Raw genomic sequence first — 72,089 nt, forward strand, 5'->3', positions numbered from 1 at the left:
ATACTCTGGTGGCTTCTCAAATCAATTTCCAAACAGGGGCTAAGAGAATTTCTAAGCCCACGAAAAACAAGGGTTCCAATGAGCCTAAGGGGAAAGACAATATCCAAAAGTCTCTTAAGGGAAATTCCAACAAAGCTAAGGAGAAGGGAGTTTACATTAAAGGCAAAAAAGAACTCTCTCCTGAAGAGCTTTAGCGTTATCGAAAGGATAACCACTGTTTCAAGTGCAGCAAGCAAGGGCATGCGTACTGCACTTGTCCCCAAAGGAACACCTGCCATGAATCTCCTAGAGCTACCTTGGTCAAAATCCAAGAGGAAGAAACTCACCACAAAGGATCCTCTATGCCATGCTTGGGGAAAGGTAAGAGAACATGATTCTTTTATTCTTTTTGATCCTGGTTCTACTCACAATTTCATATCCATAGAGTTGGTCACCAAGGTAGGCATACAAGCTTACGAGATGGGAGATGTCCTACCCGTAGACGGTGCTTTCAAGGGGAAATAAGCTTCAGTCACTCCCTTAATCGAGAAATTAAGGCTCCATGTCCAAAGCTATGTGGACAAAGAGGACTTATTTATCTCTCCTCTCAAGCATGAGGATGTAATACTAGGGGCACCATGGTTTGATCGCATGGATGCCAATGTTAAATTCTCTCAAAGGAAAATCTACTTTAGGAAGGAAAAAGATATGTACATAGATGCTAAGCAAATGGGTAACACCATACCCATTGTACATACACAAGATTTCAATAAGTCAATAAAGAGCTCTATTTCTATGTACATGATTTTTGTTAAAGATTATCAAAATGAACCTAATGTTTTAGCAAAAGAAAATATACACACTCACATGGAATTAGAGTTATCCAATTTTCTCAAGGGGTTTATAGATGTCTTTATTGACGACATCCCTTGTGAGCTACCTCCTAAACGAGGCAATGATGACCATGCAATTGAACTTCTTCCAGGAAGTTCACCACCTAATAAACCTCCTTATAGAGTTTCTCAAGCTCAACAAGAGGAGATTATGCGGCAAGTGCATGGTTAGTTGAGAAGGGCATGGTTAGGCCTAGCCTATCTCCATGTTGTTCTCCTGTGCTATCAGTGCAAAAGAAAGACGACACATATTATATGTGTGTCAACTAAGAGCACTAAATATTATCACTATCAAGAATAGGTTTCCCGTTCCACGGTTAGAAGACCTATTTGATAAGCTACAAGAGTCCACCTACTTCAGTAGGACCTAAAAAGTGGCTATCATCAAATAAGGATAGTTGATCAAGGCATTGTAAAGACCGCATTTCGCATTACGTTTAGTCTTTACAAATATATTGTCATGCCTTTTGGCTTGACCAATGTGCCAACCACATTCAACCGCTTGATGGAGAAGCTACTCAGGCCTCATCGAACCTTTACTAGAGTGTTCTTTGATGATATCATCATCTACTCTAATTCATTAGACGAACACAAGAAACACCTCCAGGTAATATTTCGAGCTCTAAGAGAGAATGAACTTTATGTTAATCAAAAGAAAAGTGAATTTTTCTTACAAGAGATTCAATATGTTGGTCATATTATCTCTCAGGATGGCATCCAAATGGATCCATCAAAATTAGAGGTAATAAAAGGATGGCATAAACCAAGGAATCTTCATGAACTAATAAGCTTTATAGGTATTTGTGCATACTATAGACACTTCATAGAAAAGTTCTCACAAATTTCCGAACCATTACATGACCTAACAAAGAAAAACATTAGGTATACATGGTCTGCCAAGGAGAACAATGCTTTTGAAAAGCTTATCTCTCAACCTGTGCTTACACTACCGGATCTCTCAAGGCCATCTCAGGTCCAATGTGACACTTGTGGTGATTTTCTTGGACGTGTTTTACTCCAACAAAGGCACGCCATAGCCTATGAAAGTCGAAGGCTCGACCCTGTTGAGCAAGCTCTAGGCATATATGAAAAGGAACTCCTCGCAGTTCTACATGCCTTAGACTCATGGAAGCACTATTTATTGGGGACTCCTTTCATTCTACGAACGGATGAAACTTGAAATCTAAACCAATGCCATCAGTTACTAGTAGAACACAGTTTTTGATGCAAATACATGCACATGATTGTGTCTAAGACAAAATCACAGGTAGATATCCTTCAGACAAAAATCAAGAAATATCAAAAACACTGAGAAAAATGAGAAAGGAAACTCAAGAAAAACCTAAATATCAAGACAAGGATTCAACCATGACACGAGTTGAACAGAAAAAGAAATATCAAGAGTTAAAGAAATCTCTAAAGGAGATGTATACCACTGAAATACAAACCACCGAGGAGGAAGGTAAAGATGTAATGAGTGTTCCATCCCATTACAAAAAATATACTCTCCAAGACCGAAAGATCATAGTCGAACAACCTGTCAGGGAACTAAGAAAATAGGGTGAGTCCTACAAAGGACCTGAAAACGCAAAAAAGATAGATCTAGCTGAACCAGGAGAAGAGCCTAGACCTGACTACATTGCAAACAACCTGACGGAAGAAGAAGAATATCTAAGCTTACTGAAACAATATTGAGATATCTTTGCTTAATCTTATAAGGATCTCAAGGGTGTTGATCCAGAAATCTATCAGCATACCATACATATGAGAAGAAGCCGAATTCATTTATAAAATTGAACACAGAGATTGGGTGTCTCCAATTGTGGTAGTACCCAAAAAAAAGGAAAATTAAGAGTGTGTGTCAATCTCAAGAAAGTGAATGCAGCCACCACTATTAGAGACAACTTTCCTTTCCAATCACTGAGCATGTTTTAGAACGAGTTTTAGGAAAAGAAGCTTACAACTTTATAGATGGCTTACAACTTTCTAGATGGATTTTCAGGATACAATCAACTTTTTGTTGACCCCAAAGATCAACATAAAACTACCTTTGCAACTAAATGGGGTATCTTTGCCTATTGGGTTATGCCTTTTGGGTTAACTATTGCTCCTGCCACCTTTCAAAGATCGATGATCCATGCTTTTAAGGGATATCTTAGGAATTACTCGGAAGAATATATGGACGATCTATGTGTACATTTGTCAATCTGGGCTGATCATTTTGAACACCTCAAAAAGATCTTTGAAAAATGTAGAGTTTATAGGATTTTCTTAAATCTTGAAAAGTGCACATTTATGGGTAGACAAGGAAAAATTCTTGGACATATAGTGTCTAAAAAGGGCATAGATACTGATATGGATAAAATTCATGTTATTGTTGAAATTCATAAAATTCAAGCTCTCACTTCAGCCCCAATATTGAAAGCACCAGATTGGAATAAGATATTCCACATACATGTAGATGCTTCCAATTTTTCCATTGGGTATATACTGGCTCAACTAGGAGACGAAATTTTTTTCCTCTATGTTTTATGCTAGTAGACAGTTGAATATGGCAAAGAAAAACTATACAACCACTGAAAAGGAAGGATTAGGAATGATCTATGCCATTAAAAAGTATAGACATTACCTATTAGCTAACAAATTTGTGTTCTTTGTGGACCAACAATCCTTATTGTACTTGGTCAACAAGCCATGCAACACAATAAGAATAGTGAGATGGTTCATTGCCCTTTTGGAATCGGATTTCATTGTAGTTGTGAAAAAGGGCACCACTCAGCAAAGAGCAGACATTTATGGAGGTGCACAAATCTGTGTAATGAGCGAAGCTATGATGCTTTGATTATAAGGCAAAGATGGCAAACAACGCAAAAGTAAAGTGTGTGGGTGTGGTAAGTGCCGTGAAAATAAAAGCTTTCAACATTGAGGTAGAGGTAGATGTTTTTGTAATTCCTACTAAGGGGCAGGGCTATCCACTAATCTTGGGAAGGCCATGGTTGATGGCCATGAAGGCAAAGGATTATTTTAGGAGAACCACCAAAAGGGGTAGACGATGATCTTCTAGATGCATATCTTTTCACCGTGGAAATGATACCCCGATGGTCAGAAAATATGGTATCATTGATGAGCATAGCTCAAGTGGATTCGCAAATACAACTCCCTATTACAACCAAATTAATAGGGCAATTGGCTATGTATCAATTACTAGCTGGAAGGCTATACAAAATAAATCGAGATGGAATATTGCTTTTGTGTATTAATCCTGAAGACAAATCCAAGTACCTAAGTCAAGCATATTACCATAGTGGGACTTCACTTTGCGGAAGATCAAACTATGCGACGGATCTTGATACTTGGAGTATTTTGGCCAACCATGAGGAGTGATGTTCACACATTTGTAAAAAAATGTCTTCAATGCCAGAAACAAGCACCCATACCTCATGTGACATTGTTCCAAATATCACTCGTTCCTAAGTGGGGTAACTATCTAGTTACTTACTTATCAAGCCGAACATTTCTTGAGGATATGAGTAAATGCCGCCAAAGAGCAATTGAAACTGAACGAAGAGACTAAGCTCTTATTGGAAAACAATTGTATCAACAAGTACATGCTGGATTAGCTGGAGGCCACTTTTCTAGTGAAACCACCGCAAGAGCAATCTTAGGCAGGCATATGGTGGCCAACACTTTTTGCAGATGCCAAAGAATATGTTCGGAGGTGTGATGCATGTCAACGAGCAAAAATTTCAACCTGTGTAGATAGCATGCCTTTAAGACCAATGATGGGGGCTAGAGATTTTGCAAAAGGGGGTATAGACTTTGTTGGGCCAATACAACCACCTACTTATAGAACCCAAGCTCAATATATCATTGTAGCTACGGACTATATGACCAAGTGGACAGAGGCTAAAGAAACCCAAAAGGATGATGCCAGAACCACATCCGCATTCTTGTATGAGAATGTGTTCACAAGATATGAAATACCACACGTGAATCTGCAGCAACAACTGACATGCATGCATCATGGACAACAAGATCATAAGTACACTCTACACTAAAAGCCCATACTGCATCAACATCATCAACACAGTCTCCTTTGAGAGAAGACTCAACAACGCTGCATTTGTAGTGGAGCCAACATTTGCAATGAAACCACCCTCTTTCTTCTTAGCCTCTTTGGCCTTCAACTTAGTACATTGCTTGATCAAGTGATCATTAGCTTTACATTAGTGGCAACACATATTCTTTTTACCCTTGTCACCAAAATTCAAAGACAAATTGTTGCTAGTAGAAGCATTAGGAACACGTGATTTACCACTCACAGAAGAACCATGAGAACTGGCTACATTGATGTTACCACCTTTTCTTTGAGCAATAATAAAGGCATGGTCAATGCACTCTGTTTGGTCCTGTTTTTTCTAGACAGCATTAGGAATAGGTGATTTTCCAGTCACATAAGAACCATAAGAAGTGGTTGCATTATTGTTACCACCCTTTCTTTGAGCATCAATAAAAGCCTGTTCAACTGCACGCAGTCTAATCCTGTTCTTTTTGGAAAGTAGCTCTTGCAACAGCAATGTGCATAATACATCAAACTTGACAACTTCAGGATTTCCTTGGGTCATAAGGTTCCAAGTACTAGCAAAAGTCTAGAAAGAATTTGGTAAGGCATCAAGAGCAGTCCGAACAAGGAAACTGTCTGAAATGACTTCACCTGCAGAAATAAGTTGCTCATTTTTATCCTTGACACCATCAAGGAAAGTGTCCATGTCATCTTCCTCATGCATAATCTTCGACTCCAGCCCTTTACATAGTAATGCAATTTTATCCTCATTTGCGACTTGCATAAAGACTAGCCAGAATATCCCAAGCTTGTGTTGCAAATTTTGTTGAATGAATGTGAGGAGTAGTAGTGTGCTTCATAGACAACGCAATCAATGCATGAACTTGTGCATCTTTTAAATCTCAACAAGCTTGTTTTGTCATAGGCAAAACAACTCTAACAACAACAATCCTTGCAGCAAGACCTGCAACATCCTCAACATTGCCTACGTCCTCAGAACCATGATGTACATCAATGCCCTACACAATATTCTAGACGCCCTTTGACACAAGAACATGTTGCATCATGTAAGCCCACATAGGGTAATTGTCTCCATTCAATCTATCCTCTAGCAGTAAACATCCTGAACACATTTGTGTTGTTGCCAATCATGGTAAATGTTGCACTTGATGTGAAAACTGTCCAAAAAGAGGAGAAACAAAGCAGGAACAACAAGTGCTATATAACACAAACTATAGATGACTATAAGGACCTATTATACAGAAAATGGCACTAATAGAAATTTTGCACAAAATGACAAAATAGCTAGTGCAGTACTGCTTGTAGTGGAAAGGGAGACCGAAATGAGCTCAAATCAGAAATCTGAGCAGACTAGGCTCTACAAGCTCACCCCAAATTTTTGACCTACGAATGCTCACCAAAGCTCACAAAAATCGTAGAAAGTGAGCAAGCGTGTGATGGAGCTGCTCGCAACTAAGCCTGGGAGGACACAACATGCTCTGATACCAATTGTTGGCATTAGAGTTGTTACAAGAAAACAAACCCAGCTTGGAGAAGACGAAGGAAGATCAAGGAACACAACAGAGAGTGTGTTACTTAGTGTGCAATGGAAAGATAGATAGCCCTAGAATGATGGGCGTATATACAATGCACAGGGGAAAAAACCTTCTAAAAAGGGAAAAATTTCCCCGGAAATCCTAGTGTGTTCACACACATCACTACCACATGTATAGGGTAACAATCATGTATTGTACATCTATCATCCACAAATTTGACAACAAGGCCAAGTCTAGCAAGTGTAGATACAAAAAAAATATTCTTCTAATTGATTCCAAGTATATACAATGCATCAACAAGTGTGAAAAAATTGCCATTTGCAACAGTAATAAGCACAATCTTTCCAACTCCCTTAACAGGATAAGAGGCATGTTAGCAAAAGTGATAGAGTTTCCAATGAGGGACATCCTCGAGAGAGGTAAACAAGTCACGATGAGAGGTAATGTGCTTTGTAGCACCACTGTCACAATACCACACTTGAGCATCTGTAGCAACTGATAAACATGCATCATGGACAAAAGGATCATAAGTATTCACTCTGCACTAAAATCCCATTGTGCATCAACATCAGCATCACAGTCTCCTTTCATAGAAGACTCAACAATAGCTTCATTTGTAGTAAAACCAGCACTAGTAGTGGAACCAACCTCTTTCTTCTTAGCCTCTTTGGACTTTAACTTAGGACACTGCTTGATCAAATGATCATCAGCTTTACATTAGTGGCAACACATCTTCTTTTTACCCTTGTCACCAAAATTCAAAGACAAATTGCTGCTAGTAGAAGCATTAGGAACACATGATTTACCACTCAAGGAAGAACCATGAGAACTGGCTACATTGCTGTTACCACCTTTTCTTTGAGCAATAATAAAAGCATGATCACTGCACTCTATTTGTTCCTGTTTTTTCTAGATAGGGACTCTTGCAATATCAATGTGCATAATGCATCAAACTTGACAACTTTTGGATTTCCTTGGGTCATGATCTGGTAAGCCATCAACAACAATCTGCACTAGAGAACTGTCTGAAATGACTTCACCTGCCGAAAAAAGTTTCTCATTTATATATTTGACACTAGCAAGGAAAGTTTTCATATCATCTTCCTCATGCATAATCTTCAATTCCAGCTCTTTACGCAGCAATGCAATTTTAGCCTCATTGCGACTTGCATAAAGACCAGCCAAAATATCACAAGCTTGTTTTGCAGATTTTTCTGAACGAATATGAGGAGTAATGGTGCACTTCACAGACAATGCAATCAGCACATGAGCCTGCACATCCTTTACATCCCAACAAGCTTGTTTTGCCGTAGGCAAAAAAAACTCTAACATTAGCAATCCTTACAGCAAGACCTGCAACATCCTCAACATTGCCTACGTCCTTAGAACCAGGATGTACATCAATCACCCTGCACAATATTCCAGACGCCCTTTCACACAAGAACATGTCTCATTATTTAAACCCACATAGGGTAATTGTCCCCATCCAATCTGTCCTCACTCATCAAACATCTTGAACACATCTGTGTTGTTGTCAGCCACGATAAATGTTGCACCTAATGTGAAAATTTCTTGGAAAGAGGAGAAACAAAGCGGGAACAACACGTGCTATATAGCACAAACCATAGAAAAATGTAAGGACCTATTATGAAAAAAATGGCACTAATAAAAATTTTACACAAAATGACGAAATAGCTAGTGCAGTACTGCCTGTGGTGGAAACGAAGGCCAAAATAAGCTCGAATCAGAAATCTGAGCAGATTGAGCCCTATGAGCTCACCCAAAATTCTTGTCGACCTGTGAACGCTTGCCAAAGCTTACAAAAATTGGTGAAAGGGAGAGGGCATGTGATGGAGCTACTAGCGACTAAGCCCGAGAGGACGCAACCTGCTCTGATACCAATTGTTGAAATTAGGGTTGCAAGAAAACACACACAGCTTGGAGAAGATGAAGGAAGATCAAGGCACACAACAAAGAGTGTGTTACTTAGTGTGCAATGGAAAGATAGATAGCTCTAGAATGATGGGCGTATATACAATGCACAGGGAAAAAAACCTCCTAAAGAGGGAAACAATTCTTCGGCACTCCTAGTGTGTTCATACACATCACTACCACATGTATATGGTAACAATAATGTACTGTACATCTGTCATCCATAAATTTGACAACAGGACCAATTCTATCAAGTGTAGATATAGGAAAAAATATTATTCTTGATCCCAAGTACATACAATGCATTAACAAGTGTGAAAGAACTGCCATTTGCAATAGGAATAAGCACAATCTTTCCAACTCCCTTAACAAGATAAGAGGCATTGTTGGCAAAAGTGATAGAATTCCCATGAGGGAAATCCTCAAGAGAGGTAAAAAAGTCATGATGAGAGGTAATGTGCTTTGTAGCACCAATGTCAAAATACCGCACTTGAGCATCTGCAGCAACTAACAAACATGCATCATGGACAAAAGGATCATAAGTGCACTCTGCACTAGAATCCCATTGTGCATCAACATCAACATCACAGTCTCCTTTCATAGAAGACTCAACTATAGTTGCATTTGTAGTAGAACCAGCATTAGTAGTGGAACCAGTCTCTTTCTTCGTAGTCTCTTTGGCCTTTAACTTAGGACACTGCTTGATCAAATGATCATTAGCTTTACATTAATGGAAATGTATCTTCTTTTTGCCCTTATCACCAAAATTCAAAGACAAATTGTTGCTAGTAGAATCATTAGGAACACGTGATTTACCACTCGTAGAAGAACCATGAGGACTGGCTACATTGCTGTTACCACCTTTTCTTTGAGCAACAACAAAGGCATGTTCACTGCACTCTATTTGGTCCCGCTTTTTCTAGAAAGTGACCCTTGCAATATCAGTGTGCATAATGCATCAAACTTGACAACTTTTGGATTTCCTTGGGTCATGAGTCTCCAAAAACTAGCAAAAGTCTAGTAAGAATCTAGGAAAGCATCAACAACAGTCCGCACAAGGGAACTGTCAAAAATGAATTCTCTTGTAGAAATAAGGTGCTGGTTGTTATCCTTGATGCCATATTCAAGAAAAGTTTCCATGTCATCTTTCTCATGCATAATCTTTGACTCTAGCTCTTTACGTAATAATGCAATTTTAGCCTCATTTGCAACTTGCATAAAGACCAACCAGAATATCCCAAGCTTGTTTTGCAAATTTTGATGAATGAATGTGAGGACTAATAGTGCGCTTCATAGACAACGCAATCAATGCATGATCTTGTGCATCTTTTACATCTCAACAAGCTTGTTATGTCATAGGCAAAACAACTCTAAGAGCAACAACAATCCTTGGAGCAAGACCTGCAACATCCTCAACATCACTTGTATCCTCAAAACCAAGACGTACATCAATGCCCTGCACAATGTTCCAAATTTTCTTTGACACAAGAACATGTTGCATCATGTAAGCCCACATAGGGTAATTGTTCCAATCCAATCTGTCCTTAGTAGAAAACATCTTGAACACATCTGTGTTGTTGTTGGCCATAGAGAATGCCTCCACTTGATGTGAAAATTTCCCAAAAATTAGGAGAAAAAAAGTGGGAACAATACATGCTATATAGCACAAACTGTAGAAGACTGCAAGGAACCTACTATGCAAAAAACGTCATTGTTTGACAAATTTTTTGCAAAAAGTGACAAAATAGCCTGCGTAGTACTGCTTGTAGTGGAAACGGAGGCTGACATGAATACAAATCATAAATCATAATTCTTTTGACCTTTGAACACTCTCCAAAGCTCATAGAAATTGAACAAAGTGAGCAGTCATCTACTGGAGCTGCATGTGACTAAGCTCGGGAGGAAGCAACCTACTCTGATACCAATTGTTGGAATTAGGGTTGCAAAAAAACACACACAGATTGTAGTAGGTGAAGGAAGCTCAAGGCACACAACAGGCAGTGTATTACTTGGTGTGCAATGGAAAGATAAGTTAGCCAAAGAGTGATGGACGTATATACAATGCAGAGACAATGCACGGGGAAAAAAAACCTCCTAGTGAGGGGAAAAATTCCCTGGTGGTCCTAAGTGTGTTCACACACATCACTACCACATGTATATGGTAACGAGAATATTATATGGGGGTATATGGTTAGTCAACATGAACCATATGGGCAAATATGAACAAGGTGTCTTTGTTTATGTGTTACCATTTGTTGCATGAGTCTCGTATGGAAAAAGTGATGTGATAATGTGTTAGTCTATATTATAGGACTAAGGTTAAGGCATTGGTTTGAGGTCACATACCTTCATTTGTGAGTTATGCATGCACCCAAAAATGACAAAAAGTTATTTTTTGCATATGTGAGATGCTATGGTATATGGTTGAGCAAAGTGACTGGGTTGTTTTGCATCATGGTTATGTTGATGGAATGATTTCATGTAATCTATGGAAACTCATGGATGGATGTCGATACCTCATGTGCATGTGGTTGTTTCTCTCCACCCTTCAAGGCCAAAACTAGCTCTATGTGCTAAGGGGGTGAGGTCATAGTGCATCACTTATGCATGGTTAGACATTGTCAATGTTGGATTTTGAAGTCATGGTTAGTCACTGGTTGGACTTATTTTATGCATAAAAATTTGATTTCTTAAGGGCCATGTGTGTGGGTTCACTTTGATTGCAGTGGATACGTTGAACTCCAAGTGTGCAAGTCGGTTCAGTATGGAATATGGTTTATGGTCAAGGGCTGAGATGCCTCATGGATTATGGTTGTGATTTTGATTGTGGAAGCTAGTGTGGCTCCTGGATCGTTTTTGTTTTTGGGATATGGTTGTACGGTCAAAATGCGACCAAAATTTTTGCAACCATGTTATGTACTAAAGTGGTTTTGCAAGATTGGATGTGCATCACCCTAAGTTGGGTGGAGTGCTCATCCATGTGATGAGATTGGATTATGGTTTATGGTTTTGGATTGGATCATGAATTGGTTTTGATGGTTTATGGTGGATGTGTAAGGATAGAGACCATGTGCAGTATGACTACTTCAAAAAGATTGTTTGTACATATGGAAGATGCTATTATGATTGGACTCATTTGTTATGTTTCTCATGGAAACATCGCTACAAGAATATGATCACCTACATCACTTAGCCTTAGACAAAAGTTTCAATGACCTAGGGCGTTGCTGAATTAGAGGAGTTTCCTAGGTCTTCTTTTTTGTAAGGCTTATCTACACGGTTAGTGCATGGGAGGTTCAATGGCCTACAAGGCTAATGCATAGGAGATCTTGAATTGACTTGGCTTAAACACTCGATGCCGGACATCAAAGAGGTGTGGCACCTAAACTAGTATGGTTGGAGTTGATACCCTACCACCTATTGTTATTTGGGATCCTTTAAGGGCTTAGGTTCATGGAGGGAGGCAAAGCAGCCTCAGGCTATGTCTGGCTCATGTAGGTTGGAGGTGTTCTAGATCACTCTTGGACAAACTAAAATTCTTGTTTTTTGTAGTAGAGCAGAAGTGGATGGGTGGACTGGTAGGTCCCTACACAGGGTCCTGTGCTCTACTAGTCATTTTATTTGAATTTTTTTGATATTATGGTATACCCAAATTTTGTTATTGCATTAATACATGGTTGCATGTTTCATTTAGATGGGGCATTTAAATATTCTCTTTTGTCATTCTCCTGTCTCTTTGTGAACTCTATTTCACCCTCTACATTGTTATTTTCTTGAGTATTCTTTCATTCATACCACCCATTCAGAGGTAGCACTAGTCAGTAGTTGCTCTTGATGTAGTCCAACTCGTGGCCTAAACTTGATGCTAAGTCGGGCACTGAGAACTCCTGCTCTATGCAAACGCTTTCTCAACTTTGATGTTTATTGAAATTGTATAAAAGTGTAAATGGTATATTTTCCGCATAGACCCCTAGGGAGGGGTATCTCTAATTGGGTATAAAATGTACAATTTTTTGGATGGGTATAACCTCTATAAATAATTAAAGATAGCATCAGAGGATAGGACTGAAACAACTATGAGCAAGTCGCCATGATGGATGTCTATAACATAGCTATCTGACACTAACATAATATGTCAATACTCAAGGAAGTGACTCGGATGGGGCACTGATACTCTTTGAGGTTGTCAGTACTCAAGAAGTGAACCTAAGAGGAAAACATATCAACTCAACAAGAATATCACCACTCAATGATCAGGAACTTTGCCTATTTCTCACCACGCTCAATCATTACATCATTTTGTCAACTAGATAGACTCCAATTGTCACAGAATTGTAAGGGGAAGCTTCACTAGCCTCAGCTAGAAAATTTCGGAGGTCATTTGGAGGGCCTTGTAAGAAATTGTATTTCTCTCTAGAAACTTTTTTTAAAATGCACTTGCACCTTGTGAGTACGTCTAAAAGGACAACCAGACACTCTAAAAAGTAGATTTATATTCCCAATTGTCCTTGAAAACGGTCACTTTTTTATTTAATGCGAGCGTCTTTTTCAGGAGGCAGGTGCGGCGTATTCAATGCAACTTAATTACGTCATCACACTGGAACTTGAAAAGTCACAAACTATCAAATAGTGATAGATTTTGAATCTTTTGACACCACCAATGCGTCCGAAACGCCAAAATACCCTAAAAACGAATGTCTACTTGTCTCGTTTCGACATCCGGAGAGGCAAAAAATATCAAAAAACCCCAAAAAATGGACTTTTTACTTGAGGCGCGCGAGGAGGCATTCTAAAATTCTAGAATGCCCCCCTGCACGCCGTTAGTACAAAGCTTCTTTTAGTGGTTTTTGGACACTTATCTTTCAAGAAAGCCCCTTTTTAGAGTTTTTTTGACATTTTCCTCTCAAAAAGCTCCCTAAAAAGAGGAAAAAGGAGCTTTTAACTAATGGCGCGCGAGGAGGCATTCCAAAATGTTGGAATGCCCCCTCGCAAGCTGTTAGTAAAATGTTCTTTTAGGGGTTTTTGACATTTTTTGCCTCTTTGGATGTCAGAGCGAGGCAATTAGTCATTCATTTCTAGGATATTTGGGCATTCCGGACGCATTGACAGTATCAAAAGTTTCAAAATCTTCCATCACTTGATAGTTTTGTGACTTTTTGAGTTCTAGTGATGACGTAAGCCGTATTAAAAGCACCGCATCTACCTTATGAAAAAGGTGCTCGCATTAAATGAAAGAGAGTGATCGTCTTCAAGGACCACTAGATTATTAAATGAGGAGAGGGACACCTTTTATATTTTTGTTAATATTAATCTATTTTTCTACGTAATGTAGGATCTTCTCTCATTGGAGGATCTTATTTTCCTCTTTCTTCCAAAAGGCCCTCCAAAAAACCTCAGAAATCTCCTAATTTAAAGGGACAAGCCTACAAAGTTTAAGAGCATTTTGACAAGGTACATGGATCACCATCCATCATGATCCAAGTCACAAAAACTGCAACATAATTGCCAAACACGTCACCCAAGGTTGAATAACACTCTCTTAAAACATCAAAAATAGTGATTTAAGCACTCAAATCTAAAGATTAGGCTTGTAGACATGCAATCGCAAACCACAACGAAATTTGAAATGATTACACTTGATTGAAAGAGCATGGAAAGAGGAACATAATGCAAGTTTGGGGATTCAAATTGAATTACCCAATCATAGAAAAATTGTTTGCGGGTCGCCGCGACGGACGTCCATAGCATAGCTCTCAAGCATCAACATATTTATCATACAAGGGAAGCGACCAGGATGAGGCATGGAAACTCAGTAGGGTGTCAATCCTAATGAAGTGAACTCGATGAGATGCATCTACTAACTCTACAAGCAAATCAAATGTACTATCGCCAAGTAATATGACTATGTCCTTCTACACAGCTCTACAGTCATCATGCCCGTTTACCATGCAAATCTATTTGGAATCGCACGAAACTTGAAGGGAAGCTACAGGGGACTATCAGGATCGTATCCTATCACTGTCATAGCATCCTGGAGAGGTACAAAGATCGCGATCGTTCATCCCAAAGTCAGTAAAAACAGCGAACAGGTGATCCTAATGGGTCGTTTTAGGGTCCCTAAAGCCTCTTCTAGGGTCAAAACAACATAAAATACGCATATAGATACTCAAAACAACGATTTAAGGTCTCAAAGTCGTAGTTAAAAACCTACAGCGAATCTTGAATGATTACACTTGAATGGAAGAGCAAGGTAAGAGGAACACAATGTAGTAAATGAATGTGAATTTGGATTACCGTAGCCACAATGGCGAAGATTACAAGTTGGAGCAGGAAGGAGCTCTCAAATGTACGCTGTCTTCTCAGTTTCCCATTAAAAATATAATGTTCAAACTTACAAAAAAATGACCTTCATAGTTTAGGTCTTTACAAATGGCTTGTCCGGCCAAAAGCTCCTAAACTTCTAGCTGGCTCTCTAATATACACTTGCTCCGAGAAGAATAATCATAAATCCTTTGACAAGTTCTCGGCTTAGAGATGCTCTCTTACAAAATAATTTGACAAAGGTTTCTCATAGAAATATGACCCTTCTCTGGAAACAGCCGTTTGTCGCTTCGTCCACCAAACACTCCCCCCTTCCTTATCCTTGCACGCCCTCGTGCATGTTCAGTGCTTGGCCATTGATGTGGCTCCAATGAAGCAAGTGTTGCTGAAAAGCTTCTTGTTCGAAGGACAGCTTCTAGGGCTTCTTGATGCTGTCTGAAAGGATTTTCACTTAATGTGTGTTGGTATGCTACGTACCGTGCCTTGAGGTCCTTCTCCATAGGATGGAAAATCCTTGAGTCTATTTCGAAGAAACCCTGTGACGAAGGCCTCTTCGAATGTCTGCAAGTAGTGTGAAGGCAGGTACATTAGCCTGGAGTACATTGCCATCAAAATGTGTCGTGGCAGCGAATCCTGGAGATTCCAGCAGATCCCTTTCTGCCCTTCAAAGAATAGATTCCACGGATGATCGTCTCCTTCAGTGTCTTTAAACACCTGGATGCACATGATGATCATCCGGGCTATCTTTACTAGTGATAGCCATTTTTCGGCTCTCTATGATTGCCATAGTGAGTTATCCCCCCCTATCAAATCACTCAAACACTGTGGTTACCCTCACCCTTTCACTGTATATAGGTGCGTGTGAGTTAGGGGACTTTTCCCATATCTCCTTACTGAAATAAAAAACCCTCAATTAGCTAGGCATTGGGCTAGTTGAGCCAAAAAAATATAAGTATATTATGGCCCATGCGTATGTAAATATTTCTTTGTATATAGGGCCTAAATAAAAGTTTTTTTCATAATTATTTTCTAAATATTTCTACCTAAGTGTGTGTTATTTATGCTCTGTACATTGCCTCACCATTACCACAATTTTTCTTACCATTTTTCGTACTCTTTATTCCATATAGAAATATTTTCATGTAAGCTTCTCTTATATTTGGTGTAACTCCACCCCAACAAAAATCCAAAAAAACTAGTTTTATTTATGTGTATATTTTTTCAAAATTGTGATTTTTCCCTTCCTACATCTATTTTGTGTTTTTTCTAAAAAATTAGAACACCAAAAATATTTATCTTTTTATGGTAGCCTCATAATGAGAGAGATTTCTTTTTACCCCTTTATATATTTTTTTCACTTGTATTATTTATATTTGACATGTACATATTTTTTAGACCCCTCAATATTTGATTTTCTTAGTTGTACTATTCACTTATATCATGATCTCAACAATATCTTCGATTATAGACCTACCAAATAAGGTCAAGGGTAGGTGGCATGCATATATGCACTATGGAGGGGTCACTCTTGGAGGTATTCAAAAGAATCATCCAAAGAAGGACCCCACAAGGACCTTGTGCAGTGGAAAAAAATGGTCGGTTTTGCTGAATTTTTAAAGTTCACTTGCTCTCCGAATTTGAAAAGGTGATACAAAAAAAAGTTGTAGCTCGTGGGCTGAACTTTTGCCTCAAATGTTTTCATATTTTTTTGAGCTACGAGCTGTGAGCTATGATTTTATTAGTGGACCCCAGTTTTCCCATGCTATGCAGCCACACTCTCTCTTCCACTTTATCATTTTCCTCTTTCACACACACTTCTCCACTTATCATCCCCACCTCTCTCACCACTCCTCTCTGCACCCTACTCACCTTCTCCTCAACCTTGAAGAATAAGAGAAACCATGGTGAACTCATACCTCCCACACACAATTCCATTCCAAAATTGACCACCTAGTCTCAATTTTCCTCCTCCAAATTACCCATATCTATCAAAAAAACCACAAAATTCAGCCTCTTCTCTTAAAAGATAGCATCATGGTGGTTGATTACTCAGCTTCAATTACCTTGTCTCTCAAGGAAGGTCAAGAGTGGAGAAAAAATGTACCGTCAAAGCTAGTGGACCGTCAACAAGCGTCAAAATTGGCCCTACTCAAGACACTTGGAGCATCAATCTTGTAAGAAATCCACCTTTTCTTACCTCTTAAGTGTTTTTCTTCCTTATTTGTATCCTACATGGATACTCCCATTGTAAATATCCAATTCCATTTGTAAATTAATACTAACTCTACTAACACTAACCCACTATGAAAAGTCCTATCACCTCCATTTCTCTCCTCTCTCTTTCCCCACCAACTTCTTGATAATTCCAAGCAAAAGAAATTAGATAAATTGCTGAAAATCTAACCCAACCATGGTTAGAGGAGTAACCCTAGCCTTCAAAATTGCTATAAAAGGAGGGTGTAGCTAGCACAAAAAGGGGGAGCCATAAGCAAGAGCACTATGATATAGCTTGAGAAGCCAAGCTCAACCTCTCTAGAAGGAGCTCTTGAGTGGAAGCTCATTGTCTTATGCATGTGCATGTGTTGTAATAGGGGATTAGAAAGGGAACTCTATGCCATTGTAAGAGAGAGAGTGATCATTCAATTGAGAGTAGGAAATCTATCATTTCTCCTACTAGTGTAAGCCCAACATTTGTTGAATCAAGGAGGGTGGATTTGGACTAAGCTTGGATACTTTGTCTCCTTTCCAACGTGAAGTAATGGACAACAATGATGCGTAAGTGTCTTGGTGGTTTTTTTTAAGTTCTTGATAGCTTGTCTCTGGTGTTGTCATCAATCTAGCCATAAATCCCACATACTATAAGAGGGCGACAGGGTGTTGATGACTCCCCTGGCCTTAAGACAGTGATTGGGGTGGCTTTTCTTGTGATGTGTTGTGGTGAAATTTACGCAAGCTATGTTGAACAAATACTAATCTCACCTTGATTTGTCATGACAGATTTGTAAGAAGGTATTAATGCAACAAGCACCCCCTCCCCCTTTCCCTCTCTTCCTTAAATATATAGTTGTGTTTGCTTGATCATTGCCGATACGTTTCATAGCAGCCCGAGCACTATCTCTCTCTCTCTCTCTCTCTCTCTCTACGAGTCCTAGTTCGCATCCAAAACTAGGTGGTGCCCCAAATTTGTGTAGGGTTAGGTTGCGGGTTTGTGTGTGTGTTTGTTGTTTTTTTTCAACCCCAACCCAATTGAGCAGCATGGGAGCCTAGAAGAGTGCTTGGAGGCCACTCTTCTTGTTGCCCGCCCCAGACCGCCTCAAATTGGTGCTCCCACTGAGGAACAGGCTTGTGTATGTTTTGTGAAGGCTCAACCTTTAGCATAATCAAGTAGCTTGCATGAATCACGAGAATTTGTATGATCCCTTCATTCCCATTGCAAGGCAAAAGGTACACATAATTGTTAGTACTAAGTTGCAATTTCAGCGAGTAATTCGTAGAATTTTAGGTCCTCTTAGGTTAGCCGAGATAAACACTTCGGTAAATCCTTTTATTTTGCCTCTCATTAGGTACGATATTAGCTTGGACGTCTATATTTTTGTGTTATTTTGAGAATTAAGACATGCATAGGCCATGGATAATGGCCCAGGAATAGAGGTTTTTCCCTTTCATTTTACTCCACACATTAGAATAAACGTTGCAATTAGTAGAAAGATCCATTTTCAACAACGAATGTTGTTCATGTTTGGTGCCCAAAGAGTAGGAGAAATTCTTGCATCACCAAACCCTGTCATTCTACCTCTCATCAACTACCACACTTCTTTTGATGTACATGTGTTCATTTTATTTTAAAATGAAGTGCAGCCCGGCAAAATAGTGTGTATGTTTGTTTTTTCTTTGTCCAAGTTGTTACAAGAAACAAAAAAATGATCATTTGTTCTAACTGGGAATGTGTGTGCAGTGAAAGTTCAATCCTTAGAGATCTAGCTCTATTACCAATTGAGTTGCAGGAGCAAGTAGTAAGGCGTCTCCCTCATAACAAGAGGGTGGTGAAGTTAAGACGGAAGGTCCTACGCGTGGATTCCATTTTCCTCTTGTTGTTGGGCACTAAGGAAGATCGCGCATTCATCCAACTAGTGTGTGCCCTAAGATTGGTAAATAGAGTGAAATTTGGCGTTTGGCGAGTGCATTTCACCATTGAGGAAGACTCTTCAAGAAACTTGCGGCCAGAGTTCATGCTTCATAGACTCACATTTGGTGAATTTTTCCCTCATTTGTGTCTTATTAATAGTCTTCCTTTCGCTTTCAACAAAGGAGATAGGGAGCTATTCAGAGATTGTCTTAATAAAGAGAGCATAGAGAAGATTGTAAATTTGTATGAATTCTCATCCTTCTCTACTTTCTATGACACTTTGTTCATAGAGATATTGTAAATCTCTTTATGCTTTTGAATGATTTAACCATAATCCTAAGGAGTTTTTGTCGAGGAATTTTGTAGCACAAGTGGAGTCTTTAAATCTTGCAAACTTGATTGGACTTGATGAGGATGTTCTTTATGAAATTGTGAGAAGGTTGCCTCACTCCGACTGTGTGGAACTCGAAGGAAAGGAGCTCCTAGTCAATTGCTACTTTCTCACGGCCTTCGACGAGTATGAAGATCTAGTTTTTATACAAACCGCTTGTGCGTTGGGAATTGTAGAGCAAGTGCAATTTATCACTTGGGACGTGCTTGCTCTTTTGGATCCAGAAAATGAAGTTCTAGAGATTTCTATTTATCGCCTTAGCTTTGAAGAATTTCAACCCTTCTTAGAGCTCATCAATAGTCTACCTTTTTGTTTTGATCAAACAAATCGAGACCTCATTGAAGCTTGGATAGCTGAAGAAGAAAACCTAGAGTGGTATTTTCTTACTTCTTCATTTGCAGGTGAGTGGTTCTAAATCTCTATTGTATCCCTTATTGTAACTCGTGTTGTAATCTTTCATAATAATGGAGAGCCAACGCCAAATGTCTGGATATCCTCTTTTCTTTGGAGAGCCTGGAGAGGATGCAGAATTATTTTTACCAAATTTCAAGATGTCTTGCCGTATCAAGAGGATAGTAACCGATCAAGAACGTGTAGAAATGTTTGAGGTGGTCCTTAGGAAAGATGCTAGTACTTGGTTTGACTCTTTGCCTGAGGAAGTTAAGGGAATTACACAGAAGTTTTGAATCGTTTTAAGAGATACTTCTTTGATCCCTAAACACTCAAAAACTATGGCAAGACATTGTTTCTCATAAGCAAAAAGACTTAGATGACTACTACTTGTACAAGCAAGAGTTTCTACGTCTTTGGGCTCTATGGATACGAAATGTTGCTAACCCTGGTGATGGTGCAGAATTTTTAAAGAAGGAGAGGTTCATAGCCGGACTCTTTCCTGACCTTAAGGTAAAAGTTGAGGCGGGTGCACCTGCTACTTTTGATGCAGCGGAAACTAGGGCTGCTCATAAGTATAGGAAACTCAAGTGCTTAAGGGGAGAGGTTCCAATAGAAGGTCTTAGACCCAAAGGTAAGTCACAAGCATCAATATCTAGGGAGCTTCCTGAGGTAACGGCTGAAGTGATTGAGAAGTTAAATGAATCTTTAAGCAGCCTGTCAATTCACCTTGCACAAGCTGTAGGTCCAAAGGGACAAGCAAAGAAGTCAGAAGAGAGAGAGCCACGAACTAGGAGAGTCTTGCAATGTTGGAATTGCGGAGAGTCTGGACATGGGATGTATAATTGTCCTTGGCCCCGTGGAGAGCCAGGGAGACCTAACTTGAATTACCCAGTCATGAATGCAGGAGAAGGAGCTGGTCAACAACCAAGGCTTCTACAAAGGCCAAATGGACCAAGACCACCTCCACAAGGGGTAGAAGGAGTTCCACCTTTGCCAGATCCAAATGTGCATGTGGTAGAGGTGACAAATTCAAATGAGGTTGACATGGAAGCCAATGGCATTAAGCGTGGCCGAGGGAAAGGTAAAGAGAAAGAAGGAGTCACATCACAGAGTGACCATGGACAAGGCAAAAAGGCAAAGAAGACCAAGGAAACCAAGAGGACTCGATGTCGTATCAACCTCCAAGACTTCCCTCTTGGACATTGTATGGCTCCGTACAACTTGTTGGAAGACATGAGAGGTAAGGGTCCTGATATTTCATGGCCTCAATTTCTTGCATTATGTCCACAAGTAAGGAGGGATTTAACAAGGGCAGTTAGCACTAGGAGAAAGGTAAAAGAGAGTGTGCCTGTTGTAAAAATTGCACAAGCTGAAATGAATGAGGACATTACACCGGTGCTAGATTGTTACATCAAAGGAAGATTGGTTAGGAAAGGTCTAGTGGATGGGGGTGCACAAATTTGCATCATGACAGAGGGAATCATGCAAAGACTAGGCATGCACATCCATGAGACACCTGAAATCAAAGTCAAGATGGCAAACAATAGCAAGGCTAGGTGTGTAGGCATTTGTAAAAATGTCTTTGTAGAGGCCTTTGGCATTAAGAAAGCGGTGGATTTTTATGTTATGTCGACCAAGGGAAGTGGTTATCCATTTATCCTAGGTAGACCATGGCTAATGAAAATGCGAGCTTTGCAGGATTGGGAGAGTGGAAAATTAATTTGCAGGAATGACAATCATAAGAAGGTTGTCTTTGACATGAAGGAGCAATGCCAAGAGGAGCTCCATGAAGAATCATCTCAAAGTGAGACGGAAGAAGGTTGGACCAATAGCACTTCAGAAGAAGAAAGTAGCGGCAGCATTACTGAAGAGGAGTCTTCCATCGAAGTCATGGGGGTAAGGTTTAAGCCAAGCAACCAAGAGACCTCTTGTCAAGGCTTGGAGGAGGCAGGTCCTCAAGAGAACGAAGGTGTTCAAGATGAAGGGATGCTGGAAGGTATGCTATCAACAACACTTACAAAGGATGAAAGAGAGGAGTTCAAATGTGTGCTAAGGAAGTTTCCTAGGCTTTTTGCTAAAGACTACACCGACGTGCGTGGGGTAGATGTTGTTCAACACAAGATTGAGTTAAAGCCTGAGGCCACACCTAAAGCTCAGAAGCTACGAAGGCTAGGAGTTATAAAGGAACAGGCTCTACTCAAGGAGGTAAGAAAGCTTCTAGCAGCAGGTTTCATTTATCCAGTGGAGAATTCAGAGTGGGTCTCTCCTGCTGTTGTCACTCCTAAGAAAAATGGCAAGTGGAGGGTGTGTGTGGATTACCGTCCCCTTAATGAGGCAACAAAAAGAGATCACTTTCCCCTCCCATTCCAGGATGAGATACTAAATGAGGTAACTGGTCATGAGAAGTACACTGTGTGCGATGGTTACTCAGGTTACTTTCAAATAGGGATTGCATTGGAGGATCAATTGAAAACAACCTTTATCACTCCTTGGGGTTGTTATGCTTTTAGAGTCATGCCATTTGGTCTGACAAATGCTCCTGCAACATTCCAACGTTTCATGAATATGGTGTTTCAAGCATTCTTTGGAAAGTCAATTAGGGTGTTCATTGATGATTTCTGTATTTATAGCTCAAAATCATTGCATCTACAAAGGGTAGAAGAAGGTTTAAAGAAGCTCTACGACATGGGAGGTCAACTCAACCCCGACAAGTGCCATATAGGTGAGGATGAAGTAATCTTGCTTGGTCATAAAGTTTCTTACAAAGGCATTGAAGTGGATCCTTCAAAGGCAAAGGCTCTTATTGAGCTACCATCACCCAAGAGTCTTAAGGAGGTCATCTCATTCATTTAAAAGGTGAAGTATATGTCACGCTTCGTTCACTTAGCCTCGGAGTTGCTTGATCCTTTGCAAAAGTTGACACAACAAGTAGAATTTTCATGGTCTGATGAGCTTGAAGAGTATTTTTGTAACATTAAAGTCATTTTGTCAGAGCTACCAACACTCATGCCTCCTTGTTGGGAGTACACATTCTTTGTTAGCTCTAGTGTTGGAAGGGAAACAATTGGTGTTGTGTTGCTACAACAAGATCCCCACAGTACAAGGATGCGACCCATCTACTTTGCTAGTAGGGTCATGAATGCTTTGGAGAGAGACTACACAGAACCAGAACTCATGATGCTTTCTCTCATGTTTGCGGTGAGAAATTTTAGATCCTACCTGCTACCAAAACCTTTTGTAATTCTCACTGCAGAAAATTTGTTCCCTTGGGTGTCATCTCAAATGAATCTTAGTACTAGGATCTCAAAGTGGATTATGGAGTTGCAAGAGTTTCAATACTCTTTCAAGGTAGAAGATAGTGTGCGTGCACAATTGGCAGGGATTCTCACTTATAGGGTGCATGAAAAGGAGATTAAGGTGCCTGAAGTAAAGACCCTACCATTGCCACCACCAAAAAGTATTCCCAATGCTTTTACCTTGTTCTTTGATGGAGCTTTTCGACGAGCCACAGGGAAAGCAGGGGGAGGGCTAGTGTTTCTCAACCCAAGTGGAGAGGTGGTCATGAAAGAGAAGTTCAATCTACCAAGTTCGGCTAGCAACAATGAAGCAGAATATGACACACTACTTCATGGTTTAAAAATATGCATTGGCCATGGTATACAACGTCTCATGGTAAAAGGGGATGCACTTCTCATTGTGAAGCAGATTTTAGGCATCTGGGCATGCAAAAATGAAAGACTAAGGGCCAAAGTTCATACCATCCGTAGGCTATTTAATCAATTTGAGGAGGTGCAATTATATCAGATTCCTAGGAAACAAAATGAAGATGCTGATTTACTTGCACAACAAGCCGTTGCATGTGTAAAGAAAGAAGTGCAGGTCATCATGGTGGCGGTTGCTGTGAAGCAACCGAGGTACTAGGGATTGGAGTCATTGGCTCCCATCATTGGCTACATTTTGGAGGGTGAGTTTCCACCAGACTTCACAAAAGCTCAGAAGAGGAGACTCATGAAGAAGGCAAGCATGTATCTCTTCCTAGAAATTCCAACTATCGCGGAAATTCCAGCCATTCTAAAAGGTTTGCATGAAGAGGCATGTGGTGGTCATTTTTCCCAAGAATTAACTGTGAAGAAGATTTTGCTTGCGGGGTATGTTTGGCCAAGTCTACATGTGGATGTCCAACATTGGGTAAAAGTTGTCACAATTGTCAGGTAAATAGGAATAGAAGATTGATTTATGGTCCAAGGCAAATTGTGCTTGCAAATGGACCCTTTGAAAAGTGGGGCATTGATGCTATGGGTCCTCTGCCTAGGACAAAAAATGGTAAACTCTACATTCTAGTGGCTGTAGACTATATGACTAGGTGGGTGGAAGCACAAAGTGTGGCAAAGGTAAATGAGAGGACAGTGAGCAAATTCGTCTACACTCACATTTGTTGTAGATTTGGCACACCTTTGGAGATTGTTTCTGATAATGGTCCAGGGTTTAGAAAGGGATTGCTCACAGAAGTCTGTGAAGAACTTCACATTCTACATCGTCACAGTACACCCTACTATCCCCAATCAAATGGTTTGGTAGAAAAAGCTAATGGTGTCATTGCAGGCATCATTAGAAAGATGGTGAAAAACAAGACAAAGTTGTGGGATGACTTCTTGGATGGTGCCTTGTGGGCGTATCGAACCACATATAGGGAAGCCACGGAGTTCACACCATTTCACTTGGTCTATGGTCAAGAGGCTTTACAGCCAATTGAACTAAACATTCCAACAATGCGACTTCATGGCAAATCAGCACAAGATGATCAAGAAGCATGGATGGATCGACTTCTTACCTTAGCTGAGCTTGAGTGGAAAAGAGAAGCAGCATACGAGTGCTATAAGAGGAAAGCCACACAGACAAAGGAGAAGCTTGACAAGAAACTGAAGGACAAAGGCATCAATGAAGGAGATCTTGTGCTAAGGTATGACAATCGACTCGATAATCGTTTTGATGCCAAATTTGAAACAAGATGGCAGGGGCCATACATAGTCAAGAAGGCTTTCAATTCAAGTTACTATCAACTTATGGACTTGAATGGGAAAGAGCACTCCAGGAAGGTAAACGGCTATCGCTTGAAGCCTTACTTGAGTCGCCTTCTACCAAAGGATCTACCAGAGCAAAAGGCAACTATCCCATGTAAGTATTGTTCCATGAAGCATGAGTGTAACACAAACCAAAATTCCAAGGGGCCAAACAATGAAGATCTTGTCAAGGACTCTGAAGCACTCTCTTTGGAAAAGATTCTTTATGATGGTACATGAATATACCATCATCCTGGGGGAGGGCTAATGATAGCCATTTTTCGGCTCTCTGTGATTTCCATAGTGAGTTATCCCCCCCTATCAAATCACTCAAACACTGTGGTTACCCTCACCCTTTCACTGTATATAGGTGCGTGTGAGTTAGGGGACTTTTCCCATATCTCCTTACTGAAATAAAAAACCCTCAATTAGCTAGGCATTGGGCTAGTTGAGCCAAAAATATATAAAATATAAAAAATATAAGTATATTATGGCCCATGCATATGTAAATATTTCTTTGTATATAGGGCCTAAATAAAAGAGTTTTTCATAATTATTTTGGTATTTATTTAAATATTTCTACCTAGGTGTGTGTTATTTATGCTCTGTACATTGCCTCACCATTACCACAACTTTTCTTACCATTTTTCATACTCTTTATTCCATATAGAAATATTTTCATGTAAGCTTCTCTCATATTTGGTGTAACTCCACCCCAACAAAAATCCAAAAAAACTACTTTTATTAATGTGTATATTTTTCACTATTGTGATTTTTCCCTTCCTACATCTATTTTGTTTTTTTTCTAAAAAATTAGAACACCAAAAATATTTATCTTTTTATGGTAGCCTCATAATGAGAGAGATTTCTTTTGACCCCTTTATATTTTTTTCACTTATATTATTTATATTTGACATGTACATATTTTTTAGACCCCTCAATATTTGATTTTCTTAGTTGTACTATTCACTTATATCATGATCTCAACAATATCTTCAATTATAGACCTACCAAATAAGGTCAAGGGTAGGTGGCATGCATATATTCACTATGGAGGGCTCACTCTTGGAGGTATTCAAAAGAATCATCCAAAGAAGGACCCCACAAGGACCTTGTGCAGTGGAAAAAAATGGTCGGTTTTGCTGAATTTTTAAAGTTCACTTGCTCTCCGAATTTGAAAAGGTGATACAAACAAAAGTTGTAGTTCGTGGGCTGAACTTTTGCCTCAAATGTTTTCATATTTTTTTGAGCTACGAGCTGTGAGCTATGATTTTATTAGTGGACCCCAGTTTTCCCATGCTATGCAGCCACACTCTCTCTTCCACTTTATCATTTTCCTCTTTCACACACACTTCTCCACTCATCATCCCCACCTCTCTCACCACTCCTCTCTGCACCCTACTCACCTTCTCCTCAACCTTGAAGAATAAGAGAAACCATGGTGAACTCATACCTCCCACACACAATTCCATTCCAAAATTGACCACCTAGTCTCAATTTTCCTCCTCCAAATTACCCATATCTATCAAAAAAACCACAAAATTCAGCCTCTTCTCTTAAAAGACAGCATCATGGTGGTTGATTACTCAGCTTCAATTACCTTGTCTCTCAAGGAAGGTCAAGAGTGGAGAAAAAATGTACCGTCAAAGCTAGTGGACCGTCAACAAGCGTCAAAATTGGCCCTACTCAAGACACTTGGAGCATCAACCTTGTAAGAAATCCACCTTTTCTTACCTCTTAAGAGTTTTTCTTCCTTATTTGTATCCTACATGGATACTCCCATTGTAAATATCCAATTCCATTTGTAAATTAATACTAACTCTACTAACACTAACCCACTATGAAAAGTCCTATCACCTCCATTTCTCTCCTCTCTCTTTCCCCACCAACTTCTTGATAATTCCAAGAAAAAGAAATTAGATAAATTGCTGAAAATCTAACCCAACCATGGTTAGAGGAGTAACCCTAGCCTTCAAAATTGCTATAAAAGGAGGGTGTAGCTAGCACAAAAAGGGGGATCCATAAGCAAGAGCACTATGCTATAGCTTGAGAAGCCAAGCTCAACCTCTCTAGAAGGAGCTCTTGAGTGGAAGCTCATTGTCTTATGCATGTGCATGTGTTGTAATAGGGGATTAGAAAGGGAACTCTATGCCATTGTAAGAGAGAGAGTGATCATTCAATTGAGAGTAGGAAATCTATCATTTCTCCCACTAGTGTAAGCCCAACATTTGCTGAATCAAGGAGGGTGGATTTGGACTAAGCTTGGATACTTTGTCTCCTTTCCAACGTGAAGTAATGGACAACAATGATGCGTAAGTGTCTTGGTGGTTTTTGTTAAGTTCTTGATAGCTTGTCTCTGGTGTTGTCATCAATCTAGCCATAAATCCCACATATTGTAAGAGGGCGACAGGGTGGAGATGACTCCCCTGACCTTAAGACAGTGATTGGGGTGGCTTTTCTTGTGATGTGTTGTGGTGAAATTTACGCAAGCTATGTTGAACAAATACTAATCTCACCTTGATTTGTCATGATAGATTTGTAAGAAGGTATTAATGCAACAAGCACCCCCTCCCCCTTTCTCTCTCTTCCTTAAATATATAGTTGTGTTTGCTTGATCATTGCCGATATGTTTCAAAGCAACCCGAGCAATCTCTCTCTCTCTCTCTCTCTCTCTCTCTCTCTCTCTCTACGCGTTGATCCGAGCCTATCACAAATTTTTGTTTATTATATTTTTTTGGTTTTCCTTGCTTCTAGAGGTTTACAATAAAAGAAAGAGTGAGAACCACCTCTTGGAAAAATTAAAAAAAAATGATTTGATATGAATTTTTTCTTGACTAGTTCACCGGAGGTGAAAGGTAGAGGGAGAACCTAGTGGTAAAGGGAAGGGAAAATATGTAAATGTGAAAAGAAAAGATGTGATGTGGTTGTGGAGCCATGCACCCATGATTCAAGGGTCATGAGTGGCTCATATCATCATGGCTTTGGAGCCATATGATGATTCAAACAAATGGGACCCAAGTGGAAGACTTGGTAAAGGAAGGAACCAGACACAGGAAGGAATGGGTCTCCCCAGTAGTGGTGAGGCCAAAGAAGAATGGTAAATGGTGAGTGTGCGTGGATTACAAGCCACTAAATGCTGCAACAAAGAGGGACCACTTCCCTCTCCCATTTCAAGATGAGATTCTAAATGAAGTAGCAGGCCATGAGAGATACACAGTGTGTGATGGCTACTCTGGCTACTTTCAAATACGCATTGCAGAGGAGGACCAGAAAAAGACTACTTTCATCACACCATGGGGATGTTTTGCATTTCGAGTCATGCCTTTTGGTCTCACCAACGCTCCAGCCACCTTTCAACGATTCATGAACATGGTCTTCCAACCTTACTTTGGTAAGTCCATAAGGGTTTTCATAGATGACTTTTGTATTTACAGCTCCAAAAGTATGCATCTCGGCAAGATTGATGAAGGATTTACTCGTTAAGCTAAGCTGGGTGGACAACTAAACAAGGACAAATGTCACATTGGGGAAAGCAAGGTTACACTATTAGGGCATGTAGTGTCCATTGATGGAATCGAGGTAGATCCTGAAAAGATAGAAACATTGCTAAATCTACCTTCCCCAACTTCCATCAAACAATTAATCTCTTTCTTGCAAAAGCTAAGATATTTTAGTAGATTCATACACTTACTCTCCCAAGTGATATTTCCTCTACAACAGCTGACTCGTCAAGAGACGCTTGTTTGGAGTGAAGAAAGTGATGGGCATTTTAGAGAGATTAAAAAAATGTTAGGGTCACTCCCTGTAATCCTCCAACCTTGTTGGGAAGAAACATTCTTTGTAAAGCCTAGTGTGGGAGAAGAGGCCATTGGTGCTGCCCTCCTACAAAAAGATCCAAAAACATCCTTTATGAGGCCTATGTATTTTGCTAGCCGCCTCATGGAAAACACAGAGAAGGCCTACACCCTGATGGAACAGCTACTGTTAGCTCTCATGTTTGCGGTAACCAAATTTCGGCCATACTTGCTGCCGAAGAGGTTTGTAATTATCACTGTGGAGGATATGTTTCCCTATGCACTACAACATATGGAAATCTCTGACAAAATAGCAAAGTGGGTGGTGCGACTTCAAGAGTTTGATTATACAATACAGGTTGAAAGAACAACTCGAGCATGCTTAGCCGACATTTTAACAAACAAGTGCTATGAAAACGTTTTCCATTTGAAGAGAAAGGAACTTCCACCACCTCCAGCTCCAGAGGCTTTGGTCAGTGCTTATAGCCTCTACTTTGATGGAGCATACAAGAGAACCAAGGATAAGGCAGCTGCAGGCATCGTGGTCTTATCTCCATTGGGAGAGAGGATCCATGGTGAAGGGACCACTCTAGAAGATGTCCACTCCAACAATGAAGCAGAATATCATGCTCTAATTCATGGCCTTTGTTGGTGCCTCGATAATTCAATTAAGAGATTAAACGCTTTTGGTGACTCCATGCTTTTGGTAAGGCAAATGCAAGGTACATGGGCTTGCAAAAATGCCCGTCTCTCTACTAAAATGAGAGAAGCCAAAGCTCTTATGAGGAGATTTAGGGAGGCACAAGTACATCATGTGCCAAGAGACCAGAACAAGGATGCAGACCACCTAGCATCATCAAAGTTAAATGAGTGAATAGTGGGAGCAGTGGCCATCAAACTTCCACTTCAGCAAGTCAAGGAGGACTTGGAAGATATTATGCACATTCTGGAGCAAGGAGAGGCTCCTAAACACTTGAATGCAGGGGAAAGGCGATGGTTAGCTAGGAAGGCTACCATGTATCGCATAGTAAATGATGACTTGTATTGTCTTGGTAAGGATGGTGTGCTTAGGAGAGTGCCTTTGAAGAGTGAAATTGAAGAGATTTTAAAATCTTGTCACGATGATATGTGCGGAGGACACTTTGCACACGACATCACTAGTAGAAAAGTTCTACAAGCTAGGTTTACTTGGCCAAGTCTTCATCGTGATGTCAAATACTAGTGTCAAACATGTGATGAATGTCAGAAAGCAGGACCACGACGGCTCATAGCTGAACCTCAGAACCCAATAAAGGTATATGGGCCCTTTGAGAAGTGGGGAATTGATGCCATAGGGCCTCTACCATGCACTCAGTCAGGTAAAGAGTACATCATCATGGGAGTAGACTACATGACTAGATGGGTTGAGGCTATGCCGACCAATAGAATTACTCCTAAGGATGTGAGTCAGTTCATCTTTGACCACATCTGTTGCCAGTTTGGCACCCCTCTTGAAATACTATCTGATAGAGGACCAGGGTGTAGAGCGGACTTGGTAGGAGAACTCATGAAGAAGCTAAATATTCAGCATCAACACTCGACTCCTTACTACCCTCAGTGCAATGGTTTGGTGGAAAAGGTAAATGGAATCATTTGGAAAATTCTCACCAAACAGGTACATGCCAGGCGCCAAGATTGGGACAAACACCTGAATGGAGCTCTATGGGCCTATAGAACCTCCTTCAAAACCACATTAGGGTACACACCCTTTCATTTGGTTTATGGAAAGGAGGCGCTTTTGCCCATTGAAGTGAAGTTAAAAAGTCTTCGAATATTGGATAGCCAGGTAGGCTCTCAAAAGGAGAAAGTACATCAAAGGATCATGGATCTAGAGAGGCTGCAATTGGATCGTGAAGAAGCCATCAACCACTATTCTCAAGAAGCAGAGAAGCGCAGAGAAAAGTTCAACAAAAAGCTAACATCCAAAGACATCAAAAAGGGATCTCTAGTGCTTTGATATGACAATCGCTTCGACACTCGTAAGGATGGAAAGTTTCTTTTCCGATGGGAAGGCCCGTTCTTGGTCACCAAAAAGTTCAAAAATGGCTCTTACAAACTTCAAGACATTGATGGTAAAGTGCACAAGACCAGGACAAATGGATGGCGTCTAAAGCCTTATCACATCAGGATAAGGTCGGCTCAAGATCAAAGAAAGTAGGCTAGAGGCATAAATACCCCTAGCCAGGTTTGGGGGGGCTATGATCCGAGCCTATCACAAATTTTTGTTTATTATATTTTGTTGGTTTTCCTTGCTTCTAGAGGTTTACAATAAAAGAAAGAGTGAGAACCACCTCTTGGAAAAATTTAAAAAAAATGATTTGATAGGAATTTTTTCTTGACTAGTTCACCGGAGGTGAAAGGTAGAGGGAGAACCTAGTGGTAAAGGGAAGGGAAAATATGTAAATGTGAAAAGAAAAGATATGATGTGGTTGTGGGGCCATGCACCCATGATTCAAGGGTCATGAGTGGCTCATATCATCATGGCTTTGGAGCCATATGATGATTCAAACAAATGGGACCCAAGTGGAAGACTTGGTAAAGGAAGGAACCAGACACATGATTTTGCTGAATTTTAAAAAAATACTTCCACTCCGATCCAAGAAAAGTTGTCTTCATCAAAGTTGTAGCTGATGAGCTGGAGATTCTGGCCATATTTTTTTTATAATTTTTGCATCTACGGTGTAGGAGATATGGCCAAAATGGCGGACGCCAGTTTTTTCAACTGTGGTGGAGACCACCCCCTCTACCTTTACACACACACACCCTTCCTTTTCCACATTGAGACCTTCTCTAAAAATCAGCCATTAGTCTTCTCACCCTCCTCTCCTTCCTCCTCTCTCTCAAGCTCAAAAACCCATCAAAATTCCTCTTCTAATCACCTCTCAAGTCGTGCTTAATCTTGTTGTAATTCATAAGTTCTCATTCAACCCCTTTCTATTATTACTAGATATGTATTGATTTTATGTAGATTCTTTACATTTTAAAATAAGGAAGCTCTTGGACTCAAGCTATGGAGGAAGGAGTGAAGACAACACAAGTGATGATGGAGCTAATTGGTCAACAAATCGCTTGGAAGGAGCTTCTTCATTGGTTGAATGTCCCTAATCAAGCTTCATTTGTACAAATTACACTTGGATCTTAACCTCACTCCTAATCACTCTCTTTCCTATATAAAGAGGCCTTCCCCTTTGTAATTTCAAGCCTCCCTCAGCCCCATTGAGTCTTTGTATCACTCACCATGAGCCCATAAGCTCATTCATTCACTCTATTCTTGCACATTCTAGAGTGCAAATTGTTTCACGCTAGTAACCTCTCCTTCTCTTACTTATGTTAATTAAGAGAAATCTTTTATATATGTGTGAGAGTGCTTGATGTGATCTTGGCTAATCCTTGAGTGGTTGTTTGGTAATCTACATGCTATTTGTGTTGGGAGTGTTTGAAGTCATCCATTCCTTGTACACACACTAAGGTTAATGCTTCATTCATAGTGATCACTCTCTCTCTCTCTCTCTCTCTCTCTCTCTCTCTCTCTCTCTCTTTGTGTAGCGGTCCTAGCCCACTCTTCCAAGACTAGGTGGTGCCCTTATCTCATTTCCCTTGTGGCGCAATGGAGTTTGTTTTGGTGTAGAGGCCGCCATTCCAAATTTCCTTCGTCAGCGTCCTAGTTCGCATCCAAAACTAGGTGGTGCCCCAAATTTGTGTAGGGTTAGGTTGCGGGTTTGTGTGTGTGTTTGTTGTTTTTTTCCAACCCCAACCCAATTGAGCAGCATGGGAGCCTAGAAGAGTGCTTGGAGGCCACTCTTCTTGCTGCCCGCCCCAGACCGCCTCACTAGCATTTGACAAGCCACGTCGGGGACATCCCGCAGCAAGGCGACTATCAAATTCAATGTGTTGACCATGTAGGCTACTGTAGGAGACTGTTATTCTGTCAAGACTGGGTAGTTCAGCTTTTGCTGCCTTGAGCCTTTCCATGTGGAAAAATCCTTCCACGTGCGTCTTCTAGGGACTGGGAGAAAGTAGGATCTATTTGTATTTGCTGAGGAGCATTGTGGTAGTTAGTTAGATCCTGTGGCCGTTTGTCCAACCACTTCTGCCTCCACTTTAGATGGTCATCGTCTGAGCTTCTTCCGCTATCAGTGCAATGTCTTTGTAACCCCCGTATTTGTTTCGTGGCAGGGCTGGCCGCATCTTTTCCTTCCACAGAATTTCTTCATGGCATAACAGAGGAAATGGTAGGTACTCATGGCCAAACCCTTTCATTAGGAGATTTCGGAGGTCTTTTGGAGGGCCTTTTGGTAGAGAGAGGAAAATAAGCTCCTCCAATGAGAGAAGAGACTACGTTACGTAGAAAAATAGATTGATATTAACAAAAATATAAAAGGTGTCCCTCTCCTCATTTAATAATCTAGTGGTCCTTGAAGACGAGCACTCTCTTTTATTTAATGCGAGCACCTTTTTCAGAAGGTAGATGCGGTGCATTTGATACGGGATACGTCATCACTAGAACTCAAAAAGTCACAAAACTATCAAGTGGTGGAAGATTTTGAAACTTTTGATACTGCCAATGCGTCCGAAACACACATATCTCCTAGAAATGAATGTCCAATTGCCTCGCTTAGACATCCAAAGAGGCCAAAAATGTCAAACACCCCTAAAAGAACATTTTACTAACGGCGTGCGAGGGGGCATTTCAAAATTTTGGAATGCCTCCTCGCGCGCCGTTAGTGAAAAGGCCCTTTTCCCTCTTTTTAGGGAGTTTTTTGAGAGGAAAATGTCCAAAAACCTCTAAAAAAGGGCTTTTTGGAAAGATAAGTGTCCAAAAATCACTAAAAAGAGCTTTGTACTAACGGCGCGCGAGGGGGCATTCCAAAATTTTGGAATGCCTCCTCGCGTGCCGTTAGTAAAAAGGCCCTTTTTTCCTCTTTTAGGGATCTTTTTGAGAGGAAAATGTCCAAAAACCTCTAAAAAGGGGCTTTTTGGAAAGATAAGTGTCCAAAAATCACTAAAAAAAGCTTTGTACTAATGGCGCGCGAGGGGGCATTCCAAAATTTTGGAATGCCTCCTCGTGCGCCGTTAGTAAAAAGGCCCTTTTTTCTTTTTTATAGAGAGCTTTTTGAGAGGAAAATGTCCAAAAACCTCTAAAAAGGGGCTTTTTGGAAAGATAAGTGTCCAAAAACCCCCAAAAATGCGCTTTGTACTAACGGCGCGCAGAGGGGCATTCTAAAATTTTAGAATGCCTCCTCGCGCGCCTTTAGTAAAAAGCCCATTTTTGGGGGTTTTTTGACATTTTTTGCCTCTCCGGATGTCGGAATGAGACAAGTAGACATTCGTTTTTAAGGTATTTTGGCGTTCCGGATGCATTGGTGGTGTCAAAATCCTCAAAATATATCATTATTTTACAGTTTGTGACTTTTCAACTTTCAGTGATGACGTAAGCTGCATTGAATGCGCCGCACCTGCCTCCTGAAAAAGACGCTTGCATTAAATAAAAAAGTGACCATTTTCAAGGATGATTGGGAATATAAATCTACTTTTCAGAGTGTCTGGTTGTCCTTTTAGACGTACTCACAAGGTGCAAGTGCATTTTAAAAAAAGTTTCTAGAGAGAGAAATACAATTTCTTACAAGGCCCTCCAAATGACCTCCGAAATTTTCTAATGCACCTGCTCTTCTGGCTGTAAGTAGGCCAAGGCTGCTGACTCCATTATCTACTTTTCATAGAGCATGTAATCCTTTGCTGGTCCCTCTGGCATGTCCTTAATGCTCTCACTGAGCTCATCTCTAATATCAAGATCTGGCTCTGCAAATTTGTGCTCTTGTTTCCCTTGGTGTGATGTTTCAGGCAAATCAGGCACTTGTTGTCTGGGCAGCAGTTGCGGTTGACTTTGGGCTTTGTCTGCTTTGATTTGTTGTTGAAAAATCAGATCTTCCTTTTCCTTCAGCAGTGTGTCACCGATCTGCTTCTGAGTCTCTAATTTGGCGCTTGCTTGTGCGAGTTGCTGCTCCAGTTCTTTTATCTTTTGCTCATTTACCGCCGTCTAGGCCATTATTCCCGATAAGAGTAGCTGTTTTTGAAGCTTTTCTTGCTCTAGCTCCGATTTCAGTGCCGCTATGGTGTTCACTACTATGGCATTGTCCGATGTGGAGACTAATGCTCTAGCAGGTTCCTGGTTTACATGAAGTGTCAGAGTGCTTTTGACAGTGTTGTACAAACTGTTAACTCTCTGAAACCTTGCGCTCTCGTAAGCAAGCTGCTCCGTTGCTTTCTGTACTCTTGTCGTCAATTTTTGGCATTCTTTTTCTTTGGCGGTCAAATCTGTCCTGACATCCACCAAATCTCTGATCAGAGACTGAACATGCTGTCGCTCAAGGTCGCTTTCCTCATTTGTGAGTTCTAGTCGCGCCCTCAAGCTCTCCAACTCCTCTTGCTCCTACTTTTCCTTTTCTCTCAGCACCACGTGCTGGCACTGGAACTGTCTTTCTAATTCCTTTAAAGTTTACCTGTAATCAAAACCAGCAACAACCTGGCAAGCTTCGTGGTATCCGATTGCTTCCGTAGGAGGTATAAACTCCTTTTGCGAGGTTGAAGGAGGAGGAGGTGGCGGTTTTTTTTTTGATGGAGAAGGAGGAGGAGGAGGAGATTTCGGCGAGGGAGGAGGTGGTGATTTAGGCGAGGGAGGAGGTGATGATTTAGGCGAGGGAGGAGGCGAGCTTGCTTCTTCTCATACACGCTTCTTTTTGGAAGCATTCTCCCCTCGTTGCAAAGTAGATGCTTCCACTTTTCTTTTCTTTAAAATCCTGATGATTCTTTGGTGGGTCAAATCCGCCGCCTGTCGCGCTTCCACATTCCTCTCTCTTTGAGTCTTCTTTAGCTGCTCTGCTTGGTTTGTATCATCAGCTGCATCTTTTTCCTTCGTTCCTTCAATGGATTGCGAAGAAATGTCCACTTCTGCAGACTTTTGTTCTGCTTCTAACCTTTGCTTTTCAGCCCGTATGCAAGCTACATTTTATATTCTTTCTTGTCTTTCCTTCTCGAATCTTCTTTTTTGTGTTTGTTGTGTTGCAGCAGCTCTTGCCTGTCCGTCAACCCATAACTTGGTCCTTATTTCCTCGACTCTTTGTTGGGCTTCTGCATATGCTTTTTGAAGGTCAGACTGCAGTACTGCACTTCTTTCCCTCATTTTTCTCTCGAGCGGCTTTGTGGAGTCTTCCTCCTCGCATTCTTCAAACTCCGATGGCCCTTTGTCTTTCGACCCTTGAGAGTTTTCTTCCTCATCAGTCTCCGTCTTTTCTTCATCACTTGAGCTTTTGTTGGATGCCTTTGTTGAGCGCGATGATGTCCCGCCAGGGGTCGTCCTTACTGAATGAGCAACCAACTTTGCTTTCTGAATCAGGGCCGTTTGAGAACTGGCAGTTGGCAGATCTTCCATCATTCCCAAAGCTTGGTATGCTATTCTTGTTAGCATTAGCCCTACGTTCATGTAAATTTTGTTTTTTGCCGAGCTTTTCAAATTTTCTTAGACCAATTTTTCCAAAATGTAAGAACCATAGTCGCAGCGAATGGTTCTATTTTTGGCTGTTGCTAGAGCCATGACCACGGCAATGTGCAGGATTGGATCGGTGTAGCAAGGAGGCTTTTGTACTCTGAAATGCTGAGAGATCAATCTCATCTCGGTAATTCCAGCTCTCCGTATATCATGTCACTATATTTGTATTTGTTTCCTTTTGCTTTGACGAATGCCTTCTCGTTATCCAGTGACTTTGTCTTTGCCAGCAAGTCGTGTTGCCCTGGAAGGAAATGCAAAGCTTCATTGATGATTTATTTCGTGATCTTTACTTTCACCTTCGATCCATCCTTGTCCGTGAGCATTGCCTGCCCATCATATTGTATTGAGCTCATGAGCTCGTGGGCCCTCATGTAATCTGTTCCCCATGGCTGTAATCTGAAAAAGTGCTCCAAATGCACAGTTCGCACTGCCTCTATTACCTCCAGCCTTCGGTGGAGATTCCATATTTCTCGTGGCATGATAGTCATTTTTACCATGTAACCATCCGCATCCCTAAGCTTCGAGATGAAAATGTGAGTAGGGATCTGAGCTAGTGTTTCATCCGAGATGTGAACCTTTTCATTTGTAGCGAGCTCATCCACTTCATATGGTGCTGCTGTCCACTGCCTTTCTTTCTTTTGGCGAGGCATTCTGTGTCGGTAGAATCACAAGCTGTGAGGATTTTCCTTTCGCAATCAGTCGCATTTAGACTTTTAGTAAAAAATAGTTCAAAAGTTAAAACTGATCATAACTTGAAAAAATTTCATCCATTCTTGTCCATATTTCACAAGTGGGACTAGGAAGACTAAAGCTATGACTGATCAAAATCTGAGCCAATTCTGGGCCTGAGGTACACCGATCGCGATCGTAGTACAGAGGCCAAAATTAGATTTGATCACATGAGTGGTTTGCTGATAACTGGAGGGTCATTTTGGTCCACTCTTTGTTTCATTTGAACCACTTTTGAGTTTATAGGTCCCAATTTTGGGTTACAAGGGATTTTTGGACTAGACTTTGACTTTTCATGAGTTTTTGATGTCCAAATGGCTTGAAACTTGGTGGGTGACTTGAACAAGATGTATACAAGGGATCTGTTAGGTTTTGGTCAAAATCTGATGATGAGGTACACCGATCACGATCGTAGTACCTGAGCTTTTTTGGGTGAGAACTGGATGGTCATGGACCCCTATGCCTGCCTAGCCCACTGATGATTTATTTCCAAGTTTGGACTTAAAATGAACAAATTAGAGATAATTTTTACTGTTTGACCTTATTTACTAAGTCTAACCATATTGGGTTTTCCTGATGAAATTTTTTGGAGACTGGAGTTAGTTGAAATTAGTTTTAGAGCTTTCACTGCTTCCATGACGTGTTGCTCTGCTGTCTAATTTTGACTTGATCAAGCACCTTATACCCCGTCTTGGGAGATTTTCCAGACTTGTGCATTTTTCACGCATTCTTTAGATACCAATGTGATATTTGAGCATCCCTAAGTCACCTTTTTGTCTTTGGCATTGATTCAGCCACAATTCTCCCTTTGTGTGATCATTCGAGACTGAAATGATCATATATGTACTTGTAGGAGATTCTGAGATCCATTCAAGGTTTTCTACAACTGTACTGACTCTTAGTCGGACAGGTATGCCCCTCAAACTATCCATCGTTATTTTTAAACGAATTTTGGTAGTTGTAGGTCAAATTTTTCCGTTTCGGTTGTGTTTGACAAATTAGGCCCATTCTATGAGCAAAATTTGTGCATTTTCCTTGAAAATTCAAGAGAGTGTATCTTTAATTGATTCCAAGCCAGGGCCAAATCAAAAGTTGCAAAACCTGCATCTGGGGGCACCGATCGCGATCGTAGTACAGAGGCCAAAATGATTTTTGACACCTGCAGATTGTAGGCAAAGTTGAGGGGAGGTTTTCTGTAGATTCTGTCCCAAGTTTTGTCAGTGAGGTACACTGATCGTGATCGGTGTACCACCACCAAACTGAGATTTGATCATATGGCTTTGTTACTGAATTTGTGGGGAGCACATTGACGTGTTTTGTGCTTGAAAAAAGTTTTGTTTGGATGCCTCTAAGGGCTCTTGACCTATTGAACCCGATCCGACTTTGATTTGATCCCTTCACCCTTTGTGTAATGATTCGCGCTTGCATGCGTAATAGAATTGATCTTTACTTGATAAGGAACATACCTGTGAAATCTGGTATGAAATGCTGGCTCCGATCGTCCATACGGGGTAGAAATGTGGCAGCTCGCTCTAGGTCAAGAAGCTCTCTTCTTCTCTCTCAAAATGTGAAAATGAACAATGAGCTAGAATTTGGCCTACCTTACCTATATCTTCCCGAGGTTTTCGTGACATAGGGCTGATTTTTCTTACCTTTGATCCCGATATAACCTGCATACCACCTGTGGGTCGAACTGCTTGTCATTCCGACGTCGTATGACCGTTTGATGCGATTTTGGCGAAATGTAGTCATGATCATTAAGGCTGAAATTTGACATCTTCAGATTAGCTTCATATCGTCCATGCTTGATAACCTTATCATGATACTTCGGCGTTTGCTTCCAGAACTCGATTCCAACACTTGTGAGCTATTTTTTTAATTTTTGATGTTTTATTAACGAAAACCAAACAAAATAAATTGGAAATACTTATTAACTGGCAAAAATTAGCCAAAATTATTATACTCACCCCTAAACATATATTTTCACTAGAAGCATCCCAATGCTCCAGATTTTGTCATTACAGCTCATTATTGTGCTGGTCGGATGATAAAAACGCTAAAAATGCCAGATTTTGATCAAATATGTTCAAAATTGAACTCTAAAATAATGAAAAAACACACACATTATATACAGATATACACGTTGGACCCCTTAATGGTCTTGAATACTACTAGATTCATCAATTACTCCCCCCTTGCTTAACTGAGTCGTCCGGGACGAAGGTTGGGTGCATGTGCATGGGTTTTGAAATCTGTGTCTATGCATGGCCTTGTAATGTGGCCCTATTTTCATGTTTGAGGCAAGGCGTTGGGTAACAAGGTGTTGTGCAAGATGCGGGGACTGAATGTAGTTTTCAGTGGATTTTGATAGCGAGGGTAGCTCTGTATGGAACAGAAGAGCTTGCAGTCGAATTTCTCTTTCCCTGATTGTTGGTGTTGTGATGGCAACTATTTTTGGAACCCATTTGTATGCTGTTTGTTGCATCTTTACAGATTTGACTTTAGTTTCGTGAATTTTCATAGGTTTCCAGTGCCATTTTGGAGGTTCAGGCTTCCTATTTTGAGTTTTGGGTTTCCTTTCGAGCTTTGTCACCGAATCTTTGATTTTCTCCAGTTTTGGTTGCCATTTCCACTCTGGAGTAACTCCTGAAGGTCTTTGATATGGTGCTGCTTCTATCAGGAGTTTGTCCTTGGGTAGCCATATCTGGCTCGGTTTGATCGGCATAATTCTTTTCTTTATCCATACTTTTCGAATAGCATTTTTTGGTGTTTTTAGCTGATGAGCTGGTTTATTTTTGTTGATGGGGATACTCGGCCACGAGTGATCTGTTTTGGAGAATGGAGTCATGTACGTGTTAGAGCTGTGTGTGTACATCAACGCATGTTTTGACCATTTAGTGACTGCATTGTACGTTCTCATCCATGGAACTCCCAAACATAGTGATTCTCTGATTTCTCCATCTTTCATTGTGAAAAATTGATGAGGACAACTATTTCCATCAATATTGATTGGTAAGTTGACTATCCCGGGCCAATGTTGGCATTGTTGCTCCATTTGCGGCTTGTAAATCATGTGTGGATTGCACTAGGGGTTCATCTTTAAGTTGTAAGCGGAGAAGTTGACCACATTGACTCTTGCTCCTGTGTCAATCAATGCTCGTTGATATCTGCCATGCGGGAAGTCTGACATTGATGCGAACATCGATTCCTGTTTCCCATTGCTCATCAGTGTGAATTATAGAAAGAGGAATTTGAGCTGTATCTGCTGGTTGAGGAAGTCTTTGTTGTCGTAAGTTTTGTTTTCGATTTAAAATCCTGATTCTGGCCTCCTCCTGCGCTTGAGCTTTTGTCTCATTTGCTTTGTTCTTACGCTCCTTCGCAGCGTGTATTTTGGCAAGCATCTCTGAGGTTAGTGGTAGGTTGTACTTCTTTAGTATGCAACCACTAATCCAGTTAGGCATTTCCTCTCCCTCTAATGTCACAAGTTTAATGGCACCACTAGATGATATGTCATGAATCACATAGGGTCCATTGCCTCGCTTTTTGAGTTTCCGGGAATGTTGTTTCGGGGTATACATTAAGACGTAATCCCCCGTAGCAAATTCCTTGCTGATAACATGTTGATCAAAGAATGATTTCATGTTTTGTTTTTGCGTGTAGATTGATGCAACGGCTCTCAATTTAGTTTCATCCAGTTTTTCCAGGATGTCTACCTGATTGGATAATTCATGGTCCGTCCATTCTAATTCTTTAGCGACCCGAAGCGTGGGGATAAGAAATTTAAGTGGCAAAATTGCTTGAATTCCATAAACCATGTTGAACGGAGTTGTTCCGATTGATGTTTTGTAAGCTACTCTATATGCCCATAAAGCTGAATGCAGCTTTTGATCCCAGTCAGCTCTCGATTCGCTAACAATTTTGGTGAGAATTGTCACCAAAATCTTGTTCGTACTTTTTGCTTGGCCGTTAGCTTGTGGGTGATAGGGTGCTCACTTCCTATGAATTACCATGAATTCATCCAATAGGAATTCGATCACTTCATTGATGAAGTGGATCCCTCTATCGCTCACTATCTCTATTGGTAAGCAATATCTGGTGAAAATGTTCTCATACAAAAATTGTGCTGTCGTTTTTGCATCATTTTTTGGTTGTTGCTTTCGCTTCCACCCACTTTGTTAGATAATTGGTTGCCACAATAATGTATTGAGCGTGCATTCTATATCTAGGAGGCACAATCGGTCCTACAAAATCTATTCCCCATTTTCACTACAACACTACATGGAGATATCGACGCACGTATATTGACAAAATTAGCGGGCGTCGATATACGCGTCACAATGTGCGTCGATATACACGTGGAAAGGCTTTATTTCCCATGCATATATCAACGTGTATAGTGACGCAAAAAAATTTGGGGGAAAAAAGCGAAACCCGCGAGCAGCAGGGGCCATTTTCGCCTGCGCTCTGCTCAAATCTTGGCCTCCACCTGCTGCGCAGGTATTATGCCCCCCCCAACCCCTCTCTCTCTCTCTCTACATCGTGTGTGTGTGTGTGTGTGTAGGAGAGAGAGAGAGAGAGAGAGAGAGAGAGAGAGAGAGAGAGAGAGAGAGAGAGAGAGAGAGAGAGAGGGGTGTGTGTGTGTGTGTGTAGGAAAGAGAGAGAGAGAGAGAGAGAGAGAGAGAGAGAGAGAGAGAGAGAGAGAGAGAGAGAGAGAGCGGTGTGTGTGTGTGTGTGTAGGAAAGAGAGAGAGAGAGAGAGAGAGAGAGAGATAGAGAATTAATGTATGCTTAGGAAATTAAAATTAAAGAAAAATAATTAAAGAGAGAAATGAAATGAAATGTTATATTAACGTCTTCGAAAGGCCAAAGTGACCTATGAGACATGAGACAAGAAAGTTACAATGTGATGGATCTGATACAAAGTCAGAGTAAGAAGATGACAAAATAAAATATTATGGAATCCTAAACTGCTGGGTATGGACTAAACGGCTAAACCAGCTAGATGGGATAGGTAGATCATAAGAGATCCAGCAGCTGTCGCTGGCGGATCTCATCAATCTCCACCATGGTCAGTAGTCTGACCGAGCGTTATGCATGTCAAGCCAAAGTGACCTAGCTAGATCCTCTGATGAAGCCTCAGTCGATGTTGTGTAGTCCTCCGCAGTCGTGGACGTCTAGATCTCCCTAGCTCAGTCGTTCGTTTGATCAGTAGAGAGCGAGAGAGAGAGAGAGAGAGAGAGAGAGAGAGAGAGAGAGAGAGAGAGAGAGAGAGATAGGAAATAGAGAGATAGAGAAAGAGAGTTATATATATATATATATATATATATATATATAGAGAGAGAGAGAGAGAGAGAGAGAGAGAGAGAGGTAGGGAAGTGAAGAGCGAGACACAGAGAGAGATAGGAAAATAAGGAAATAGAGAGAGAAAGAGAGATAGCGAGAGCGAGAACGAGAGAGAGAGAGAGAGAGAGAGAGAGAGAGAGAGAGAAAGAGAGATAGCGAGAGTGAGATCGAGAGAGAAAGAGAGATCGAGATCGCTTTTTTGAGCAAGAACCATGCAAGGCTTCTGAATCTCTCTCAAGTTGCTCATCCATCTCCACATTATCTTCTGGCTTGGACATGGAGGCCCCGTCCGGTTTACAATCAGGTAGAAAACTTTCATTGGGATGATAACTTCCATGGCTTGTGCATGTGGTGAAAAAAACACCAGGATGGGCATAATATCCTTGGAAAAACCTGTGCAAAAAATTGCAAACAGACAGAACATTACAAAAATGACAAAAATGGTCATGCTTTAATATATGATTCATCAAGTGCGGCATTGGAAAGCTTTCTCTGACAGGCTACCTCGGAATGGAGGCAGGTGGGTTTGTAGACAGAGAAGAAACTATGGAACTAAAAGAGGCAAAGGGGTTTTGCCTGCTACATGCATTGCCATGTACACCTGGGAGTGCACGTATGTGTCTACCCATATAGTATTTGACCAATAAAGACGAGATTTTGACCTGGTGGTCCTGATCTCCGTACACCTCTGGACCGAGGTGTACGGAGATTGGGCAAGACTAGAGAATGCGAGGTAGTTTACATTGTGAGGAGTATATATATATATATATATTAAAACAACAGTCATAATCATTGTAGATGGCAACGTCATCAACTAACATGGAGGAAAAGATTGCATGCTCGTGCACACTCTGCAAGTATCAAATCTTGCGCAAGCGTAGCATATGTAATGAGCATGTGCACAAGTACGGAGAGTTTGCTAGAGAAACCGTACAGAATCTGCGATACGACTCCTACGGAACGGGCATTGATTTCCGCGACATAGCACCTACATCTGAGAGAGAGAGAAAAAAGATTATGCGTGAAGGTCCGACCAATATAGAGCCACGGATGGAAGCAGAAAAGGGCTTACAGACAAAAGACGAGGGCATGGAGGAGATGCTGGATGCCTTCTTCCAGACAAGCGAGGAGAACGCGAACGAAGCAGCACCAAAAGCCGTGCACCTATCTCCTGAAGACATGTTGAGGAAGTTGGCACGTCAACCAATCTATGAAGGCGCCAAAATATCTGTGCTTCATACTTGTCTGATGTTTTTGAATCTTCAACTAGTGTACGGGTGGTCAGATGCAAGTGTCACTGCTTTGTTTAGGTACGTAATTTACAAAAGAGATTTTCCGATTGCAACGGTGATGTGCTCGGAGAGATTTTTAATTTAATGTGGCTTAAACAGGTTATTGCGGGAGCAACTTCTCCCGGCTGGCAATGAAATGCCCCCCTCCAGGCCAGACGCAAAGCAACTTCTGACCTCAGTTGGCTTGGACTACAACAAGATTCATGCATGTCCAAATGATTGCATTCTTTTTTGCAATGAATTCGCAGATTGTCTGTCGTGTTCTAAGTGCAGAGAAATGTGCTACAAACAAGATGCAGTTGAAGGAGTACGAGCGGAAGTGCGACGCGAGAGAGAGTGCGAGAAGAAGAGCATGACGATATGGTGAACTCGCTCTACTGTAATGTGTAGAGCATAGTGAGTTCTTATTAGGTTTTAACAAAAGAATGTCTGTACATACCTGGCGGCTTGCCCACTTACCTGGGCGACCACTTTGGGCTTTATACCCCAACAACCTCCCACTTAAAGTCCAATGTGATACTTTAAGTGTGAGAGAAGCTACTATACAAGCTAATATACAAGAGATGTAGAGAAGTGATGTACTACCCTACACGTAACTGCTTGCGAAAATGCGCAAAGCTCTCTGAGGGAAGTCCTTTTGTAAGTAGATCAACAGGATTTTCTATGGTGTGAACTTTGACAAGCTGAAGTTGCTTATCCTCGAGCATTTCCCTGATGAGATGATACTTCATATCCACATGCTTTGTCTTTGAGTGATAAACTGGATTGCGAGCCAATTGTATAGCACTTTGACTATCACAATATAACACAGGCATCTCTTCTTTGATTCCCAAATCTGTTACTAGTCGATTAAGCCAAATTGATTCTTTGCATGCCTCTGATGCTGCAACATATTCAGCCTCTGTAGTAGACTGAGTAACACAATCTTGTAATCTAGAACGCCATGATACTGCTCCACCAGCCAATGTAAAGACATACCCTGACGTAGATCTTTGGTTGTCTAAGTCACGTGCATAATCTGAGTCTGTAAAACCCTTTACACTTAGCTCCTGACTCCCATAGCATATACGCATACTCTTTGTAGCTTTCAGGTATCTCAATATTCCTTTCACTGCCTCCCAATGTTTCTTGCCCGGGTTTGACATGTATCGACTTACTACTCCCACTGCAAATGCAATGTCTGGGCGAGTAGCAACCATTGCATACATCAAACTACCCACTGCAGACGCATATGGAATCTTATCCATTTCAGCCTGCTCTTCCTCAGACATAGGACAATCTTGTTTGCTAAGTTTCACATATGGTGGCAATGGAACACTCAATGCCTTTCCCTTCTCCATATTGAAACGTTGCAAAACCTTGTCAATATACTCTGTTTGAGATAACCAAATCAACTTCTTTGATCTGTCTCTCTCAATGCGCATACCAAGGATATGACTTGCCTCACCCATGTCTTTCATGTCAAACGATTTTGCCATCTTTGACTTCAAAGCTGAAATTTCTTCCAAGTGCTTGCCAGCAATCAACATGTCATCCACATACAAAACAAGGATCAACCAACTACCATCCTTAGCCTTCTTTGTATATAGACAGTGATCGAACTCACTACGTTTGTAGCCTTGAGAAAGCATAAACTTGTGGAATTTATGGTACCATGCCCTCAGTGATTGTTTTAAGCCATAAAGACTCTTTAACAACTGGCATACCCAATCTTCCTTGCCTTTCTCAACAAACCCTTCTGGCTGCTGCATGTAAATTTCCACATCTAAATCACCATGCAAGAACGCTGTCTTGACATCCATTTGGTGCATCACCAAATCTAATATGGAAACCAATGCAAGAAAGCATCTCAATGTAGTCATTTTGACCACCGGAGAGAAGACTTCATCAAAGTCAATGCCTTGTTCTTGCTTAAAGCCCTTGGAAACAAGCCTTGCTTTGTACTTTGGTTGACTATCATGAGCGGTGATCTTATACCTCTATACCCATTTACAGGGTAGAGCCTTTTTGCCCCGTGGTAATTTAACTAGCTTCCATGTCTGGTTTTTATGCAGAGCTGTCATCTCTGACTGCATGGCCAATTGCCAATTCCCGGAGTCCTTCATTTGCACTGCTTCCTTGTAACATGAAGGCTCATTGCAATCAGTCAACATGACATAGTTCATAGATGGAACAAACCTATCAGGAGGTCGCGTGACACGTCCAGATCTACGCACAATAGGTGGCTCAGGCTCAGCCACAACCTGTGGTTCCAATCTATCCTGTCCTTGCTCCTCTTGAGCCCTGACATTTTGTCTTGCACGTGCAGGTCCATCTTCTTGGAAGACAACTCTTCTAATCTCCTCAACTTTCTCTGGTTTAGAATGATATTTGGCTTCATTAAAGTGAACATCATTGCTGCGGATAACCTTTCTGGATTCGGGATCCCAAAGTCTGTACCCCATCTCACCAGAATTACCATAGCCTAGAAAGATGCACTTTCTACTCTTTGGCTCAAGTTTGTTCCTAAATTCCTTTGCAACGTGAGTATATGCCTCACAGCCAAAGACTCTAAGATGCTTGTATGAGGGCACCTTGCCTGACCATACCATCTCTGGCACTGAATCCTTCTGCAAAATCTTGCTAGGAGATCTATTTACAAGATGAACAGCTGTTGATACAGCTTCAGCCCAAAACCCATTTGGCAGCTGTGCATTAGACAACATACTTCTGACCTTCTCTTGTATGGTCCTATTCATCCTCATAGCAACACCATTTTGAGGAGGATTGTAAGGAGCAGTAAGTTCACGTTTTATACCTTTTGACTCACAAAAGTCCTGAAAGGCTTTTGAAACATACTCTCCACCATTGTCAGTGCATAATCATTTAAGCTTCTTGCCACTCTGATTCTCCACAAGTGTCACAAACGTTTTGAAAACACTAAGCGCTTCATCCTTGTGCTTGAGAAAGTAAACCCATACTTTCCTCGAGTAATCATCTATAAATGTCATAAAGTAAGAAGCTCCCCCTAGAGATAGGTTATAAGGCATAGGTCCACACAAATCACTATGAACAAGTGCCAACTGTGTATCTCTTCTACTGCTTCTATGCTTATGTGGCTGTTGTGTTTGCTTACCATACAGACAATGTTCACAGAATTCAAAATCATTAAATGAAAAGCCAGGCAAATAACCAGAACGAGACAAGATTTCCATTCCCTTCTTGGACATATGTCCTAACCGGCTATGCCACAAAGAAATGTTCGGCTGCTCGGTTACATTGATTACATTTTTAAAGACATTTGATACATAAATCATGTAAAGTCCTCCAGACTTTACTCCATGTGCTACTGTCATAGAACCCTTGGATATCTTCCACATGTTCTGTCCAAAAGTGGTGACGTAGCCAGCATCATCAAGTAAACCTGTGCTGATCAAGCTCTTTGTAATTGTGGGAACATGTCTCACATTCTTCAGCGTGAAAGAAGATCCATTCTGAAACTTCAATTGAACATCTCCAACACCTAAGATCTCACATGTCTGCCCATTGCCTAGCCGAACATGATCTTTAGTGGGCACATAAGAGGTAAACCACTCCTTGTTTGGAGACACGTGAAGTGATGCCCCTAAGTCTATAATCCAGTCACTCAGTGCATTTCCATCAGATGCTGTAAGAAGAGCTGAGTCCATTGTATTCTTCAAGAAGTAGATGTCTCCTAACACTAGACTGTCATCCACTGCAACAGTGTTTGTCACATTTATTTCTTGAATCTTCACTGAGGACTTGTTCTTCTCACCATGGTCTTCATCTTTCTCTTTGCCTTTTTCTGCTTTCCATTCTCTGCAGTCTCTTTTCATGTGACCCTTCTTGCCACAATGGTAGCATTCTATGTCACTCTTGCCTTTAGCACTGCGGGACTTGCTACGAGACTGATTCCTCTTTCCACCTTTGTACTTTTCTTTGGTCCTTCCCCTGACAACTAAGGCTGTTCCTTTGCCTTTGTCCATTGTCTTTCTATTGGTTTCTTCAGTAAGCAGACTTCCTTCTACACCTGCTATGTTCAAACCATCTGGAGGTGCAAAATTACTCAAAGCTGTGCGAAAAGCGTCCCAGCTTTTCGGCAATATGATCAACAGGAACATAGCTCTAACAGGTTCATCAAACTTGACACCTTGAGCTGACAACTGACTGTAGATTGTGTTGAATTCATTCAGATGATTGGACATAGGTGTCCCTTCTTTCATCTTCAAGTCAACAAGCTTCTTACGCCAGTATACCTGTGAAGCTGCACTCTGCTTCTCATAAAGATCACTCAGCTTTAACCATGCTTGATAAGCCGACATCTCGTCTGCTACATTGAAGTAAACGCTTTCTGCCAAAGTCAGCATAATGGTAGAAAGTGCCAATTCATCCATTTCACTCCATTCATCTTCGTCCATATCTTCTGGTTTTATCCCCTTGAGCTTTATAGGTTTTATCTGCTTCTTTTGTACCAACACGTGCCAAATCTTCTTCTGCCACAATGGGAAATTGGTTCCATCCAGCTTCTTGATATTGTAAAGAGCAGTGTCCTGTGATCCAGCCATATCTACGCTTCACAGTGGTTTACTTTCCTAGGAAAAATTCGGCAGATTTTCCCCTGTAAACTGACCTCTGAACCAATATCAACCTGTCAAATAAACCAAGAAAGCTTCAGATTCTGCACAAATTTCGGCAGAGTCTCCTTTGTAAAATGGCTCTGGTGTACTCAAAAAACAGACCAAAAAACAGCTCAAAAAACACTGTCTCTCTGACACTGTAAGCTGCGGGTAAACCTGTCCTGCACCTGTACTGTCTCTCACTGTCCTGTCACTGTCCTGTAAGCATAGACTGTGACAATGCCTCAACGGTAGTAAAGCAAAGATGCAATCCCAATTGTCTAACTCACAGTCAATACATCCTAGCTGCCTATCTAAGGGTGCTCGAGGGATCGCTCCAAGACCTGTATCACCGAAAGGATCTCAACATTCGAGAATCCCCTAGCTCAATAAAACCTCACTCGACCCTCAACAAAGGCTGCAGTAAATCTGACAGTACATAGACTTCCCACAAAGTCATACATCCACAAATTTCCCACTATATGATGTAACCGCTGCGGTGGTTGTTTGCTGCGTGACTCACAGCCAGCAAACCCTCAACAAACATACATCATCTCTGACAATACATCCCATGTGGAAGTACCTACAATGTCAGGATGAAATCTAGAATATCAAGCAGCAAACACAAGCTACCTGATGAACTAGTGGATGTCGCCTACAGTCTGTGTGTAGATGCGCCCGTGTCGTATGTGACACGCCTCCAAGAACTGTGAGCCGTCCTTCGATGTGTAGACAGCCACAAATCAACACTCTGGGAGTGTCGATATCCTCAGCACCTGCAGTCGTAGTCCGAAAACCCCAAATTTACAAAGTCGAATCTGCACCCGCCAAGACCACGTAGTCGAAAATAGCCTACGCAGACCTTTGTCGAAGCCAAACGGTGGCCAAGATGACCTCAGAATGAAATTCTGAGAACACCGAGCCCTTCAGGCTTTCCCACAGGATTTGGGGCCGTGTCTTCGCCTGTCGAATTTCACTCCAATCTGAGCTGGTGACTCTAGCCTCCTGCAGTACTGCCCCGAGCCTTGATCTGAGCTCTGATACCAGTTGAAGGAGTACGAGCGGAAGTGCGACGCGAGAGAGAGTGCGAGAAGAAGAGCACGACGATATGGTGAACTCGCTCTACTGTAATGTGTAGAGCATAGTGAGTTCTTATTAGGTTTTAACAAAAGAATATGTGTACATACCTGGCGGCCCGCCCACTTACCTGGGCAACCACATTGGGCTTTATACCCCAACAGCAGTTGGCGAGACAGTGCCAGCTAAAGTGTTGCGGCATTTCCCTATTATTCCTAGGATAAAAAGCATGTTTCGTTGTGGTACCATTGCAAAGTTGATGCGGTGGCATTCTACGAATAGATCCATTGACGCAACATTTAGGGTGCCCGCTGATTCGAAGGCTTGGAGGCACATCGAAGATACCTGGCCACATTTTAAGAGTGAACCACGCAATTTGCGTTTGGGCATGGCAATGGATGGAGTCAATCCATTTGGCTTGAGAAGCTTGTCATGGAGCACTTGGCCTGTGTGCCTTATCAATTACAACCTCCCGCCGTGGCTTGCTATCAAGAAGGTTCATTTGATTTTAAGCTTGATTGTACCTGGCAAGTTCAAGGAAAAAAACATGGATGTTTATCTAGCTCCACTTGCGCGAAGGCCAGCTTGGTTGCGTCGAATGTCGTCCTATGCATGTACAAGAGTGGCGTTGCCGATGGGAGCAACATGAGGGGCAACCTGTTCCAGGAATGAAATGTTTGTCCATTCTCCATATGTTGCGCGTCCAGAGGGGAGCATGGCAGAAGGATGGCTGGTGCAAGAGTCTCTTGTATTGACGACCGAATTTCTATCCGTTTCTGACCCAAAAATGCCTCGACTGTGGAGCGATGAGGAGGATGCAAGACTTGTGGGAGAGGAGCCGCAAGGGCAAGGGGTGCCGAAGAAAATGAACCTGGCCATGCGAGAAAAGATCATGAAGTTCTGTATACTAAATTCAGCGCCGATGCAAAAATGGCTTGAAAGGTACGAAGAAGAGAAAGAGAGATGCAATCTAGAGCGACGGGATTTCAGGCGAAGTCGAACGACTAGAGGCTTACCCTTGCCAAACTATCTCGCTCCTCTACCTGAATTCCCTACAATGGAAAGGTTGGATAAGATAGTGAGAGCAGCTCGACAGATCGGAGAACCCATATCTCTAGAAGAGGAAGAGCTGGCTATTGGATGTGACTGGAAGTATCATACATACATGGCACTGTGGTCGCATGGAAAGCATTTCAGAATGCAACAAATTGACAGCAGAAGAAACACGTTTGACAGTGGGGTAATGGTTAGTTTCATGCAAAAGAGCAGGGCCAGTGCTAGAGACACGAATGAGAGCACTAGCAACCTGGATTACTGTGGTCTGGTGTCAGATATCCTGAAAGTAAGCTTCAGGCGGTTTGAGATGTTTTTGTTGGATGTGAAGTGGTTCAAGGTGATTACTTCTGGTCGCAATGCAACGGTACGCAGAGATGGAAACAAACTTGTGCAAATAGATTCTACAAAGACTTGGACAGATGCGAGCGACACATTTGCTCTCCCCGAACATTTCGAGCAAGTGGTCTTTGTACCGGACCCTCGAGAGCGACAATGGTGGTTTGTGGTTCAAGTTGCTCCAAGAAATAAACAAGTATTTGAAGGGCAAGATCTCCTAGAGGAAAGTCAGTCAGATGACGTCCATACTACTGTGACATTAGATGAGATGGACGAAGGTATGGCAGAGGAAGCTGACAGATATATGAGGGATGACACAGACGAGCCAGAATTGACACTTATAGATGAAGATGCAATGGATGAAGAAAATATGCCAGAACGAGTTGGGGTAGAGTTATGTTTTCAATTAGAGATAGACGATGATACGGTGCAAGATCTTATCGATGATGCATCACTCGTCGAGGCCTAGGCCTGTAAGTGTTTGTGTGAAGACTTTGATTTAAAATTAAGCTAAAATTTAATTTAAACAATTGTGTTCTGACGCTTTATTTTACTTTCTTTGTGCAGGACTTTAGTATGGCAGACGAGATTCCAGATCCCTCTTCCATGAGTGCAGATGCATTCATGGGCTTCGTTACACGGATGACGCCTGCTCAGATGGCAGAGGCTTCTCAGTACTGGGTAGCCAGAGGCACGGGTACTACGCCTCCGAGCTTCACACCCGAGGGATCGACACCTAGGGGGGGGACGTCTATGGGGTTCAGGACGCCTATGGGTACGACGCCTTCTTCTCCCATCACGGCCGCTTCGACACCTAGGGGTGGGGGAGAGGCGGGTACGTCCTCATCTCCGCAGCACAAGCGCACTCGACGATCTCGGCGATCGTTAGGTGGAGGTGGTGGTTGCTATGGAGGAGGGTCCACAGATGCTTCGACCCCTCCTCGCTCACGACCCCCGTCTTACCCAGGCACACCTCTCGACACACCTCTTGGCACACCTCGGACACCTTGGGGGGCACACGATCCTAGTGCCTCCAAGCTCTATACTGTACAGGGAGATGGTTCTGTTGACATGGATAGAGTCAGGACTAGGATGCGACAGCGGATTCGCCAGCTCGTGGAGCTGCAGTTTTCGACCAGCATTCTGACGTCTTGGGATCAGCAAGAAAAGGAAAAAGTCACTTACATAGTGGAGACCATCTTGAGAGAGTACCAGCCTGCTCCAGGTTCTTCCGTTGTTTCGGCGCGGTGGATCAAGGGTGTTGCATGGAACACCATCAAACATCGACGAGATACAGCTCGGAAGGCTTCAGGACCGGCTCGCCGAAGCCTTCGGGCATCCCACACGAGACGTGGCTGCAGATCAAGGAGGATGAGCGGACAGCGGCCACGCGGTTCAGACAGCAGCGTGAGGCCGCGTAGGTACGACAGATGACTAGGGGGACATCTCATCTTGGCAGCGGAGGCTTCGACACCTTTTGCTATGAGTTTGTGAGTTTCTAATCCAATCTTAACTATGGCATTTTTTAAAACGCGATGAATCATGTATTCTTATTACTTTGATTTTTGTATAAACGCAGAATCTTGTGATGCATCGAGCTCCATTACGCGAGGAGGAGTCAAATGGATATCGCAGAGGTATCTATGAAGTACTGAATGATCTTGAAGCTTCAGGAGAGCCTGTAGACTGGGAGGCCTTACAGTCTCGCTGATCGCTTGAGGTGAGACGTGTAAAGAATGAGGATGCAAGAGAGCTACACAAGACAAGCACAAAGCACAGAGAGATGGAAATCTTCTTCTTCTTCTTCACAGAAAAGAGAGTACAAAATGACTAAGTGCTAAAGCTGAAAAGTAGCACATATGTACATGCGGTCACTAAGTGTGAACTCGCTAGAAGCGTACTAGGCTGGCACTATAAGTGTAGTCCAGTTGTAGAATCACTGGTAGAGATCCTCCGTGTCGGTCACCTAACGCGCTAGTGAGTAAATGCCGTAAGCGGCCAAGACCCGTAGTGGATGCCAGCTCAAGGTGTAGAGCTCGACATCTCAACACTCCCCCTCGAGCTCTGCATGTCGCAGAGTCCAAGCATAGTCCGGAAATGTCGAAGCTTCTCAGCTCCGAGGGCCTTGGTAAAGATATCCGCTATCTGCTCCTCTGTGCTGACGTAGACCAAGTCGATGTCGCCCGCCAACACTCGCTCTCGAATGTAGTGGTAATGGACCTCTATGTGTTTGGTCCTGGCATGGAACACTGGGTTCCTAGCCAATTGCATGCTGCTGAGGTTGTCACAATGGATGAAAATCTACTGGTCCACCTGCACTCACAAGTCCTCAAGTAATGTGCGTAGCCAAGCTACCTCGCACGCCGCAACTGCTGCACCTCTGTACTCGGCCTCTGTGCTCGATAAAGCAACCGTAGGCTGCTTTTTGCCGCTCCAAGTAACAGCAGCACTCCCAAAAGAGAACATGAAGCCACTCGTAGATCTCCTATCAACAATGCTACCTGCCCAATCTGCATCTGTATACCCATACAATGCTAATGGTGCATCTGCTGCATAGAACAATGCGTAGTCAAGAGTACCTTGCACATACCTAAGTGTGCGTCGTACTCCATCCAAATGTGGCTTCCTCGGAAGCTGCATGAACTGACTCTCCAAGCCTACTGTGTAGCTCAAGTCTGGCCTCGTGATAGTCAAGTAGATTAGACTACCCACAATCTTCCTGTACATGTTGACATCCTCAACAACATCACCCTTCTCTGCACTCAGCTTTGCATTCACATCCAAGGGAATAGAAATTGGCTTACAATCAGCCATACCATACTTTGACAACATGTCCAAAGCATACTGTCTCTGTGATAGCCATACACCCTCTGGAGTCCTGATCACCTCAATGCTAAGAAAGTAGCGCAACTCGCCTAAATCTTTCATTTCAAACTCCTGTTTGAGAAGACCCTTCACATGGTCAATCTCCATAGCATTGTCACCAACAATAATAAGGTCATCTACATATATGGCAATGACCACAATCCCCACATCACTCTCACGTACATAGAGTGAATGATCAACATGAGCTCTCCTAAAACCAATACTGACAAGATACTTGGCAATCCTGTCATACCATGCTCTAGAGCCCTGCTTCAAACCATACAAAGCTTTGAGAAGTCTGCATACATAATCTGGGTAACCTGGATCGACATAACCAGGTGGCTGATCCATATACACTTCCTCTTGCAACTCACCATTCAAGAAAGCATTCTTTACATCCATTTGATGCATAATCCATCCTCTAGATGCAGCCACTGCTATGACAGCTCTCACAGTCGTCATCTTTGCCACTGGAGCAAAGGTCTCCTCATAGTCTATGCCATACGTCTGTGCATAACCCTTTGCGACCAGCCTTGCCTTGTGACGCTCAATGCTACCATCAGCCTTATGCTTGGTTTTATACACCCATTTACAGCCAATAGCTTTCTTGCCACTTGGCAATGGCACCAACTCCCATGTTTCATTTGCTTCCAATGCAGCCATCTCTTCATTCATTGCATCATCCCAATGCACATTTCCAATTGCATCCTCAAAACATGTGGGCTCCACATCCTATATCACCTTAGCCATGTAGGCTTGGTGATGCGCTAGATACCCATCATAAGTCAATTTCTGAACTGGATTTCTGACTCTATTAGATCTGCACGGTCCTGGGTCACTCCTTTGCCCCCTAGCATCTTCTTGTACTTTCCTTACACCAGGTGTCCTGACAGCCGGAATTCCAAATTCCTCATCAAGACTTTGTTCAGAACCATTTGAATCCATGTCTACATGTGAAAAACCTGATGATGCATCAGCCATAAAGGGAGGTTCATCAATATTTTCCTTTCCTTTTCGTGATACATTCCCTGTACCTGTTGGTGGAGTAACCTGCGTACGTAGTCTACCATTCCATGGTTTCTCAACAGAGCCACGAGAAGAGGACTCTTGTGGTCCACTCAAAACGTGTGACTGTGGCCTCACATTTTGTACAACCACATCATATTTTACATCAGCCCCAATAGTGCCATGTGCATTACTGTACCAGTTGCTCATCTCATCAAAGACTACATCTCTGCTCACTCGTAATTCTCGTGTAGTAGGATTGTAGCACCTGTACCCCTTTTGTTCAAGGGAATATCCCACAAGAATAAATTTCTCTGCTTTAGGATCCAATTTCCTACGCAACTCATCTGGTACATGCACGTAAGCTATGCAGCGAAACACTTTCAAGTGTGCCAAATCAGGCTTTGTACCTGTAAACTTTTCATCAGGTGTTACATCATGCACCGCAGCTGTAGGTGTCCTGTTCATAATGTACACAGCTGTATTTACAGCTTCAGCCCAGAAATGATGAGGCATGTTCTTCTCATTCATCAATGCACGTGCAACCTCTGCAATGTGCCTGTTTTTCCTTTCTGCGACCCCATTCTGCTGTGGAGTATATCTGTATGTAAGCTGCCTGTGTATACCATGCATTCGCAGAAAATCTGAAAAATCATTGGAGAAGTACTCTCCCCCTCCATCTGACCTCAATGTCTTGATCTGCATATCTGTCTCCTTCTCAATCATGACTTTGAAGTCTTGAAAGTGACCAAACACTTCACTTTTGTTACGCATGAAGTAGACCCATACTTTCCTTGTATGGTCATCAATGAAAGAGACATAATATCTGCAACCATGTATACTTGCAGTATCGGTTGGACCCCAAACATCTGTGTGCACCACCTCAAGTGGCCTTTTACATACATTGCGCTCATGTGGAAATGAGCCCTTTGACTGTTTTCCAAACTGGCATGCTGCACACACTTTATGCATACCATCCACTTTGAATTTGGGCAAACCTTTTACAATCTGTTTTGATTGCATGCTGCACAATCTCTGCTCATTGACATGGCCAATGCGTTTGTGCCAAATGTCAACATCAGCCACAACACCTGTGCCCTGTGCAAATAATGCAGCTTTTACCTCAGGCATGTCTACATTCAGCGTAAACATTCTGCCCACACATTTGCCCTCTGTGATCAGCTTACAGCCATTCTGGAAATCTTCTACATAACAGCCATTTGGATTGAAGCGAACCTGCAAACCCTGCTCAGCCATTTGTCCAACAGAAACAAGATTCTTTGTAATGTTTGGGACATGAAGTACATCTGCTAAGTACTTTGATTTCCCACTCTTCGTATTTAGAGGTATGTCCCCTACATGAGCAATGGGGTGAGCTGTGTCATCTCCTGTCTGCACATAGCCTGACACATCTGGTTTGCGCATATCTCTAAACCACTCTCCACGAGACGTCATGTGATTAGAGGCACCTGAATCCACATACCAAACATCATCTTGGGTGGAATTCTCTGCAGTCATTGTATTCATTACATGCTGCATAATAAACATGCACTCGTTTTTGCTGTCATCTGCATCTCTACTAGTAGATGCATAGTTGCCCTGTTCTCTCTTTCTACTTGCTTTTCTCTTTGGACAGTCACGTGACATGTGACCTCTTTCACCACAAGTCCAACATTCTCTACTATCTGGAGTATGTTGCTTCCTGCTTGATCCTGCACCACGACCTCTTTGACTCCCCCTGCCTTGAGACTGGTTTCCCCTGCCACCCGTATTGTTTTGATTTGATTGACCTTCCAGAAATTGGCCCCTGCAACCCCTTGGGCCTCGACCACGACCTCTACCTCTACCTCTGTTGGAGTTAGAATAGAAGGCCTGTTCAGAATTATTTCTGCCATGAGAAGAAGATGTGTTAAGGTTCTTCTCCTCAAGAATAAGCATAGAAATCAAATCTTGGAACACGGGGATGTCGTCTCTTGTATTCATGGAAGACCTAAAATGTACATACTCATCTCCTAGACCATCCAAGCATGCACGGACAATGTCATCATCTTCCACTGAGACTTTAATAGATCCAAGAGCCTCAATGATACTCTTGATCTTCAAAGCATAATCATTGATGGAGAGGTTGTTCCTCTTAACCTGATTTAGCTCCGACTTTAGTTGAAGCTTCCTGGCCTTGGTGTTCACCTCGAACACTCTGCCTAAGTTTTTCCATGTAATGGCGGGGGTTTCAGCATCCTGTAGATAGCCCATCATTCCATCTGTGATGCTCATAGAAAGCCAATACATCACTTTGCTCTGGCCTTGTTGCCAGTCCCTCAAAGCTTTCCTTTGTTCTGCTGTAGCATTTGCCTCGGGAATCTCTGGTTCCTTTTCATTGTCTCCTTCTACATAGTCCCAATAACCTTTTCCTTTTAGGAAATTTGTTATTCTGAACTTCCATGCAGGGTAGTTATTTTTCTCAAGCTTCTCAGTAACAATCTGACTGAAACCGTCAGACATCTTGAAGCACTAAGACAAAATAGCTGCAATCTGCAAAAACCTGTAAATCTGCTGAACCTGCTATCGTGGTTCCTCTAACGCTTTCTACACTCAACGAGTGTCCACAATCAAGCGTTTCACAACCATTGTACTTGTACAGTAAATCTCTGTGTACTGCACTTTGGAGACCTTGTTCAGAAACTTGTACGAAAAACCCCTAAAAACTTTTCTGCTGCGCGGGGCGCCTTTGGCATCTGGTCGTGGATTGCGAACGAAGGGATTGTGATGCTCTTGCTCTCTTAGCCTCTCTTGCCTGCACCAGGCTCTGATACCATGTAAAGAATGAGGATGCAAGAGAGCTACACAAGACAAGCACAAAGCACACAGAGATGGAAAGCTTCTTCTTCTTCTTCACAGAAAAGAGAGTACAAAATGACTAAGTGCTAAAGCTCAAAAGTAGCACATATGTACATGCGGTCACTAAGTGTGAACTCGCTAGAAGCGTACTAGGCTGGCACTATAAGTGTAGTCCAGCTGTAGAATCACTGGCAGAGATCCTCCGTGTCGGTCACCTAACGCGCTAGTGAGTAAATGCCGTAACCGGCCAAGACCCGTAGTGGATGCCAGCTCAAGGTGTAGAGCTCGACATCTCAACAAGACGTTAATATGTGTGAGTTGATTTAATTAAGTCAGTATATGTGAAGTAATATCAATACTAATTTTGTGAATTGTCCTATGTGCAGGTTGCGACGCCTAGTCATTAGTGGACCAGATTTCATCTATATACTTTGTGAGACACAGACACGCTTCTGTGTCTCTTTTTTGTACAAACAGTTAGTGTTCAGACAGTTATTGTTTCCCTTATGGTTATGATTATTTTCATTGTCATTGTATAGACAGTTATTGTTTCTCTTTCTGGTTATGCTTATGGTTATTGTTAATTTTGTTTATGGTTATGGTTATTTGTATTATGGTTTTGATCAAAGTGATTATAGCCGGTTATGGTTTTAAGTTATGGTTATGGTTCGTTATGGTTATGCTTTTAAGTTATGGTTATGGTTCGTTATGGTTATGCTTTTAAGTTATGGCTATGCTTTTCAGTTGGTACGGTTGTCTTTCATTGGCCTTAAATCTCATGTGAAATCCTACATGGATAGCATGTAGGAGGCGTATACATGATATGTTTTTTTAAAAAAAGTTAATGTAAAAACAAAGGGAACTCTGCCGAAATTTTTGTGCGCGGGAGCATGGTTGATATTTTGGTGCTGCTCGCTTTCTTGGGTAGAGGGCAGGAAGTTTGGCTGTGGCTGTGTCCATCTTTTAACTAGGCACAGGCCAGGCTACCTGCCCTCTGCCCAAGAAAAAAATTTTCTGCTATGGTCGTCGCTATATGCGTCGCTATGCGTATCGCTATGCACGTCGCTAATAGCGACTGGTTTCACAGCGACGCGTATAGCGATGCTCATAGCGACGGGCAGCGTCGATATATGCGTCGATAACACCTTCTTTTGTTGTAGTGTTTGCAAACTCTCTTGCCCCCATCATTGGCCTCAAGGCATATCATCTCGTGCTCTAGCAATCTTTGTCTTCTGGCAATCGTCACATCGTTTCACAAACTCTTCAGCGTCCATGAATAGTGTAGGCCACCATATGCCTGCAATAAGAATTGCTTTGGCCGTTTGTCAGCTGAGAAATGTCCATCAGCTTGTCCGCCATGTGCTTGCTCTAAGATAGGAATGTATTCCTCTTCAGTCGCGCACATTCTCAATTGATTGTCTTTTCCCCTCTTATAAAGATTGTCCTCAATCAGTACATAGTTTTCTGCCTCTTTCGTGATCGTTTTGATACGTGATCTACTCATCCCTTCGGGCAGCATCTGGTGGTGAGGTATTCAACAATGTAGTTACTCCATCGAGGTGCTACAAATAATTTGAATAGAGTCCCGTGTTCTATTGGCTTTTGAAATGTGCATCTAACGCATGATTTGATATGCATATGAACACTATGTTGCATTTTCGGCCAATACACACCCATTCTCATCAATCTTTGATACATCTGTTCATGCCCATTGTGAATCCCCGTTGTTTGTACATGAGCTTGGTTTAGATACAATTCACGTTCACTCGATTCAACACAAAGCCTAAGGATTTGATCCGATCCTTGTTTGTATAGCCTTCCCGCCAACATTACCAATGATCTAGATGCTGCAATGGTAGATGTTTGTCTTGTCACATTCAATGACCCAATAGTCAGCAAAGGAATTACATCCTCGCTCTATCTTGGAACCATTTCTATGTTCAAAAGATATGCATCTGGCAAATCATCATCAACTCCTACCGGGTTTTCTCCATGCATCATTCTAGATAAATGATCCGCTTTTTGGTGTGTAGTTCCTTTTTGGACTACTACCGTGAAGTCAAACTCAAGCAGTATGATGAACCATCGAACAATCCTCCCCGTACTGCAAGGTTTGTTTACTAAGTACAGCAGTGCTTGGTGATCAACGAAGAATACAAATTTATTGGAAAGTAAGTAGTGTCTAAACTTTTTCACCGCATAGATCATACCCAAACCCTCCCTCTCAGTTGTTGTGTAATTCTTCTCTGCATTGTTCAGTTGTCTACTGGAGTAACTGATTGGAAAATCCATGTTGTTCTCTCCAGGTTGTGCAAGTATGCATCCTATAGCATATGCTGATGCATCTAGGTGAATGTGGAATATCTTTTCCCAATCCGGAGCCTTCAAAATTGGAGCGGAAATCAACCTTTGCTTCAAAGTTTGAAAAGATTTCTTGTACTCATCTGTCCACTCAAATTTAGTTATCAGCGCGTAAAGTTGTTTTGCAATTATAGCGTATGAGTAGATAAATCTGCGATAATATCCACAATGGCCCATAAATTCCTGTACCTCCTTTACCTTTACTAGTTGTGGCAGATCAACAATGACACTGATCTTCTCCATGTCTGTCGAAATACCGTTTACTGACACTATATGTCCCAATATTTTGCCATGTCTTACCATGAAGACACATTTCTCTGGATTCAAGAAAATCCGATACAATCTGCATTTTTTGAACACCTTGGTCAAGTGCTCTATGTGCTCCAATCTTACGAGAAAGTGAACGCACAAGTCATCCATATAAATTTCTAAGAACCGTCTTAGATATTCTTTAATACCATGACCAATCAGCCTCTGAAATGTGGCTGGTACATTCGTTAAGCCAAAAGCCATTACCCGGAATGCAAAAATACCCCATTATCCTCTGTCTTTATTGCGAGTTGGTTGTAACCCGAAAAGCCATCTAAGAAAACTATAAGCTTCTTTACCTGCCACTCTTTCTATTACATGATCAATAATGGGTAGGGGATAGTTGTCCCGAATTGTAGCAGCGTTTACTTTCTTGAGATTGACGCATACTCTTAACTTTCCATTTTTCTTCGGGACCACCACAATCGGTGAAACCCAATCGGTGTGCTCAATTTCGTAAATAAACTCTGCCTCTTTAAGCTTATCTATCTCCTCCTTGATCTTTTTTGCAAACGTTTCATTGTAAGTATAGGGACGTTGTCTGCTGGGTTTGGCGTAATTCTTAAGGGGTATTGTGTGTTGACAGATACTTGGATCCACCCCCTTAAGATCTTTGTATGACCATGCAAACACATCTCTATACTGTTTAAGAGTAGCTATCAAAAGCTTTTCCTCGTCTTCAGTAAGATCCGTGGCAATATATGCAGGTTTTGGATCTTCTCGCGGCTCCGCTAGATCTATTCATTTGGATTTCTCAGGACCGTCGTACGATGTACAAGGTTCCTTCAATTCCCTCATCGGTTGTTGTACTATGATTTTTCTATCTTGTATGGTATATTTCTTATAATGGGACGGTGCATCCATCTTGTCAGAATTCGTGCTCTCATTTGTTTCCAATTCACTCATCCATATGTCTCTAAGGGTTCGCTTGAGCTTATTGTACTCCGTTTTCCTCTCTATTTTGTCATTCCAGACACTGTTTTCCCCCCTTTATGTGACTTAGTCGTTCGCTTTTCGTGCCTGTTCTTCTTGTTGTTTTTCCATGGTTTAGTTTTGATAAACCGGCCAGTGACCTCGTCTTTGACACAATCGTCAGCTTTGACAAGCTTTAGATATCCCGTTCGGTCATTGATTTTCTTGTTCTCTTGGATTTATACCGCTCTTGTCGACTAGGTTTTTGGTTAGGAAACTCGTAAAACCTGTCCTTTGTATTTCCTATTCGTCTCTCATCCACTTGATCTTTCATCATCAGCATCTATCATTTGGATTTCATCACCCACTGATGGAAGGTCACCGCTTAGTGAATCCGTGAATTCCTCCTCTGTTCGATTCCTATCGTTCACTACAGATATCTCATCAATTATTCTTTTACACTCACTCTCACGTGGTGGTTCTTCTTGTTCCTGGCTCTTTGATCTTGACTCAAGGATAACGCTAGCCATTTGCAATGTTACTAGGTCGTATCTTTCATCGTCACAAAATTTTGTAGGCGTGCATTCGTTAACACATACGTCCAAGGTTGACAATATTTGAGTCCACCCAAATGGCTCAAATAAATGTTCAGGGAAAGGTTCTGGGAGATAAGCCTCTTCTTCTACGGATCTTTTCAATACGCATTCCTCTTTGATTATGTCTCCATAATCAGATGCTCCACACATCCAGACATGTGCTTTTGTTTGCATCCATGCAGGTATTTCTTTTTCATTTACTGTGGTTGAATTAAATTCTTGCACTGGTGTTTTTGCAACGTCTCTATAGCTGTGATCCTTCATGTTGATTTTTGTTATTAGCTCTTCGTGCCTTAGGTAAATTCGGTCGTACCCCCAATCTTGTATCATTTTGAGTTGACGCATAAAAGGTCGCCCCAAAATAATGTCGAAGTTGTTCGCTTTCCCGAAATCCACCACAGCAAAGGTGTGCTCATAGTTAATTCCACACGAAGTTACAACTATTTCGTCCAGGATTCCCAATGGTCTCTCTATATACCCATCTGCGAATTGCAGTTTCATTCTCGTCTTTCTGAGAGCTGGACGGCCCCATTTCTCCCAGATTTTCTTTGTAGCAATCACCACTCCCACTCCACTGTCTAGGATAGCTATCGTTTTTATATCCTGATACTCAACAGGTAAGGTTGTATTATCTTCCTCGCCTTCACAGTAATCTTTGACCTTGTTTATGGGCACTGGTTGGCACTGGTTGGGCTTTGGGCTGACCTTCCCTGTTCTTTTCTTCTCCCGTAGGGTTTGTCTGAAGAGGAATCCTTACTCCTTTGTTCTCCAAATGTCTTCCCATAAGTGTGGTCTGACTCTCAAGAGCTCTAACAGTGTGATTGTGCATGTTATAGGTGTCGACAGCATCTCTTGAAGACTTTTTGAGTCAATCATTTGTGGAATAGTTCTCATCTGGGATGGAACTAACCTTATCTCCGATTGTGCCTCGTGTTCACCTATAAATGAAGGCAGGGTTTTCAAGGATTGGGGTTTGCTGTCCATCGAAACCTCCGTTCCCACATCTCCATACAACAATTGTATATCTCCACGGTAAAATTTGTTCAAGTTAATCTCAGGAATTGGAGCAGACTGTAACGTCGCGCTTCCGTTCTTTCTATTTTCAATGGTTTCCCATAAGTGTTGTGGCCATGGTTCTTCAACTTCTGGAATTGGCATTATAGTCATTGACTTAGCATCATCAATGGTGTTCGGCACCACTCCATGATCCAATGACAATATCGTTTCTGGTCTGGGTCCGTTTACTTGTTCTGGTTCATCGATTTTTAGTTTTTCTCGCTCTTTGTGAATCAACACTTCCTGTTCTGGGGTTCTAACCACCATAGGTTCCATCAATGCTTGGGCTGTTTCAATGAGGTGTTTACACATTTCCAAATGCTTCGTTTCCACTTCTGGTTGAGGATAAGTTAACCATCTCTGCTCTAAGGTTTGGTTTGTTTTTAGCCTCGCTTCGTACGTTTGTAATATAGCATCTAAAGGCTCTAGCACTTTCTCAACCAACACCGATCCTCCTGAGGACACTTTCCTTGGCTTGTTGTTATCCTCAGCAGTTTTACTATCTCTCTCTTGTTTCAATTGCTCTTTTGTTTCATGTAATTCGTTTTGCATGGAAATTTGGGTTTTCAACCTTCTTGTTTTCATTCTGTCTTGTTTCGCCTTCCAGGATTTTCATTCTCACAGATAAACTCTCATTTTCTGTGGGTATTGGCAACTCGACCTTTCCCTCCAATGGCTTGTTTTTCTCGAAGTCCTTTGCTTGGGCTCTGGTTATTGCATTGATTTGGATCATGGGATCGGTCTCTGATCCACTACTTGCACTTGGTAACACCCCCCACAATATTTATAGTTGATTTTCCCTTGTTGTCCGGATTCCTTGGGTAATCTGGCAATATGTGATTCACACCACATCCGTCACAAAACCCAAAAAATTTCACTCTTTCGCCTTTGAAAGGGCAGCTACGCTCCCAATGATCCATACCTCCACAGATATAGCACTGTCCAATTGGTGGTTGATTTTGAGGAGGTGGTCATATAGGTTGTCCTGCCTTATTAGGATATCCTCTTGGTTTGTAGTTCTAGTTTGCAAAAATGAACATTAGCGTTCTTTCGTCCACCAAATATTGATCTCTCAAAGGTTGTGCTACATACGTTGGTGGTGCCATACTCTCGCTATTTTCCTAATGTTGATAGGCTTCGTCTGCGTACATTTGTGATTCAGGTTCTGTTACGTAAGGCTCATTCAGTTCCTCATAATAAGAAACTTGAAGTGTACTATTTGTTCCTGGTAATGCTTCACAAGATTGAGCATACCTAATCATGGCTCTATTTTCCTGTGGTAATGGAGGTTGGTTACCCAACACAGGTTGAGGTCTGTCTGCCCCTGCTACCATATTCATATTTGGTCCAACTTGGGAGGTGGCTGGGGTGGTCCTACTCGAGGTCCATACGGTCTTTCCCTCACATAGTTTTTGTTGTAAAAACACTCTTCCGTTCCATGATTTGTCCATTTTTGCTCTATGGCGCACCATTTCAGTACTCGTCCATTCGCAACTGGTGCTTTCGGCTGTTGTGTGCACTGTGGCGTCGGGTGATCCCTCCCACATATATCACATTTCCTTGTCTGAGATTGTCTCATCACTGGATTTGATCTCATGTGTTGCTGCATTCTCTTCGTTACCTCCTCTATCATTTGGTCAGTTGTCGGTATCAAGAAAGCCTAAGCATCTTTCTTGGTAGAGGGTTCGCTCTTAATAGATGAAGAGCCACTGGTTACTGAATCAGTATCCTCTGACACTTCCCCATATGCTTTGCAGTTATCAACAAGATATAACGCTTCCCTTGTAACCTGTTGAAATGTGCTACAGGCATTCAAGTGAAGGTCCTTTTTCAAGGTTTCGTTCCTAAGTCCTTCAATGAAGAGCACAAACAATCTCTTGTCCCACGATAATTCCCTCCTTGGGCACCTCTCGATGTATTGCTTGAATCTCAAGGATGCTTCCTTCACTTTTTCGTTCTCCCTTTGTTTAAAAACATATATCTGTGATACAGTGTTATTCTTTATATCCCGTTTTGATAATTCTTTCGCGAACTCGCGCAATACATGTTCAATATTCGGACAAGTTTCAGGGTTCAAAGGTTGAAACCATGTTAAGGCCGTCCTTTCTAAGGTTAGCTTGAATCGTTGGTATTGAGTATGGAAATCAGTGATCTGCTCTGCTCTTAAGACTTGCTTGAAGAGCGATACATCGGCATGCACTTCGCTACTTGGGATGGCCTAACCCGTCTATGGTCTACGACCAATCTCATCGCTCCCATGTCTCGACTTAATCATTCTCGTGCATCATGGAAGTCATGGGTTGCTCTCGTTGGCTCCCCTGTCCCGAATCTACTACTAGGAGGCAAATGTGATGGTGTGGCTGCAAATGTCGGACCTACTGCTGTATGTGTAGAGATAGGAACCACACTACCTCGATTCATAGCCATTGATTCTCTGGAATGTAACGTTCCCATGGGGCTTGGCATAGAATAATGAGGTCGACTGAAAGAATGAGCTACATGAGTCCTCTCTCCACCTATTGTCATCGAGTCTGGCACGTCAGTTGTAGGTGTTGGTCTTAGTGGGCTTGAAGTGACATAATACTGGTGAAGTGGTCCCCCAAAGTACGTATATCCTTCCAACTCCTTTTTATCGATTGCTGCGTATCCTCTTGCATACTTGTCGTATGCAGCGATTTTAGTTTATGCTCCCTCTGTGTAGGTGAAGACATAAAGTCTTTTCCGCTCCGCCATCTCTCCGACGTAGGGTTCCTCGCATCTATAATAGAGATCTTGCTCTCCATTATTATACTTGTATAACCCCAAGTAGACATTATCCGTGTTGACTCTCAACGTTTCGTTTTCACGCCTTAACCTCGCATTAGGTAAGCTCATTGTTGGTGCCTTCTCCTCATGTTCCTCATCTATTTTGGCTTTCGTGCCCATCAATGCCCACTTGTCTACAATGTTAGGATTCAGGACTACCAAGTACATGATACCCTCGTCATCTAGGTACCTATCTCCGCTATAGCTCACACGCACTAAGTCCCTGAACTCACTTGGTCTATCTTCTATTTTCACACAGTAGCGGTCCATACGATCTTTGTATATCTTGGCACCTTGCTTGTTGTCATATTGATACTTGATGAACAATAGCTTCATTGTGGCCGAAGGGTCTGATGGTCATGTGCCATGTTTTCCCTTACGTTTAGTATTGAGGTGGTCCGGGGCGGGCAACAAGAGAGGCGACCTCTAAACACCCCTCAAGGCTCCCGTGCTGCTCAATTGGGGCTGGAGCAACCACAAGCACAACACAACAACAAACCCACAGCCAAACCCAAACAAGATAGGGGCACCACCTAGTTATGGTATGCAAACTAGGACACAAGAGAGATTTTGGCACAACCAAGAAGATGCACCACACAACACACACAAACAACCTCACACCAAGACACACACAAACTGGACCAGAGAGAGCTAGAGAAAAGGGAAGAGAGAGAGAAAAGGATCTTGCGTAATACCTTATTTGTGACTTGCAAATGGAGATGGTTCGTTATGATGCTATCGTAGAACTTGTATAAACTCACTCAATGCTTAGTGATTGCTAAACATTGCCAAAACACACACACACACTGTCTTAGGGTGTGGGAGACCTCTCACCACAATACCCTCTTACAATGGACACAAAACTGGCAATGAAAAACACACTAAAATACTTTCTAAAATCAAGATCAACCGATAAAAACTCAAATACACAAGTCACCTTGAATTCACCAAACCATATTGCACAAATGGAAGGACGAAGATTTGAACGTCGAATCACGCCTTTGATGCACCAAACCTCAATTTATTGATGATGAAGGAGCATATACAATAGTGGTTTTGAGATTTGTGGAACTCACGCTCTCTCACTTGCAATGTGTAGCTTGAAGGCTTCTCTCACACCAAGAGTGAAGCTCACAAGTGGTTGCTACACCTAAGTCTCTCCTCACGCATAGAGTGTTGGGGTGCTATGTGAGATGTTGGAGGTTGTTTTACAAGAAGGAGAGGGGCCTATTTATAGGTTGGAGACCCCTCATAAAGATTATTGGAAATCCTAATTTACAAGCTAACAAATCAGGATTATGATTTTTTTGAATATCAAAACATTGCGGACCTTCTTTGTCTGCTTGAGTCATGGGTGTGGGCTCAAAAGAGAGCATTATTGATGGTGAATAAGGTGAAAGTAGAGTTTTAAGGAAAAGGAGAGAGAGAGGGAGAGAGAGAGAGAGAGTTACTTTGTACATGGAGAGCTCATATGAGAGCTATGGGAGTAAGTGGGGAGGTTAATGGTGAAGAAGGTGAGAGAAACCATTGAAGGTGCAGGTTTGAGTGAGGGATTGAGAGGAATGTGTGTGTGTGTGTGTGTGTGTAGAAGTGTGGAAAGAGGTGAGAGAAGACTATGGGCTACTTGTGAGAAAAGTGGGCAGACTCGGGTCCACTCAAAAAATCATAGCTCACCGCTGGTAGCTCCAAAAATCATGAAAACATATGAGGGGATTATTCAGAGCGTGGGCCACATTTTCTCTTTTGACCACCGCTCCAAATTCGGAGTGGAGATGGATATTAAAAATCCCACCAAAAGACCTGTTGTTTATGCCTGCAAAAGTCTTTTAGTGGCCCCCTCCTTTGTTGAATTTGTACAATGCATCCAAGAGTGAGCCCCTCCTTTGTCATATTATAATACAAAGCATCCAAGTTGCCCTTGACCCATGCATGGAGGAGGATTATTGGTGAATAAAGAAATATATACATGGTGGGACTAGTGTATGGACTATTCATGGACTTTAGCTCAATGAGCACATGGTGTTAGAATAATGAGTAAAAATAATAATAAAAATATGGAGGAGTTATGGATATGGAAAGATATTGGAATCATATGATATGGTCCCTCCTTGAATTATTTTGGGTGAAAGAGAAAAAGGTATGCAAGTAAATAATATAATAAACGTAACCAATGAGTAGAAATCAATTTTTTGTTTTCACGAGGGTGAGGGTGAAAATGTGGGAGTGATTTGTATAAAGGAAAAATATGAGGTTAGAGTATGTACATATTGGGAAAAAATATAATTATGGTGTAAGAGGATGAAAGAAGGTGTACATAGGTTTAATAAAACACACACCTAAGTAGAAATATTTAAATAAAATACCAAAATAATAATAAAAAATCCCTATATTTAGGCCATATATACAATGAAATATTTACACACAAAGAGGCCATAATATACTTTTATTTTTTATTATTTTTTATTTTTTTGGCTCAACTAGCCCATTGACTAGTTAGCTGAGGGTTTTTAAGAAGATATGGGAAAAGCCCCGTAACTCACACACGCCTATGTACAGTGAAATGGTAGGGATAGCCATAGTGTTTGGGTGAATTTGGTAGGGTGAGGTAGCTTACTATGGCAATTATGGAAAGCTGAAAAATGGCTATCATTAGCCCCCCCCCTTAGATAATGGTACATTCATGTACCATTTATCCGATCATACAACATGTAGATTGTGTAACGTCTGTCTTTTTCTGCTCTCATCTTTGAAGAACCTTTGTTGTATGATTAAAAACCTTGTGTGATATGGAAGGTTCTCAGAGCCAATAGCAGGATGTAATGAAGTGACGGAGTAAACCTCCTCCATTGAGAAAGTTTCCATAAGCACCCCCCAGGATCAAAGATCTTGAAATATCTTTCCCAAAGAGAGATGTATGGTATGGAAATACTTACTGATTTCGGTTGAAGAAACTTGTAGATTTTATTGTTGTCCATCATTGTATCTATCACTGTGAATGTGATATAAAATATTGGTTGCTCTTCCTCTTGTGTAAAGTTGATGTATCTGCTACGATCTTCAAGAGCTTGTATGAGCAAATTCCTGAACTGTAGCTCATAAAATTCATTCAACCTGGGTAGGCTCATCAAGTCAAAAATTCTATGACCTTCATGATTTAGGAAAGCTTGATCCATGCTTCCAACTTCTATTGGAAGATATTGCAAATAGTTTACCACATAAGTAGATAATAGATGAAGGTTTCTATTGCTTCCAACACATTGGAAGAGAATTGATTTTGGTACTGATTGATGAAATATCCACATGTAGCAATCAACACGTTTTTCATCTATGATGAAGACCAGAAGCATCACAATGTGCGACCTCCATACACCAAAGAACCAAATGAAGAAGGTTTGGAAACATCCGTTCATCACCAAGTATTCATGTCCTCTTCCACTTAAGAAGGTATGGTGCCCCCGATGAAAGGTATATGTGAAGAGGGGAGAAGTTGACTTTGAAGAGGTGAAACCCAATGTGAAGATGATTGGGGCTTCAAAAGCTTGGATTTTCTTGCTAAGAGATTGTCCCATGAATGAAGAGCCACCCACTAAAACACCATTGGAGATAATGATACCCTTCTGACAATTTCCTTTTATGATTTTATTTTTTACTACTCTCCCATGTTCTTCATCCCCTTCTAAGCCCCCCCTTTGGCAAGGTTGTAACTCCTCACATTGTACCACCTCAAAGGTTGATGGATTACTGTTTGATTTTGTGAAAACTTTGGCTTCTTGCATGATAGGTTCCTCCATGCTTAATATATATGGGTCATGTCGATGCTTTTCAACATCCTCAAACACTTCTTGAAGATTATCCTCACATGGATTCAACTCACACTCTTCTGCTTTGTTTTGGAGTTGGCATTCCATGTACACAATCATCTCTTTATAATCAATGTGGTCTATGATTTCTCGACCTATGATTTCATCTTCCTCTTCACTCTCTTCTTTTAGGCAAGATACACTCTCAGAACATTCCATAAGATCAAGGTTACCTTCAAGGTCTTCATTCTCCATAGAGTCATGTTGCACAAAAGCTTCGTCTGCTCGGACTAGAAATTGATCCTCTGCCAAAAGGTTGGATGTATCCATTATTGAATCATCAATGCCATTTGAGATATCTTGTGTCGATTTTTGCATGCTTGTGATAAAGGTAGAAGAAAGAGATTCCACATTTGAATCTTGGGCACACACTTTAGCACTTGAATAATCAGTTGGCATGTAGGTAACTTCTTCAACATTTGTCGGAGTAGAAGGAGACAAGTATGGAAAAGGAGATGACTCCTTGATAGAAACACTTTCATGATGGTTGGTTCTTCCAGCATGATGGAAACCATTTTTGATGTAGAAGTACTTGTGAAACTTCCTTCGGGCAATAGTGACCGCTTCTTCAAAGGTAGAGGGTCCACTACAAGTAACCTTAGTCTTTAGGAAAGGAGACAAACCCGAAATAAATTGATCCATTTTTACATAATCTAGAAATGTAGAACTAAATCCATATCCTTCCCATTGACGAGAAAAAATATCCTCATAAGCATAGTAGTCTTCACCATGTTGTTGAAGTCTCCGTAGTGAAGCCCATGCTTTCTCTGTTGTTGGAACTTTAGAGAATCTGGCCTTCAAATCTTTGGAAATTTGGGTATATCCATCTTCAATCTGAGAAGACATACTCCAAAACCATTGCTCAGCGTTGCCTCTAAGGCATAGCAATAGAAAATCCCCTTTTTCAATGTCATCTCTTTTACCAAGGATATGACAAACCATTCTAAAATCAGCAAGAAAATCATCAACATCTTCTTCGGGATTTCCGAACAAGACTGGGATATCATCAAAGGTATAGCGTGTCATAGTCTCTCAATGTTAGAACCACACAAAGATTAGTTCCAAACAATCATCAAGTAACTACACAAAGTTTTGAAAGGTCTTTCAACATGAATTCTAGACTTTTATGTGAAAATGTTTTCTTCCTTTCTTATGTTCTGCTAACCCAAACCATATTCTAGATCATTTTTTTTCCTTGAAATTAAACTCGGTTATACAAGTTTTCATGATTCATATAATCTACTTGATTATGCTAAAATTCAAGCATTCATGCAATACAACAACAATAAGCACAAAGTCAATCCTCCGTGGGGGCACCAAAATTGAGGCGGTCCGGGCAGGCAACAAGAGAGGCGACCTCTAAACACCCCTCAAGGCTCCCGTGCTGCTCAATTGGGGCTGGGGCAACCACAAGCACAACACAACAACAAACCCACAGCCAAACCCAAACAAGATAGGGGCACCACCTAGTTATGGTATGCGAACTAGGACACAAGAGAGATTTTGGCACAACCAAGAAGATGCACCACACAACACACACAAACAACCTCACACCAAGACACACACAAACTGGACCAGAGAGAGCTAGAGAAAAGGGAAGAGAGAGATAAAAGGATCTTGCGTAATACCTTATTTGTGACTTGCAAATGGAGATGGTTCGTTATGATGCTATCGTAGAACTTGTATAAACTCACTCAATGCTTAGTGATTGCTAAACATTGCCAAAACACACACACACACTGTCTTAGGGTGTGGGAGACCTCTCACCACAATACCCTCTTACAATGGACACAAAAATAGCAATGAAAAACACACTAAAATACTTTCTAAAATCAAGATCAACCGATAAAAACTCAAATACACAAGTCACCTTGAATTCACCAAACCGTATTGCACAAATGGAAGGACGAAGATTTGAACGTCGAATCACGCCTTTGATGCACCAAACCTCAATTTATTGGTGATGAAGGAGCATATACAATAGTGGTTTTGAGATTTGTGGAACTCACGCTCTCTCACTTGCAATGTGTAGCTTGAAGGCTTCTCTCACACCAAGAGTGAAGCTCACAAGTGGTTGCTACACCTAAGTCTCTCCTCACGCATAGAGTGTTGGGGTGCTATGTGAGATGTTGGAGGTTGTTTTACAAGAAGGAGAGGGGCCTATTTATAGGTTGGAGACCCCTCATAAAGATTATTGGAAATCCTAATTTACAAGCTAACAAATCAGGATTATGATTTTTTTGAATATCAAAACATTGCGGACCTTCTTTGTCTGCTTGAGTCATGGGTGTGGGCTCAAAAGAGAGCATTATTGATGGTGAATAAGGTGAAAGTAGAGTTTTAAGGAAAAGGAGAGAGAGAGGGAGAGAGAGAGAGAGAGTTACTTTGTACATGGAGAGCTCATATGAGAGCTATGGGAGTAAGTGGGGAGGTTAATGGTGAAAAAAGGTGAGAGAAACCATTGAAGGTGCAGGTTTGAGTGAGGGATTGAGAGGAATGTGTGTGTGTGTGTGTGTGTGTGTGTGTGTGTAGAAGTGTGGAAAGAGGTGAGAGAAGACTATGGGCTACTTGTGAGAAAAGTGGGCAGACTCGGGTCCACTCAAAAAATCATAGCTCACCGCTGGTAGCTCCAAAAATCATGAAAACATATGAGGGGATTATTCAGAGCGTGGGCCACATTTTCTCTTTTGACCACCGCTCCAAATTCGGAGTGGAGATGGATATTAAAAATCCCACCAAAAGACCTGTTGTTTATGCCTGCAAAAGTCTTTTAGTGGCCCCCTTCTTTGTTGAATTTGTACAATGCATCCAAGAGTGAGCCCCTCCTTTATCATATTATAATACAAAGCATCCAAGTTGCCCTTGACCCATGCATGGAGGAGGATTATTGGTGAATAAAGAAATATATACATGGTGGGACTAGTGTATGGACTATTCATGG

The sequence above is a fragment of the Adiantum capillus-veneris genome, chromosome 5 (genome assembly GCF_014529385.1).
Source record: "Adiantum capillus-veneris isolate H3 chromosome 5, ASM1452938v2, whole genome shotgun sequence".
NCBI lineage: Eukaryota > Viridiplantae > Streptophyta > Polypodiopsida > Polypodiales > Pteridaceae > Adiantum > Adiantum capillus-veneris.